General features: G+C 40.4%; 1 protein-coding gene across 1 annotated transcript; it reads left to right on the forward strand.

The window, feature by feature from the left end:
* Positions 1-13,141: 13,141 nt before the first annotated feature.
* LOC126080969 (solute carrier family 22 member 9-like) lies at positions 13,142-43,976 on the forward strand. Its single transcript, XM_049892285.1, has 10 exons — positions 13,142-13,543; positions 14,272-14,375; positions 29,251-29,405; positions 29,486-29,654; positions 31,607-31,730; positions 39,498-39,613; positions 40,189-40,403; positions 42,227-42,335; positions 42,793-42,996; positions 43,916-43,976. Exons 1-10 carry the CDS (start codon positions 13,142-13,144, stop codon positions 43,974-43,976), a joined length of 1,659 nt encoding a protein of 552 aa, XP_049748242.1.
* Positions 43,977-72,089: the final 28,113 nt, after the last annotated feature.

A 72,089-nucleotide genomic window follows, 5' to 3' on the forward strand; every position in this document is an offset into this window, starting at 1 on the left:
TGGATGTCCTTTTGTGTGTGTGTGTGTGTGTTGCTGACAGTTTCTTTTTCCCACTTAATTGTTTGTGCTGAGTAGCTCACCTTTAGATATTGTCTTTTCCTCTTCTTTGTTGTTATTTTTATTGTTTCTGTTGAGTCTCTATTTTTTTCTTGTGTGTTATTTTGATGAGTAGAATAGTTAGTCTCCTTTGTGATTATCTCAATATTTACCCCTATTTTTCTATGTTTTGACCTAACTTTTATTTCTTTATATCACCTTGTCTTCCTCTCCATATGAAAGATCTATGACTACGTTTCTAGTCCCTCCTCATTGATTTAATGTTGTCTTCTTTTACATAATGGCATCGCTGTTTCCTTGTTCTGAGTGTTTTTTAATCTTGATTTATTTTTGTGATTTCCCTGTCTGGGTTGACCTCTGATTGCTCTGTCCAGTGTTCTAGTCTTGGGTTGATAGCTGATATTATTCATCTTCTAACCAAAGAACTCCCTTTAGTATTTCTTGTAGTTTTGGTTTGGTTTTTACGAATTCCCTAAATTTCTGTTTATCTGGAAATGTCCTAATTTCAAAAAAAAAAAAAAAAGAAAGAAAAATTTTCTTTTTTTTTATTTGAGAGACAGTTCTGCTGAATACGTGATTTTTGGCTGGCAGTTTTTTTTTCCTTCAATGCCTTATATATATGTCATCCCATTGCTTTCTTGCCTGCATGGTTTCTGAGCTCAACAGGGCCTATCTCAGGCCCAGGAAAATCAATAGCCACTGAAGCCGGCTTGGGGATGGGGGACATTAAAATATACGCAAGTACTTAGCTTTTACCGAGAGCCCTGTTTTCTCTGGTTCCAGAGGTGTGAGTTGGCTGGGAGGCTGGCTGCTTCTCCCAGAAGAAACTGCAACCGAACAGTACTACCAGTCCTCTGCCGCTGCTCCTGGGAATGCTGCCTGAGGGCTCCCGGTGATCAGGTCTGCCACCTCATCTCTGCTTCTGAACTGTCTCATCCTCCCCCTGCCGTTCAATCTATTGCCTTTGATATTCAGGGCTCCTACCTTGTCATAAATATAATTGCTTCAATTTTTTTTTGGTTTTTGTTGTAAGATGCTTCACCGGAAGCGTCTGTCTATTCTGCCATCTTGGCTCCACCTCCCTGCTATGATGTTTTCAATCACCTTATATACATGGGAAAGCTGGACAATGAAAAAGGAAGACTGCAGAAGAATTGATGCCTTTGAATGGTGGTGTGGGCAAAGAATATTGAATACACCATGGACGGCCAAAAGAATGTAGAAATCTGTCTTGGAAGAAGTACAACTAGAATATTCCTTGGATGCAAGGATGGCGAGACTATGATGTGGAGGTCAAATATACCTCCACTCTCCAACCTTCTCACCAATTCTGAAACCAAATGTCTCTCCCATGGCGCTCCTTACTTCTCTACTGGGTTCAAGAGTTAGTTGCAATGTCCACACAGAACTCACAGACTATACTCATCATTATGGGTTTATTAGGGAAGTGACAGGTTACAATCCAGGATCAGGATCAACTTGAGGGTAACAGAAACAACTCAGGATACAGTTCTTGGATCAGGACAGCTTTTTCTCAACATGCCCACAGTCAGGTCTCTCTCTTAACCCTGGAAACTTGGCTCTCGGCCCTGACTCTCAGCTGGACTCTTGCCCTGCTTGGGTAAGTGTTAAAGAAAACTCTTTAGCTCCCCTAATAAGTGCCCAGAGGCACCCTAGTCCTCCAGGAAGCCTCCTGCCCAAAAGTCCTCAGCTGTCTTGTTCTGTGGGTCAACGAGCCCAGACTGCCAGTCCTGTGCTGCTGCCATCTCATGCCCCATAGTGTTTCCCAGGAGCAACTGGTGGGTTAGAACTGCAGACCTTTCGGTTAGTAGCCAAACTCTTAACCACTGTGCCACCAAGGTTCTTATTATCTGGTACATTATGCCTGGCTTTTGACAAAACTATCCAAAGCATGCTAATAGGCAAGAAAAAAACACAATCTGGAGAAATAAAGCAAGCATCAGAAACAGATACAGACATACCAGGGATATTGGAATTTTCAGACTAGGAATTTCAAATAACCATTAATGATAGGATAATGGCTCTAAAAGAAAAACTGGACAACATGCAAGAACAGGTGAGGAATGTAAGGAAGGAGATTAAAACTCTAAGAAAGAATTTCAAAAATGCTAGAAATCAGAAACGCTGTAACAGAAATGATAATTGACTTTGATGGGCTCACCAGTACCCTAGGCAGGGTCAAGAAAAGAGTCAGTGAGGTTGACGATATGTCAATAGAAACTACCCCCAAAATTAAATGCAAAGAGAAAAAATAAAAGAAAAACAGGGAATAGAACATCCAAGAACTGTGGAACAACTGCAAAAGTTATAACATGCCTCTATGAGACTACTGGGAGGAAGGAAAGGAAGAGAAGAAAGGAGAAGAGAAAAAAGAAGCAGAAGAAACGTTTGAAGTAAAAATGACTGAGAATGTTCCAAAATTAATGACAGACACCAAATGAAAATTAGAGGGAGTTCCCATGACGTTTAATTTCTCTTAATACAAAAATTCAAAGAGGTAGAAAACTTAGTGGTTCCCAACATTTGGGTGGATGCAATCAAGATAGCAAGCTATTGAGAGCAGTGTTTCTTTTGGGGGTTATTAAAATGTAAAAAAATTACATAATTACAGTTGCAAGAAATTTTCCCGGATTGGACTTAGGAGACAAAGACTTCAAATTAGTTATTTTAAATATGTTCAAAGAACATGCGTGGTGTGACGCATCATTTTTACATGATGTTTCTCATCATGGTCTTGTAACTCCCACCAAACAATTGGTTGTGCCTATGCAAATAAGGTGCTTATGGCCCACTAAGGGGATTGGAAAGCTTGCTAATAATGCAAATAACATGCGTGGCACTCTTGTGGGAATAGGAGCATGCAAATAAGGTGTATGGAACTGTAACAAAGGAAGTGGTCAATTTTACCATCCCAGTAGGCTTAAAATGAGCCACCCCAGAAGTAGACGGGGGGACTTCTGTACAACGAAGAACAAGAGACAGCAGCAGAGTACTTCCTTTGAAGTGGGTCCCTATGTTGAGGACCTCCTAGACCCAGAAGAAAAGAGAGAGAGAACTGTAACACTGGAGATGGCAGAAGACTTCTTCTTACAGCACCATTGGTTCCTGATCATATTCTACCCCTGATAGGGGTGAACGTCAGCCAACTATTTCTGGTATAGTGACTGTGTATTCCTTCCATCTTCTTTTGATCCCTCCTGCATCATTTAATATTTTCGCCATAGAATCCAGTATTGCAACTCGAGGCTTGAACGTTTTCTTCAGTTCTTTCAGCTTAACAAATGCCAAGTGTGTTCTTCCCTTTTGGTTTTCTATCTCCAGGTCTCTACATATATCATCATAACACTTTACTTTGTCTTCTGAGCTGCACTTTGAAATATTCTGTTCAGCTCTTTTACTTCATCATTTTCTTCGTTTGCTTTAGCTATTCAACATGCAAATGCAAGTTTCAGAATCTCTTCTGACATCCATTTAGGCCTTTTCTTTCTCTCCTGAATTTTTAATGACCACTTGCTTTCTTCACGTATGATGTCCTTGATGTCATTCCACAACTCATCTGGCCTTCTGCATTTGTGCTCAATGCATCAAAGCTATTCTTGAAAAAGTAGTCTCTAAATTCAGGTAGGGTATACTCAAGGGCGTACTTTGGCTCTCATGGACTTGTTTTAATTTTCTTCAGTTTCAGTTTGAACTTGCATGTGACTGATGGTCTGATCCACAGTCGGCCCCTGGCCTTGTTCTGACTGATGATATTGAGCTTTTCCATCATCTCTTTCCACAGATGTAGTCGATTTGATTCCTGTGTATTCCACCTGGCAAGGTCCATGTGTATGTTGGTGAAGAAAGGTATTTGCAATGAAGAAGTCGCTGGTCTTGCAAAATTCAATCATGTGATCTCTGGCATCATTTCTATCACCAAGACAATATATTCCAACTACCAATCCTTCTTTGTTTCCAACTTCCACATTCCAATCACCAGTAATTAGCAGTGCATCCTGATTGCATGTTTAATCAATTTCAGACTGCAGAAGTTGGTAGAAACTTCAGTTTCTTCATCTCTGGCCTTAGTGGTTGGGGCATAAACTTGAATGATAGTTGTATCAACTGGTCTTCTTTGTAGGCATATGGATATTATCCTATCACTGACAGCATTGTGCTTCAGGATAGATCTTGAAATGTTCTTTTTGGCAATGAATGCAGCCCCATTCCTCTTCAAGTTGTCATTCCTGGCATAGTAGACCACATGATTGTCTGATTCAAAATGACCAATACCTGTCCCTTTCTGCTCACTAATGCCTAGGATACCTTCATTCATACCATTTCATTTTTGATGATTTCCAAATTTCCTAGATTCATACTTTCTACATTCCAGGTTCCCATCACTGATGGATGCTTGCAGCTGTTTCTTCTTATTTTGAGTCGTGCCACATTAGCAAATAAAGGTCTTGAAAGCTTGAATCCATGCACGTCATTAAGGGTGGCTTTATTTTGAGGAGGCAGCCCTTTCCCATTTGTATTTTGAGTGCCTTCCAACCTGAGGGACTCATTTCTGGCACTGTATTAGACAATCATCTGCTGCTAGTCATAAGATTTTCACTGGCTAATTCTTTTCAGAAGTAGACTGCTGGGAGGTGGGGCCAAGATGGCAGAATAGCCAGAAGCTTCCTGTGATCCCTCTTACAAGAAAGACCTGAAAAAGCAAGTGAAACGATTATATTTATGAAAAGTTAGGAGCTCTGAACATCAAAGGCAAGGGTAGAAAATGGACTGAGCGGCAGCGGGAGGGAGGGACAGTTCCGAAGTGTAGAGGAGTTGCCAGACCTGAATCACCATGGTCCCTTAGACACCATTCCCAGGAGTGGTTATGGCTGACTGGTAGTAGCATTTGGCTGTAGTTTCCTCAGGGAGAAGGAGCCAGCTGCACAGCTTGCTCACACCTCCGGAACCAAAGAAGAAAGACGTTCTCGTCAAAAGCTAAGTACTTGCATATATTTTAATGCCCCCACCCCCAAGCAGGCTTCAGTGACTGTTGATTTCCCTGGGCCTGAGACAGGCCCTCTTGGGTGCCCTGAGCAATCCTCCTGGCCTTGGAGTAGGAAGAAATTCACAACTTGGGAAAAAGATAATTAACCAGCTCCACTAACTGGGGGAGATCAGGACAGAAGTGGCTCCTGTCCAGGCACAGTCTGCGGACTTTGAAATAACTTTTCCCCTTGCATGGTCCTGTGTGGGCCTATTTCAGGAGAATAGGCCTTTGTTGGCAGGCTGCAATTGTTTCAGCTGTGTGGTGAAGAGGTGGGTGTTTGATATTTGACACAGCTTTGCCTATTAAACGGGCCCTCACCTACCCACATCAGGGGCATAAGGACTGGTGGTTCCACTCAGGTCACCCAGCCACCTGCAAAAGGAGTCTGAGGTTAACTGCTACCTCCAGTCCTTACAACAAAAACCATTGGGTGCCCAAGGTCCATGTCAGAATCTACCCACTTGTACTCTCTAGGGAACAGTGACACAGTTTCATCACAGACACCTGGGGGATGGTTCTCAGCCCCCTGCCTCATTCACAGTGTGACCCCCTGCTGGAACCAGATACCTGTACCTACGCCAATCAGCCCTGCTCCTCTAAGACTGTAGGACAAAGCCTATACACAGCCCATTTGGGCATATCAAAAGAAAACAAAGCAATAAGCCAGGATACAAAAAGCAAATATAAAGTAAATTAATACAGTAACTTAGACATGGATCAGAGGCAACAGTCAATATAAAGTGACATAATGGAACAGAATGTGGTTGCCTCAACAAACTCTCAAAACAAAGAATCAATTGATCTTCTGAATGAAGGTGCTTTCCTGGAATTACCAGATTAAGAATTCAAAAGATTAATGTACAGAATTCTTCAAAACATCAGGAATGAGATTAGGAAGGAGATCAGGCAAATCGAGGAACAAGCCAAGGAACTCACAGATAAAGCAGTTGAAGAAATTAAAGAAAGGTTATTCAAGAACAAAATGAAAAGTTTAATACGCTGCAAGAATCCATAGAGAGATAGCAATCAGAAATTCAAAAAATTAACAATAAAATCACAAAATTAGACAACTCAACAAAAAGTCAGAGGAGCAGAATTGAGCAAGTAGAAGGAAGAATTGGTGAGCCTGAAGATAAAGCACTTGGCACCAACATATTTGAAGAAAAATCACAGAAATAATTTTTTAAAAAAATCAAGAAAACTGAAGAATCATGTGGGACTCTATCAAGAAAAATAACCTACAAGTGGTTGGAGTGCCAGAACAGGGAGGGATAACAGAAAACACAGAGAAAATTGTTGAAAATTTGTTGGCAGAAAAGTTCCCTGATATCATGAAAGATGAGAAGACATCTATCCAATTTGCTCATTGAACATTTTAAAAGAAAGTCATCAAGACATATTATAATCAAACTTGCAAAAACCAATGATAAAGAGAGAATTTTAAGAGTAGCTAGGGATAAATGAAAAGTCATCTACAAAGGAGAGTCAATAAGAATAAGCTCAGACTACTCAGCAGAAACCTTGCAGGGAAGAAGGCAATGGGAGGGCGAGGGGTTTTCACTAATTAGATAGTAGATGAGAATTATTTTAGGTGAAGAGAAAGACAACACACAATGCAGGTGAGGTCAGCACAACTGGACTAAAATAAAACCAAAGAAGTTTCCTGAATAAACTGAATGCTTCAAAGACCAGCATAGCTGGGGCGGGGATTTGCGGACCATGGTTTCAGAGGACACCTAAGTCAATTGGCGTAATAAAATCTATTAAGAAAACATCCTGCATCCCACTTTGGAGAATGGCTTCTGGGGTCTTAAATACTAGCAAGCAGCCATCTAAGATGCATCAATGGGTCTCAACCCACCTGGACCAAAGGCGAAAGAAGAACACCAAAGATATAAGGTAATTATGACCCCAGGAGACAGAAAGGTCCACATGAACCAGTGACTGCATCGGCCTGAGACCAGAAGAGCTAGATGGTGCCCAGCTACAACTGATGACTGCCCTGACAGGGAGCACAATGGAGAGCCCCTGAGGGAGCAAGAGAGCAGTGGGATGCAGACCCCAAATTCTCATAAGAGACTGGACTTAATGTTCTGATTGAGGCTAGAAGAACCCTGGAGGTCATGGTCCCCAGACCTTCTGTTAGCCCAAGACAGGATCCATTCCCAAAGCCAACTCTTCTGACAGGGATTGGACTGGATTATGGGATAGACAATGACACTGGTAAAGAATAAGCTTCTTGGATCAAGTAGACACATGAGACTATGTTGGCATCTCCTACCTAGAGGGGAGAAGAGAGAGCAGAGGGGGTCAGAAGCTGGCCGAATGGACACAAAAATAGAGAATGAAGGGAATGAGTGCGCTGTCTCATTAGGGGAAGAGCAACTAGGAGTATATAGCAAGGTGTATATAAATTTTTGTATGAGAGACTGACATGATTTCTTAACTTTCACTTAAAGCACAATAAAAATTATTAAAAAAGAAAAGAAAAAGAAGTAGGCTGCCAGGTCTTTCTTCCTAATCTGTCTTAGTCTGGAAGCTCAGCTGAAACCTGTCCATCACTGACGACTCTGCTGGTAAAAAAAAATACTGGTGGCATAGCTCTCAGCATCACAGCAACACACAAACCCCCATGTTATCACAAACTGACAGTCCTGTGGGGGACTGGTTTGATAGTGACAGGCAATTTAAATATTGACTGTCTAAAATAGAGGGAAATAAAGACATGAAGTTGCTGGCTTACACACTTTTTGGGTATGAATACACTCAAAAACGTAGAGGACAAGGGAGAGTCCCCTCTGTATAGATGCTTCTTTACCTGATGGATCTGGGGAAGAGCGGTGGGGAAGATGCTGTTAGGATTATATGGTTCAGTTGTGAGTGTTGATTGTAAAAACTGTAATTGTAAAAGCTGTAAGTGTGAAAGAGTGGACTAAGGGGGGGGGGCACTGCTGGAGGCAGGAGTACAATGGCCAAATCTAAAGTCCCTTAAAGGTTTTGCTATGCTGATACCTTGTGAAGGTCAGAGCAAGGGCATAACCTTCTCTCAGTTAAATTTTATTAGACATCAAAAAAGGTGAAACCAGGATGACTTTTGGATAACCTGACTAGATCAGATGGATACCTGCAGCAGACGTGAATGGCTGGTACCTGAGTAAATTCACCCTGAGGACTCTTGCCCTACTGAAGGAATAATTGTTAATGACTGAGGAAAAGCTATAACACCAGAGATGGTGCAAGATGTCAAGAAGCAGCAGCAGAAAAACGGTGGCAGCAGAACCAGGAAACCAGAGCAAGATGGTGCAGTGAGCTTCCTGGCCCAGGGAGCAAGGAAGTTACAAGGAGTGTGTTGATCCAAGAAGCTGGACAGCTGAGCGCCTTTGGGCAAGAGGTTTCCTGGTGGAGTGGGGTGTCCCCAGTCACTTATTGGTGAAGCTAAAGAACTTTGTAGCACTTGCCTGATCAGGGCAGCAGCTGGCCCCAGTGGCCCAGGGACAGAGGGAGAGGACTGCCTGTGTGCATGGCTAAAAAGCTGTCAGGACCAAAGAACTGTATCCTCACTCATTCCTGATCCTAAATTGTAACCTGTTACTTCCCTAATAAACCCCGTAATCATGAATATGGTCTGGACGTTGCAACAAATTATAAAACCCAACAGAGGGTAGAGAGTACAGTGGGAGGAATGACTGGTGTCAGAACGGATAAAAAGTTTGGAGGCAGGAGGTATGTCTGACCTCCACCTCATAGGAATCAGCGTTGGACTGATGATGATGGTGATTCTCTCTCCACCGGGTGAAGGTAGAGGAGGTCAGTTGCCCTCGCCAGACCATTTGTCCAACAGGCATAAGAATTAAAGAAAGGCATAATAACCTGACTCATCATATAGAGAATATTAATAAACAGAGATTTTAAGAAGAACTTTATGGAAATTTGAGACTTAAAACCACAGTGCGTGGAGGGCTAAATTCACTAATGTACTCAACAGTAAGATTTGAGTTGGCACAATGATCAGTAAATGTGAAGCTAGAGAGATAGAGATTATGAAACATGAAGACCAGAAAGGGAAAAGAATGAAGAAAAATGAAGAGAGCATGTAAAAAGAGTGATAATCATACTAAATGGTGAAAGACCTAACGCTCTGCCCAAAGTTCAGGAACAACGCAGAGATGTCCATTTTTGCCACTTCTATTCAGAATTGTTCTGGCTCTAGTCAGGGCAACTAGGCAAGAACAAGAAATTGACAGCATCTAGATTAGACAGGAAGAACTAACACTGTACCAACTAAAATCAATTGGAATTAAGAAATAAGTTCAGCGATATTGCAGGATGCAAGGTAAATTACAAAAATCAACTTTACTTCTAAGCACTAAAAAAAAGCAGTAAGCAATCCAAAATGAAATTAAGAAAACAATATTTCTAATGGCATCAAAATATTAAAATATTGAGAATAATTTTAATAAAAGAAGTATAAAATTTGTATACTGAAAACTACACAAACTGTTTTAAAAATCACAGTTCCAAATAATTTGCTAGCCATCTCATTTTCTTGGATTAAAAATCATATTGATAAGATGGCAACACTCCCCAAATCGATCTACAGATTCAAACTCCCTCCCAGATCCCAACAGATTTCTGCGGAAATTGACAAGTTTTCGTCAGTGTTCACATGGAACTGCAAGAGACCTAAAACGCCCAAAATAACCTTAAAACAGAACTTCCTTGGTGGACTCACAATGATTTGCTTCCAAACTACAAGCTACAGTAATCAAGAAAGTGTGACTTCTGGTAAAAGGATAGATTTAGAGGTAAAAGAATAGAAGAAAGAGTCCAGAAGTAAACCCTGATATTTATGGCCAATTGATTTTTGATGATATCAAGACAGTTCATTGGTAGAAAGAAAAGTCTTTGCAACAAATGGTGCTGAGAAAACTAAACATCCACTTGCAAAGAATGAACGAGGACTTCTAATCCACAGGACAGACATTGCCCAGACTTGCACCAACTTCATGACCGTTGGCGTGTTAGAGTTCATTTTTTGTGGCTCTTGTGTCAATCCATCACATTGAGGGTTTCCCTTATTTTCACTGGCCCTCGACTTTACCAAAATGATGTCCTTTCTAGCAATTGGTCTTTCTTGGTGGCTGATGCACCTTAGTTATCAAAGTAACATATTAGCTTTTTAAAACGTTAGAGATGTCTTTTGCAGCAGACATGGAACGCCCAGTGCAATATGTGGTTTGATTTCTTGACGGCTGCTTCCATGGACGTTGATTATTGATCCAAGTGGAATGAACTTCACTTTTTCCCTCCATTTCTCACGAAGTGTTTTGATCTAGTTGTAAGAAAAGTTTTCTTCACGTTCAGGTGTAATCCATACTGATGACTGTAGTGTTTGACCTTTATCAGTAAGTGCTTTATGTCATGTTCATTTTTGGCAGGCAAGGTTACACCATCTGAATATCACACGTTGTTAATAAGTCTTCCTTCAGTCCTGATGCCGTGTTGTTTGTTGTGCATACAGACTGAATAAGTAAGGTGAAAGGATACAATCATGCTGCACGCCTTTTCTAATTTTGAACCACACATATCCCCCTATTCTGTATGAATAACTGTCTCTTGATCTATGTACAGGTTCCATGTGAGCACAGTTAAGTCTTCTGAAATTCTCTTTCTTTGCAGTGTTACCCATGATTTGATTAAAACGCATTTGTGTGATGAAACACAGAAGATCATCTTTCTTGTTTTCTCTGTTTTCAGCCAGGATCCGTCCAACAACTGCAGTGATATCCCTCGTTCCAAAGCCTCTTCTGAATCCAGCTCGAACTTCTGCAGTTTCCTATCGATGAATGGCTGCACACACTCTAACAGTTGCATCGAGTAGAGTCCAACTCGTGGCGAGCTCTTGTGTGTCAGAATAGCACTGTGCTCTGCGGGGCTTTCAAGGGCTGATTTTTCAGATGTAGATTTCCAGGCCTGTCTTTCTAGGCCCCTCTAGTTGGACTCAAACCTCCAAACTTTAGGTTAGCAGCTCAGTGTGTAAACTGTTTGCATGAACCAGGGTATGAGTATAATAAAAAACAAAGATAATAACAAGTGTTGGCAGGGCTGTGGAAAAAGTAAAAGCATCCTGGATTGCTAGTGGGATTAAAAACTGGTGCAGCCACCATGGAAAAGAGTTTGGCAGATCCTCAAAGCGTTAAACCTAGACGTAACCTACGTCCCAGCTATTTCTTTCCTAGATACCCAAGAGAATTTGAAACTTATGTTCACACAAAAACAGGGACACAAATGGTCATAGCAACATAATTCTCCAACCAAACATCCATCCACTAATGAAAGATGAATAACAATGCAGTACATTCGTACAATGGAGAATTATTCAGCCATGAAAAAGAATGAAATACTGATACATGCTACACATGGACGAACCTTGAAAACGTGATGCTAAGTGAAAGAAGCCAGACACATTTATATCAACTACATGAAACAGCAGGCAAACTCATGGAGCCAGAAATTAGATTAGAGGTTGCCAAGGGCTAGAGAATGGGGAATGAGGAGAAGTGATTGCTAACGTGTACAGATTTGTCTTTGTGGTGATGAAAATTTTTCTGTAATTGGATAGTGGTAGTGGTTGTACAAGGAGCCCTGGCGATGCAAAGTTTAAGTGCTCAGCTGGTAATTCAAAGGCTGGCGTTTCAAACCCACCCAGAGGCTGCACAGGTGATAAAGACATGGAGATCTACCCCCATAAAGATTACAGCCTAGAAAACCCTACTGGGCAGCTCTACTCTGTCACATGACCTTGCAATGAGTCAAAATAGACTCGCTGGTACACAAGAGCAACAACCCTGGTTGCACAACCTGTGATAGACTAAACCCATGTAATCATACACTTTCACAGGACAAACTTTCACAGGACAAATGTTATACCTCAATAACATTGTAAAAAAAATTTTTTAATGGAAGATGTAGCGTTAATCAAGGTGATATTTTCTCCTTTTATTCCACAGCACATTGTGCATATGCTGTTTATGTATCTTAAACATCAAAGTGTTATTATGTATGTTTCCCTTACTTATAAACGCATTGCCGTCAAGTCAGGTCCGACTCATAGCGGCCCTATAGGACAGAGTAGAACTGCCCCATAGAGGTTCCAAGGACCACCTGGTAGATTTGAACTGCCGGCCTTTTGGCTAGCAGCCATAGCACTTAACCGCTGTGCCACCAGGGTTTCCATTCCCTTACTTACTGGACCATAAAACACTTGCAGACTTTGTTTTACACGTTGCTCTATTCCAGGAACTGGCACAGAAAAGATGATCACAAATGGGATACAAATAATGAAGAAACTGGGAAAATAAACCCTTACATGAGCTTAGCCCTGGCTGCCCTCTCTTCCCTACATCTCTACCGACCCGTCCCCATTATGCTGACCCTATATCAATGTATATTCTTCGTATGATTTGAACTGAAATCGAGTGTATGATGCTATAAATCAATGATTATACCACATTCCACTTCTTTAAATTTAACCTAGGATTGTTTTCATTAAATTTTATAGTCAAAATTCACTATTACACAAGAAAAACACATTTCGCTCTTTCCAAGGAAAACACAAAATAGTTGGCTTTTTTCGGTGCAACAATTTATGTTTTGGGAAACTACTGCAAATCAACTGCAACTTTATCTTAATTTGATGAGGAACATGTTGCAGATCAAAGTCCAATATTGACAACTGAGTGTTTCTGAGGACAAAGATTTTCGCAGAGTAGATCTTTAAACAGATTTAACTGAAACACTTTAATTCTCTCTGATGAATTATTAACTCTGAAAAGAGCTGGATGCTTCATCCCAAAACAACTTGAGGAAGCTGCTTCCACTGCTCTGCTGCACTGGTGACATTGGGCCCATCGAGGAGAAAGGACTGTCAACATCAACACTAACTTAGTGGACTTACTAAAAACAGACATTTCCTCCCTTTGAACTTATCTACATAGAGTCATTTTGCCTCTTCTCGGGATCACGAACTCAGCCTCAATGGGATTTGAGGACCTTCTGCATCAAGTTGGTGGCCAGGGGAGATTCCAGATCCTTCAGATGGTTTTTCTTCTTATCTCCAATGTCATAGTGCAAATGCATGTTCCATTGGAGAACTTCACTGCTGCCACCCCTGATCATCGCTGCTGGGTCCCCATCCTTGACAATGACACTGTCTCTGATAATGGCAGTGGAATCTTCAGCCATGATGCCCTCCTGAGAATCTCCATCCCGCTGGACTCAAATCTGAAGCCACAGAAGTGCCGTCGCTTCCTCCGCCCCCAGTGGCAGCTCCTTCATTTCAATGAGTCTTCCCTCAACACAAGTGAGCCAGACACAGAGCCCTGTGTGGACGGCTGGGTGTATGACAAAAGCACCTTCCCCTCAACCACTGTGGCTAAGGTAAGAGGCACCATTTTCCTCCTTTGAGGGCATGATCTGGGTGTTTAGAGGTTACACAAGTAATGAACATGCTTCAAACCCTCAGTCGCTATGAAAGTTGAATTCTTCATTCTTTCTTTAAGTATCTGTTGCTTATCTATTACATGTCAGACATGTGCAGATAACCAGACCAATGAATTTAAAAAGAGTCATAAACTCTCCTGTCACAGTGCTTTTATTCTTGAGGAGACCAATGTTTAAACAAATCACTTATATAATGTATGAAAAATGATACGCTAGGTGGGTCATGCCAACCTTTTCTGCAAATTAGAAACATCAGGGGAGACTGACCAAACCTCCATGCTCAGACTGCAACTCAGAGGAGTTTTAAGAAATGCTTGGGGGTGAAAATCAGTCATCACTAATTTTTTAAAGCTGTCTACTGATTTCACTGTGTAGCCAAGATTGAGGACTGCTTAGTACCGAGTACAAAATGAATACAGAGACAGGAAAATAATATGACCCCTCTGGTTTAAGTGAGCCTTACTAGAGAAAATTATGCTTAAGCTGAGAGCTGATCGATAAAGTTCAGCTAAATTTTTTTAATGCAGGAAAGCAAAGCTGGATGGGAAGATAGGGGCCTGATATACTGAAACTTGCAAGTCGGGGTAAGGTGTTTGGGGCAGGTTTCCACTGAGGTGTTGTAAGCTGCTGTGAAGCTCTAGAGTGTTGGTTTCCTTGTTTTCCAGTGGGACCTGGTATGTGAATCTCAGCCACTGAAATCAGTGTCTCAATTCCTATTCATGTTTGGAATGCTGCTGGGAGGTGTTGTATGTGGCCCTCTCTCAGACAGGTGAGTATTTCTGGATCACGGCTTTCTTTTCTCTGGGATATTTTCATTGCTTATGCCTCCAACTTTCAACAAGTGACCTTTATCACAAATTACACCTTCCTGGGGATGACTTTTGCACCCAGGGATCTAGACACACAAAGGGAAAGTGAAAGTAGCATGGCAAGTGCGCTTGTCAGCATTGAGCGCTATATAGAGGAGGACAGACAAAGGATGTCTTCAGCAGACCTGGAGGTGTTTCAGGACAGGCTTCAGAGACGAGGTACATGGCATGTGGTTTATAAATGAGACAGAGTTACCCTTGGCAGCAGAGAGGGAGAATTTTCCTGACAGGGGATTCAGTCTGTTTGAAGAACACAGATATGGAGAAAAGCCTTGCAGGCCTTGGCCAGGCTGTCATGTTTAGTTGCTCCCGGACCTTGTTAGATAAATGCTTATGGTCACCTACAGGCTGGTTATCCTGCGATAGTTGCCGCAGTCTGCTGGGTAGGCATTCCTATGTAAAAGTTGTGGGGGTGGGGCAAGGTGTCATTAGTGTTATATAAAAAACTTGTACTAGTAGCCTTCATCTTTGTTCCTGCCAAAACAGCTTTTAAAGGTAAATTTTATTACCACATAAGATAATTCATTGAAGGATATTTCCTCTCATGGTTTGTGGTGTGAGAAATTTGGGGTATCCCATGCCTGGCAGTACCTCTTCTGAAATAGACAGGCAACCATCGCCACCACTCAGGCCTATCACCCATGAGGGAAGTGGGGGACTTGAGGTGCTCTTTACATCCACCATCATAATGTCAACTGTGTTCTCAGGCAAAAACTGTGAACTGTGAGTGAATAAAAGTAAATGTAACTTACACAAGATTTCAAAGTAGGAGTGTTTCTTTCATCCAGTCCTGTAGCCCAGTACTCTCTGATGGTGTCATGAGACAATGTACATAGGTAAGTTTCTTTTTTTTAAGTTTTAGTATACTTTAAGTGAATGTTTACAAATCAAGCCAAAAATTTATATATATAAAAAAAAAAATACACCATGCTATATACACCTCCCGCACATGTCTGTCTGCTTGACCTACTGTGAGGGCTTGCGTGTTGCTGTGATGCCTATTCCCAAGAAAGGTGATCCAACCGAATGTGGAAATTATAGAACAACATCATTACTATCACACACAAGCAAAATTTTGCTGAAGATCATTCAAAAACGGCTGTAGCAGTATATTGTGACAGGGAACTGCCAGAAATTCAGGCCAGTTTCAGAAGAGGAAGTGGAACCGGGGACATCATTGCTGATGTCAGATGGATCCTGCTGAAAGCAGAGAATACCAGAAGGATGCTTACCTGTGTTATTGACTATGCAAAGGCATTCCACAGTGTGGATCATAACAAATTATGGATAACATTGCGAAGAATGGGAATTCCAGAACACTTAATTGTGCTCATGAGGAACCTTCACATAGATCAAGAGGCAATTGTTTGGACAGAACAAGGGGATACTGATTGATTTAAAGTCAGGAAAGATGTGGGTCAGGGTTGCATTCTCTCACCATACCTATTCAATCTGTATGCTGAGCAAATAATCGGAGAAGCTGGACTATATGAAGAAGAACGGGGCATCAGGATTGGAGGAAGACTCATTAACAACCTGCGTTATGCAGATGATACAACCTTGCTTGCAGAAAGTGAAGAGGACTTGAAGCACTTATTAATGAAGATCAAAGACCACAGCCTTCAGTATGGATTGCACCGCAACATAAAAAAACAAAAATCCTCACAACTAGACCAATGAGCAACATCATGATAAACAGAGAAAAGATTGAAGTTGTCAAGGATTTCGTTTTACTTGGATCCACAAACAACAAGCATGGAAGCAGCAGCCAAGAAATCAAAAGACGCATTGCATTGGGCAAATCTGCTGCAAAGGACCTCTTCAAAGTGTTGAAAAGCAAAGATATCACCCTGAAGACTAAGGTGTGCTTGACCCAATCCATGGTATTTTCGATTGCATCATATGTATGTGAAAGCTGGACAATGAATAAGGCAGACCGAGGAAGAGTTGACGCCTTTGAACTGTGGTGTTGGCAAAGAATATTGAATATACCATGGACTGCCCGAAGAACGAACTAATCTGTCTTAGAAGAGGTACAACCAGAATGCTCCTCAGAAGCAGGTATGGCGAGACTGCGTCTTAAATACTTTGGACATGTTGTCAGGAGGAATCAATCCCTGGAGAAGGACATGAGGCTTGGCAGAGTACAGGGTCAGTGGAAAAGAGGAAGACCCTCAACGAGGTGGATTGACACAGTGGTTTCAACAATGAGCTCAAGCATAGCAACAATAGTAAGGATGGCTCAGGACCAGACAGTGCTTCATTCTATTGTGCACAGGGTTGCTGTGAGTCGGAACCGAGTCCACGGCACCTAACAACAACAAGGTATACACCTAGTTGCTCTTCCTCTAATGAGACAGCACATTCTTTCTCTCTACCCTCTCTTTCTGTGTCCATTCAGCCAGATTCTGTCCCCCTCTGCCTTCTCATCTCCCCACCAGACAGGAGATGCCAACATAGTCTCAAGTGTCCACCTGATCCAAGAAGCTCACTCCTCACCAGCATCGCTTTCCTTCCCGTTGTCCAGTCCAATCCCTGTCTGAAGACTTGCCTTTGGGAATGGTTCCTGTCCTGGGCCAACAGAAGATCTGGGGGCCATGACCACTGGGGTCCTTCCAGTCTCAGTCAGACCATTAAGTCTGGTCTTTTTACAACAGGTTGGACTCTGCAGCCCACTGCTCTCCTGCTCCCTCAGGGATTCTCTGTTGTGTTCCTTGTCAGCGCAGTCATCGGTTGTAGCCAGGCACCATCTAGTCTCAGGCTGATGTAGTCTCTGGTTTATGGGCCCCTTTCTGTCTCTTGCGCTCCTGATTACCTTGTGTCTTTGGTGTTCTTCATTCTCCTTTGCTCCAGGTGCGTTGAAACAAACTGATGCATCTTAGATGGCTGCTTGCTAGCGTTTAAGGCCCCAGGCGCCATTCTCCAAAGTGGGATGCAGAATGTTTTCTTAACAGATTTTATTATGCCAGTTGAGTTAGATGTCCCCTGAAACCATGGTCCCCAAACACCCGCCCCTGCCTTTGAAGCATTCAGTTTATTCAGGAAACTTCTTTGCTTTTGGTTTAGTCCAGCTGTGCTGACACCACCTGTATTGTGTGTTGTCTTTCCCTTCACCTAAAGTAGTTCTTATCGACTACCTAATTAGTGAATACCACTTTTCCACCCTCCCTCCCCGCCTTGTAACATCAAAGAACTTTTCCTTCTCTGTTTAAACTATTTCTCCAGTTATTATAATAGTGGTCTTATACAATATTTGTCCTCTTGCAACTGACGAATTTCACTCAGCATAATGCCTTCCAGATTCCTCCATGTTATGAAATGTTTCACAGATTCATCACTGTTCTTCATTGGGTTATTTTTCTTTTTCTAGTTGAGTTTTTGCAGTTTAATGTAGATTTTAAAGATCAGATGCTGATCAGAAATGTCATAGCTAAAAACTTTTTCCCAGTCTGTAAGGAACCTTTTTACGCTTTTGGTGACGTCTTTTTTTTTTTTTGGATGAGCATAGGTTTTTGATTTTTAGGAGCTCCCAGTTATCTAGTTTTTTCTTCTGCATTGTTAGTAATGTTTTGTATACTATTTATGCCATGTATTAGGGCTCCTAACATTGTCTCTATTTTTTCTTCCAGGGTCTTTATCATTTTAGATTTTATATTTAGGTCTTTGATCCATTTTAAGTTCATTCTAGTGCATGGTGTGAAGTATGGGTCTTGTTTCATTTTTTTGCAGATGGATATCCAGTTATGCCAGCACCGCTTGCTAAAAAGACTGTCTTTTCCCCCATTTAATTGCTTTGGGGCATTTGTCAAATATCAACTGCTCATATGTAGATGGATTTATGTCTGGATTCTCAATTCTGTTCTATTGGTCTATGTATCTGTTTTTGTACCAGTACCAGGCTGTTTTGACTACTGTGGTGGTATAATAGATTATAAAATCTGGTAGAGTGAGGCCTCCCACTTTGTTCTTCTTTTTCAGTAATGCTTTACTTATCCAGGGCCTCTTTCCCTTCCATATGAAGTTGGTGATTTGTTTCTCCATCTCATTAAAGAATGTCATTGGGATTTGGATCGGAATTTCTTTAAAATCTATAGATCGGTTTTGGTAGAATAGACATTTTTTAATGTTAAGTCTTTCTATCCATGAGCAAGGTATGTTTTTCCAGTTACATGGGTCTCTTTTGGTTTCTTGCAGAAGTATACTGCACTCTTGTTTGTATAAGTCTTTTACACCTCTGGTAAGGTTTATTCCCAAGTATTTTATCTTCTTGGGGGCTACTGTAAATGCTATTGATTTGGTGATTTCCTCTTCGATATTCTTTTTGTTGGTGTAGAGGAATCTTACTGATTTTTGTATGTTTATCCTGTATCCTGATATTGTGCTGAACTCTTCTATTAGTTTCAGTAGTTTTCTGGAGCATTCCTTAGCGATTTCTGTGTATAAGATCATGTCATCTGCAAATGGAGATACTTCTTCCTTGCCAATCCGGGTACTCTTTATTTCTTTATTTAGCCTAATTGCTCTGGATAGGACCTCCAGCACAATGTTGAGTAAGAGTGCTGATAAAGGGCATCCTTGTCTGGTTCCCGATCTCAAGGGGAATGCTTTCAGGCTCTCTCCATTTAGAATGATGTTGGCTATTGGCTTTGTAAAAATGTCCTTTATTATGTGAGGGATTTTCCTTCTGTTCTTATTTTGCTGAGAATTTTTATCATGAATGGGTGTCGAACATTTTCAAAGGCCTTTTCTGCACCAATTGATAAAATCATGTGATTCTTATCTTTTGTTTTATTTATATGATGGATTACATTAATTGCTTTTCAAATGTTGAACCGTCCCTGCATACCTGGTGTGAATCCCACTTGGTCATGGTGAATTATTATTTTGATATGTCATTGAATTCTATTGGCTAGAATTTTGTTGAGGATCTTTGCATCTAAGTTCATGAGGGATATAGGTCTATAGTTTTCTTTTCTTGTGGTGTCTTTACCTGGCTTTAGTATCAGGGGTACACTGACTTCGTAGAATGAGATTGGGAGTATTCTGTCCTTTTCTATGCTCTGAAATACCTTTGATAGTAGTGGTGTTAATTTTTCTCTGAAAGTTTGGTAGAACTCTGCAGCGAAGCCATCTGGGCCAGGGCTTTTTTTGTTTGTTTGTTGGGAGTTTTTCTGATTATCTTTACAATCTCTTCTTTTGTTATGGGTTTATTTAGTTGTTCTGCTTCTGTTTGTGTTAGTTTAGGTAGGTAGTGTGTTTCTAGGAATTCATCAATTTCTTCTAGGTTTTCAAATTTGTGAGAGTAGAATTTTTCAAAGTAATCTGATATGATTCTATTGATTTCAGTTGGGTCTGTTGTAATATCGCCCATCTCATTTCTTACTTGAGTTATTTTCTTCCTCTCCTGTTTTTCTTTTGCCAGTTTGGCCAGTGGTTTATCAATTTTGTTGATTTTTTCCGAGAACCAGCTTTTGGTTTTGTTGACTATTTCCATTGATTTCTGTTCTCTATTTCATTTAATTCTGCTCTAATTTTTATTATTTTCTTCTGGTACCTGAGGGTTTCTTTTGTTGCTCTCTTTCTATTTGTTCAGGTTGTAGGGATAATTCTTTGATTTTGGGCCTTTCTTCTTTTTGTATGTGTGCATTTATTGATATAAATTGACCTCTGAGCACTGCTTTAGCTGTGTCCCAAAAGTTCTGATAGGAAGTGTTTTCATTCTCATTGGATTCTATGAATTTCTTTGTTCCCTTCTTAATGTCTTCTATAATCCAGTCTTTCTTGAGCAGGGTATTGTTTAATTTCCAAGTGTTTGATTTCTTTCCCCTACTTTTTCTGTTATTGATTTCTACTTTTATGGCATTATGATCAGAGAAAATGCTTTGTAATATTTCAATGTTTTGGATTCTGCTAAGGCTTGCTTTATGACCTAATATGTGATCTATTCTAGAGAATGTTCCATGTGCACCAGAAAAGATGTACTCGGCTGATCTTGAATGGAGTGTTCTGTATATGTCCATGAGGTCAAGTTGGTTGATTGTGTCATTTAGATCTTGCATGTCTTTATTGAGCTTCTTTTTGGATGTCCTGTCCTTCACCAGAAGTGGTGTGCTGAAGTCTCCTGGTATTATCGTGGAGCTGTCTATCTCACTTTTCAATGCTGATAGAGTTTGTTTTATGTATCTTGCAGCCCTGTCATTGGGTGCATAAATATTTAATGTGGTTATATCCTCCTGGTATATTGTCCCTTTAATCATTATATAGTGTCCTTCCTTATCCTTTCTGATGGATTTAACTTTCAAGTCTATTTTGTCAAAACTTCATATTGTCACTCCTGCTCTTTTTTGATTGTTGTTTGCTTGGTATATTTTTTTCCATCCTTTGAGTTGTAGTTTGTTTGTGTCTCTAAGCCTAAGGTGTGTCTCTTGTAGGCAGCATACAGAAGGATTGTATTTTCTAATCCATTCTGCCACTCTCTGACTCTTTATTGGTGTATTTAGTCCATTTACATTCAGCGAAATTATGGATAGGGATGGATTTAGTGCTATCATTTTGATGTCTGTTATTGTGCGTTGTTGACAGTTTCTTTTTCCCACTGAATTTTATGTGCTGAGTAGATTATCTTTATATATTGTCCTTTCCTCATATCCTTTGTTGTTCATTTTGTTTCTGCTGAGCCTCTATTTTTTCTTGTATTTTATTTTGATTTGTAGGATAATTTGTCTCCTCTGTGGTTATTTACCTTCAGTTTTCTAAATCGAAACCTAAATTTTATATCTTTGTATTCCCTTGTCTTCCTCTCCATATGGAAGATCTATGACTACTTTTCTTAGTACCTTTTTATTGCTTTAATGTTCTTTTTCATAATAACATCGCTCTTTACCTGTTTTGAGCACTTTTTTACCTTGATTTATTTTTGTGATTTTCCTGTCTGGGTTGACTCCTGATTGCTCTGTCCAGTGTTCCAGTCGCAGGTTGATACCTGATACTATTGATTTTCTAATCAAAGGACTCCCTTTAGTATTTCTTGTACTTTTGGTTTGGTTTTTACAAATTCCCTAAATTTCTGTTTCCCTGGAAATGTCCTAATTTCACCTTCATGTTTGGGAGACAGTTTTGCTGGATATATGATTCTTGGTTGGCAATTTTTTCCTTCAATTTTTTATATAACTCATCCCATTGCCTTCTTGCCTGCATGGTTTCTGCCAAGTAGTCCAAGCTTGTTCTTGTTGGCTCTCCTTTGTAGGTGGCTTTTTGTTTATTCCTAGCTGCTCTTAAAATTCTGTCTTTGGTTTTGGCAAGTTTGATTATAATATGTCTTGCTGACATTCTTCTAAGATCTACCTTATGTGCAGTTCAATGAGCACCTTGGAGAGATATCTTCTCATCTTTTACAATATCAGGGAAGTTTTCTCCCAAAGAATCTTCAACAATTGTGTCTGCTTTTTTTGTTATCCCTCCCTGTTCTGGTACTCCAATCGCTCGTAGGTTATTTCTCTTGATAGAATCCCACATGATTCTTAAGGTTTCTTCATTTTTTTAAATTCTTTTATCTGATTTTTCTTTAAATACATTGGTGCCAAGTGCTTTATCTTCAAGTTCAGAAATTCTGCCTTCCCTTGCTCAGTTCTGCTCCTGACTTTCTATTGAGTTGTCTACTTCTGTAATTTTATTGTTAATCTTCTGAAATGCTGATTGCCGTCTGTCTGTGGATTTTTCCAGCTTATGAAATTTTTCATTATGTTCCTGAATAATCTTTTTAATTTCTTCAACTGCTTTATCTGTGTGTTCCTTGTGTTGTTCTGCAATTTGCCTGATTTCCTTCCTGATGTCTTGATGGGTTCTGTATACTATTCTTTTGTATTCTGCATCTGGTAATTCCAGGAAGGCGCTTTTATCTAGAAGACCCCTTGACTTTGTTTTGAGAGCTCGTTGAGGCGATCATGCCCTGTTTCTTTATGTGACTTGATATTGACCGTTGTCTCAGAACCATCTATAAGTTATTGTATTAGTTTATTTTATGTTTGCTTACTGTGTCATAGCTTTGTGTTTTGTTTTATTTTGATATGCCCAAATAGTCTGCTTGAGTGAGCTAGCTTGATTATTTTCACCTTTGGAGCTCTGATGTCCTGTCCCCAGAGCGCTAGAGCTGTTATTGCGTATATCAGTCTAGGAGTCCATTCACTTTTCTTATATGAGTTCAGCTCAAATGTCCAGGTAGCTGATCATCAAGTGTGTGGGACAGGCTCTGTCCTACAGTCTTAGAGGGGCAGGAATGATTGGTGTAGGTACTGGTATCTGGTTGCAGCAGGGCCTCATGCTCTGAACAAGGCAGGAGGCTGAGAATCAACCCTCAAGTCTCTCTGAGGAAAGTTTGCACCTATTCCCTAGGGCATACACGAGGGTGGGTTCTGCAGACGGACCATGGACACCCAAAATGTTTGGTTGTAAGGACTGGGAGGTACCAGTTATCCTTGGACCCCTGTCGTGGGTGGCTGGGTATCCCGAGTGGAGCCACCAGTCCTTACACCCCTGATGTGGGTAGGCAAGGACCCTGTTTAATAAGCAAAGCAATGTCAAATATCAAACACTCACCTCTCCGCCGCACAGCTGCAACAGTTGTATTCTGCCAACAAGGGTCTATTCTCCTGAAATAGGCCCACACAGGTCCATGCAGTGGGGAAAGGTACTCAAAGTCCACAGACTGTTTATGGCTGGACAGGAGTTGCTTCTGTCCTGAGGTCCCCCAGTTAGTAGAGCTGGCCAATTATTTTTTCCCCCAATTGCAAATTTTTTCCTTCTCCATGGCTCTAGGTGCTCAACAGGGCCTATCTCAGGCCCAGGGAAATCAGTTGCTGAAGCTGGCTGGGAGGGGCACATTAAAATATACGCAAGTACTTAGCTTTTGCCGAGACCGCCCTTCTCCTCTCGTCCTGGAGTTGTAAGTAGGCTGTGTGGCTGGTCGCTTCTCTCTGAGGAAACTGTGGCTGAACACTACTACCATTCCACTGTAGCTGCTCCTGGGAGTGGTGCCTGAGGGCTCCTGGCGATTCAGGTCCGGTAACTCCTCTCCATTTCTGAACTGTCTCTTCCTTCCCCTGCCCCCCAGTTCGTTTTGTAACCTTGCCTTTGATGTTCAGGGCTCCTAGCTTGTCATAAATATACTCATTTCACTTGTTTTTTCAGGTCTTTGTTGTAAGAAGGCTCGCTGGAAGTGTCTGTCTATTCCGCCATCTTGGCCCCACCATCAGTGCTGTCATTTTGATGTCTTTTTTGTGTTGTTGACAGTTTCTTTTCCACTTAATGTTTTTGTGCTGAGTAGTTTATCTTTATATATTGCTTTTCCTCTTAATCACTGTTGTTGATGTTGTTTTAGCTGAGCCTTTCTTTTTTTCTTTTTTTTTTCTTTTATTTTGATGAATAGGATTCTTAGTCTCCTTTGTGGTTACCTTAGTATTTACCCCTATTTTTCCAAGCTTAAACCTAACTTTTATTTGTTTATATCACCTTGTCTTCCTCTCCATATGAAAGATCTATGACTACATTTCTTAGTCCCTCTTTATTGTTTTAATGTTTTCTTCTTCTACATGATGACATCGCTGTTTCCGTTTTGAGTGTTTTTTAATCTTGATTTATGTTTGTGATTTCCCTTTCTGAGTTGACATCTGGTTGCTCTGTCCTGTGTTTTAGTCTTGGGTTGATATCTGATACTATTGATTTTCTAATCAAAGAAGTCCCTTTAGTATTTCTTGTACTTTTGGTTTGGTTTTTTACAAATTCCCTAAATTTCTGTTTCCCTGGAAATATCCTAATTTCACCTTCATGTTTGAGAGACAGTTTTGCTGGATATGTGATTCTTGGTTGGCAATTTTTTCCTTCAATTTTTTATGTAATTCATCCCATTGCCTTCTTGCCTGCATGGTTTCTGCCAAGTAGTCCGACCTTATTCTTATTGACTCTCCTTTGTAGGTGACTTTTCATTTATCCCTAGCTGCTCTTAAAATTCTGTCTTTATCTTTGGTTTTGGCAAGTTTGATTATAATATGTGTTGCTGACTTTCTTCTAAAATCTACCTTATGTGGAGTTCCATGAGCATCTTGGATAGATACCTTCTCATCCTTTACAATATCAGGGAAGTTTTCTGCCAACAAATCTTCAACACTTCTCTCTGTGTTTTCTGTTATCCCTCCCTGTTCTGGTACTCCAATCACTCCTAGGTTATTTCTCTTGACAGAGCCCCACATGATTCTTAAGGTTTCTTCATTTTTTTAAATTCTTTTATCTGATTTTTCTTCAAATATGTTGTTGCCAAGTGCGTTTTCTTCAAGTTTCAGAAATTCTGCCTTCCACTTGCTCAGTTCTGCTCCTGACTTTCTATTGAGTTGTCTCCTTCTGTAATTTTATTGTTAATCTTCTGAATTTCTGACTGCTGTCTATGGATTTTTCAGCTTATTAAATTTTTCATTATGTTCCTGAATAATCTTTTCAATTTCTTCAACTGCTTTATCTGTATGTTCCTTGTCTTGTCCTGCAATTTGCCTGATTTCCTTCCTGATATTGTTCCTGATGTCTTTAAGTATTCTGTATATTAATCTTTTGTATTCTGCATCTGTTAATTCCAGGAAGATACCTTCATCCAGAAGAATCCTGTATTCTCTGTTTTGAGACATTGTTGAGGCGATCATGCCCTGTTTCTTTATGTGACTTGATATCGACTGTTGTCTCTGAGCCATCAATAAGTTATTGTATTAGTTTATTTTATGTTTGCTTACTGTATCCTAGCTTCTTGTTTGTTTCATTTTCCTGTGCCCAAATACCCTGCTTGAGTGAGATAGCTTTGAAGCTTTTCATGCTCTAACGTCCTGTCACCAGATGGCCAGAGCTGTTACAGGCTATATGAGCCTAGGAGTCCATTTTTTTTTTGTATGTATTCAGCTCAGGTGTCCAGGTAGTTGGTCATCAAGTGTGTGCTACAGGTTCTGTCCTACAGTCTTAGAGGGGCAGGGGTGATTGGTGTAGGTACAGGTATCTGGTTGCAGCAGAGCGCTATGCTCTGAACAAGGCAGGGGACTCACAACCATCTCCCGAATTTCTGTGAGGAAAATGCCTCCCTGTTCCCTAGCATGCACAAGTGGGTGGGTTCTGCCACCAAGCAATGGGCACCCAATACTTTTGGTTGTAAGTACTATGAGGTACCACTAGTCTTAGGACCCCTGTTGTGGGTTGCTAGGTGACGTGGGTGAAGGCACCAGTCTTTAGGCCCCTGATGTGGGTAGATGATGACCCTGTTTAATAGGCAAAGTGATGTTAAACATGAAATACCTGCCTTTCCACTGCACAGGTGAAACAGTTGCAGTCGGTCAACCAGGGCCTATTTTCCTGAAATGGGCCCACACAGGTTCATGAGGGGGTGTAAGGTGTTCAAAGTCCACGGAACATTTGTGGTTGGACTGGAGACCCTTCTGTCTTGAGCTCCAAGGTTAGTGGAGCTGGCAGATTATCTCTTCTCCCAATTGTGAATTTATTCCTTCTTCAGGGTCAGGAGAATGGCTCAGGGAATACATCAGAGCCGATCTCAGGCCCAGGGAAATTGACAGCCACTGAAGCTGGCTTGGGGGCTTGGGCTGTGGTAAAATAAACACAAATACTTAGATTTTGCCAACCGCACCATTCTTCTTTGATTTTGGAAGTGTGGGTATGCTGTGTGGTTTGCTGCCTCTCCCCGAGAAAATGACATTCAGAATTCTACCATCAGCCCCACTGTGTGTGCTCCAGGGAATGGTGCCGGAGGGTTATTGGGGATTCAGGTCTGGCAACTCCTTTCTGCTTCTGAACTGTCTTTGCCTCCCATGCCACTCAGTCCATTTTCTAACTTTGCCATTGATGTTCAGGGCTCCTAGCTTATCATAAATATAATCATTTCACTTGTTTTTTTGGGTCTTTGTTGTAAGAGGGGTCAGCGGAAGCATCTGACTACTCCGCCATCCTGGCCCTCCCTCAGCAGCCCATTGGTAAGTTTTAATGTTTTTTTTTTTTTTTTAATGTGGTAGAAAAGGGGAGAAGGGTCAATGGAAGAGCAAGACAGTGGAGAATTACACGAGGTTGAGAGGGACCTGACACACTAATCTAAGGATTTTAAACTTCATCCGAAAACTAAGGGGAAACACAAAAGTATTATGTGTAGAGAAAGTCCATGTGGAAATGATATTTTTGAAATAGCACACTCACTATTCATAATATCCCACTACTGGAAACATAAAAAATAGAATGGACAAATAAGATGCAGAATATTCATATAACAGAATACTACAGAGTAAAAGGAACGAAAAAACAATAACATGCAGTGATATAGATAAATATGATACCCTTATGTTGAGTAGGACATGCCCAATATAAATGTTGCGGTTGGATAGTTGTTAGGTGCTGTCATTGAGTTGTTTCTGACTCACAGTGACCCCGTGTACAACAAAACAAAACACTTCCTGGTCTTGCTCCATCCTCGAGATGGTTGTTATGCTTGAGCCCATTGTTACAGCCACTATGTCAATCCATCTTGTTGAGGGTCTTCCTCTTTTTCACTGACCCTTTACTTTCCCAAGCATGATGTCCTTCTCCAGGGACTGGTCCTCCTGATAACATGTCCAAAGTACATGAGACAAAGTCTCACCATCCTCAGTTCCAAGGAGCACCCTGGATGTATTTTTTCCAAGACAGATCTGTTTGTTCTTCTGGCACTTTGTGGTACAGTCAATATTCTTCACCAACACCAGAATTCAAAGGTGACAGTTCTTCCTCAGTCTTCCTTACTCCTCGTCCAGATTTTGAGGGCTTATGAGGGGATTGGAAATACTGTAGTTTGGGTTAGGCATACCTTAGTCCTTAAAGTGACATCTTTGCTTTTTAACACTTTTAAAGCAGATTTGCCCGATGCAATCTGTTGTTTGATTTCTTGACTGTTGTTTCCATGGACATTGATTGTGGATACAAGTAAAATGAAATCCCTGACAACTTCAATGATGTTATTTATTGGTCCAATTGTGAGGATATTTGTTTTCTTTATGTTGAGATGAAATTCATATTGAATGCCACAGTCTTTGATCTTCATCAGTAAGTGCTTCAAGTCCTCTTCACTTTCAGCAATCAAAATTGTGCCATCTGCATAACACAGGCTGTTAATGAGTCTTTCTCCAATCTTGATGCCCCATTCTTCAAATAGTCCAGCTTCATGGATTATTTGCTCAGCATACAGATTGAATAAGTATGGTGAAAGGACACAACCCTGATGCACACCTTTCTTGACTTTACACCGCGCAGCATCCCCTCGTTCTGTCAAATAACTGCCTCTTCGTCTGTGTACTGATTCCTCATGAGCACAATGAAGTGTTCTGGAATTCCCATTTTCACGATGTCATCCATAATTTGTTATGATCCACAGAGTTGAATGCTTCTCATTGTCAATAAAACACAGGTAAACACCTTTCTGGTATTCTCTGCTTGCAGCCACGAGCCATCTGAAATCAATACAAAAAATTCATAAATGATCACATACTATACAATTCCCCTTACACAAAGGCCAAAAACAGGCAAACTACTCTATATAGTGTTGGAAGTTAGGAAACGGATTCTCTGAAGAATATTTATTGAGATTGCACTGGATGTATAGATCAGTTTGGGTAAAAATGCAATTTTCCAAAATTGGATGTTGTGATCTATGAACATGGTGTGTCACTCCGCTAATTTAGGTTTTCTTTCATTTCTCTTTTTATGCTTTATAACTTATAAGAGCAGTCATATATTTTTTACATTAAATTTATTACTAATTAGTTTCTGATGCTATAGAATCCTGAATTATAAATTTAATTTATAACCACTTACTGGTAGTATATAGAAGTGCCCTGACGTGTGTATATTCACCTTGCATCTTGCTACCTTGAGCAATTCATCTATTATCATGTCATCTGCAAGTAGAGACAATTTTACTTATTACTTTCCCATCTTTTGTCTTTTATTCTGTTTCTAACTGTAGCTAAGACCTTCAGTGCAGTTGTAAATGAAAGTGGTGATACCTGCCTTCTTCCTGATCGTATGTAGAATGCATTGAGTCTTTCACTCTTGAGTATATTAGATGTAGAATTATGGTTGTTGTTAACCATTTACCAGTGGCTCTTTTACCCTTCATCAGTAACAACAACCCCTTTCCTATTCCTACCCTACAATCAATAAATTCCTTCTTTTGAGAATTTTCTATAGATTCCTCTCTCTTGTTGTAGAGCTCTTATATTCTAGAAGAAGCAGGTTGCCCAAATTCTAGAAATGCAGACACAATAGAGGGGTATAGTACAACCCATCGTCCACTTTGAAGCATTGCTCCATGGGTGTTCCTTTCACATGAGTTAGCCTTGGACTGCACGGTGTTAGAGGCCTAAGTACAAATTTAGCTTCCTTCTGTTCTAGAAACTATACAGGCTCTCTGTTATGTTAAATGCAAGTGTTAGAACAGGGACATTTACAACATGTTAAAACTTCCAGTATTACAGCCTATCAAAGACCTACTGATAACAGATTGAAGGACAGATTTATATACTCAATATCCAATTGCAAACAGGAAATGTTCCTTCTGAGAATATTGATGGTCAATTTCCTTATTGATTCTTCAAGTCTCAAGTGCAAAGTTTCAGTTGCTAAAACATCCTCCAAATTTCCAACTGTGCTTTCTTTTTACTAAATCTTGCAACATTATTAATGTTCCCATAATCTAACCTCTCTGTTTCTCAGGTTTGGGAGGAGGGTGATTCTCAGATGCTGTTTCCTCCAGATGGCCATTGCTGACACATGTGTGGTCTTTGCTCCTTCCTTCCTCGTTTACTGCTCACTGCGCTTCTTGGCTGGGATTTCTAACACAGGCATCATGTCAAATATTATTTTGCTCAGTAAGTCAATTTTTTTTTTTTTGCTTTGACCTAGAAATTTCACTTTTTTAAGTTAAAATTTTGTTTCTGTTTCCTTTCAGTAATAGAATGGTCAGCGCTCAAATTCCAAGCCATGGGGGTGACGCTGGCAACCTTTTCCTATAGTGTTGGTTATATAACCCTGGGAGGCATGGCTTTTGCCTTTCGAGAGTGGCATACGCTTCAGCTGGTGGTGTCTGTACCATTATTTGTCCTCTTTCTGTCCTCAAGGTATGAGCTTTTTTTTTTTTTTCTCCCTTTGTCTTAGAGGATCCTAGGATGAAATATACATAGAATGAGGACACGTGGATTCTGTTTTGGTTTTGGTCAAGATGTGAACACATGATCTCCTAATCTGTCTCTCCTGTGCAATTCGAAGGCAGAACAGAGGGGTTTTTCGGTAATATTGAGGACACACAGTTAAATCTGAATTTTATCTAAACAACAATATTTTTTGTATAATTATATCTCAAAACTTGCACAGGACATGACAATGCTAACAATTATATTTTGTTTACATGAAATTTCTGCTTAACTAAGAGTTCTTATTTTTATTTGCTAACTGGATAAAATACAAGATGTCCCATAAAATCTGAATTTCAATAAGCAACAAATGACTTTTAGTGAAAATATGTCTGAAGTATTGAACAGGACATAGTGATGGTAAAAATCGTCCATTGTTTCTATAAAAATTCTATTTAACTAGCTCTCTATATTTGCAAACTGGATAAAATACTGCATGTCTCATTAAATTTGAATTTTACTAAACAACAATTCATTTTTTAGTGAAAGTATTTCTGAAGTTCTGCATGGGACATAGTTATGCTACAAAATTATTCACGTTTATTTGAAATTCAAATAACTGAGCGCACAGTATTGTTATTTCTGACAACCAGCTACCTAAGAAGAGGAAGTCTCATGGGATCCTCTGCCTGGAAATTCTGCATCTTTCTACCCATCCTTACAATTAAGCCTTAACAGATGTTGTGGACACATATTTATACAGAATGATTGTCCTTAATTAAAAAAGTATACACCCAGGAATTTCAAGAGGAGATATCCTTTGTTATTGTCTGTGTTTCTATGTGTGACTTTAGAAAGAATCATATACTGAAGAAGTTTCAGTGCTTTTCAGTTTTATAGGTACAATTGGACGATATAAGGAGCTCCACAGTGGTTATAGTGATCAACTGCTTACCAAAAGGTTGGCGAGTCAATACTACCAGCAGCTCTGCAGAAGTAAGATTTGGCAGTCTACTTCCATAAAGATTTACAACCTCAGAAAAAACCCTTTGGGGTCGCTATGAGTAGGAATTCACTCCATGGCAGTAGGCTTTTGGTTTATTGCATGAAATGAAGGGGCAGCAAATTTGCCTCTATAGCCACCCAAAGAAAGAGTAGCGTGGTTTCTCCAGTTCTAATAACTGAAGGCAGATCAGATGGTTTGCATCTCTTTTCTATGCTCCTCTTCTCTTTGATATTTTTAATAAGCATTAAGGATGGCTAAATATGCCCCTCTCTTTAAAAAAACTGGTTCGGTGGAGGAAGCCTATTCAGTTAGAAATGACTGTATCTCAGAGCAATGATGATAGATTTAACACAAGGAGATGATTTTAAATACAGGGAAGTGTTTATTCCATGTCAGGCTCATCCATTATCTCAACTCATATTCATAAGAACCCTACAAGGTATGTGGCACTACTGTCCTAATTCCATAAATGAGAAAACTGGGGCAGATTTAATAAGTACCTTACTTGTATAACAAGTTTGCACCATAGCTGGTAGGAGCAGGAGAGAGGCTGTGAGTGTACATAAATAAATTGATGGTCCTTCTTTCATAAAATGACCATATACTATGAATATGTATTTACTTGGCCTCTGTAAAGACCTTGGAAGGGGTCTATGCACAGGAGGGGAAGTCAGACTTTAGCGTCATGAGCTTCGTGGTAAATTTGCATCTGAGTAAGGGGGCAGACATTTTGACTCCAAGTTTGCATTCCCAGTAGTGAAGGTGTAGTGCATGAGGGTCAGCCTCATATTTCCTTAGTTATGTTACAAGAGAAGGTAGGTCATGTTTGAAAAAGTGGTGGGTAGTAGATGTTAGTGGGAAGGGCTGTCAGAACAGATTTTATATGAATAATAAGCAACTGAGAGATTGCACCTGTGTCCTCTACTTTGCTCAGGTGGCTAGCAGAGTCTGCTCGATGGCTGATTGTCAGCAATAAACCAGAGGAGGGCTTAAAGGAACTTAGAAAAGCTGCACACATGAATGGAATAAAGAATGCTGGAGAAACTCTGACCATGGAGGTGAGCTAGAAAGGGAAGCTGATGAGGGGAAGTAGGGAAGACATGCCTGACGTCTACACTAGTCAGTGTCCAGAAGGCGAACAGAGGGTAGAGTGCAGGCATGGTTATGGGTCTTCCTCCCTCACTGCCCTAGTTATCAAAGGGTGTCGACATTGTTTGGGCTGGCATTGAAGGAGAATATGCTGACAAGACTGAACGCAGATATTTTGACTCAACAGAAAAAAAAGCACTAAGTATTTACAAATGGAGAGACTATGTACTGGTCTCTCTAACTGTGTAAGTTCTAGTGACCAAAACTAATCCATTCCCTTCCAACTAATAATCTGTAGGTCTTACGCAGGATGCTAAGTCCAGTAAAAAGAAGGGTTAGTGACCGTACAGAAGAAAGTGTAATAGAGATTCACTTATTTCTTCATTCACTCATGTACTCTTTTATTCAAGATATATTTAGTGAGTGCCTACCATGTGCCAGGTCTGTTCTAGTCCCAGAAATATGACAGTGACCACAGCAGCCATAATTTCCTATTCATAGAGTTTATATTCTGTGTGTTACCCATTCTAAGAGCATGAGTTTGTGAAAGAAATATTTCAAAGAAGACCTTCTCCCTTTTTTCTTCACCCCAGGTATAAAAGGAATCTGTTGCTATGGTCCATTACTATTCATTCTGTCTTGCACATTTAGAGATATTTATTGAATAACAATATAACAATAGTGTGCCAGGCAGGGGGCTAGACCATGAATAACAGAATAGCTCAGGGCCCCAGCCTTCAAGGAGCTTTCACAGTAATTTGAGAGAGAAAAATAATAGACAATTTTAAATCCAAACAGATTCAATAAGACAACGGCAAGAATTATAAAGTAGCACGAGAAGAAATATGTACTCTCAATTCCTTGAGAAAGAAGAAGACAGGGAATTAGCCAGTCAAAGAGGAGGAAATAAAACATTCCTTGTATCATGTTCAACGGCACATATGATAAAAGATTATCTACTCCCAGAAGAAAGCAGAACATTTCAATGAAGAAGAACCAAAATGCTCCTGAGAGTTTAGATCCCACTGAAGATGGTGGGAAGAATTCAAGGTTTCCTCAGAGATGAAGTCATTGCAGAGTCAGTGGCACTGCGGATACTGATTTGATCGGGACACCATGGCATGGCCTTTCTCTAAACATGTTTTTAATTTAGGTGGAGCCTTAGACTGTGTTGTTACATGCCAGATGGATATAAAATCCTATTGGACCAACTATGTTTCAGGAAATATCTTGGATTCCAAATCCACACCTAGCCTCTTGCCTGCCAGGCTGACCTAATCCACAGAATGACAGTTTTAATTCTTCCAGAGTAGAAAAAAGCAGATAGTAAAACAAGTAAAACAATCCAGATACTAGGAAAGAATAATGCATTATCACAATGGAAAATCACATCAGGGTCAGGTGGAAGAAAGAGAGCATTGCAAATGAGGAGCAGTTGAAGCTTGGCTTAGCCTATAGATCCTATGCAAGAATGAGTACCTGTTATGGATTGAATTGGGTCCACCAAAAAATAAAAAAAATATACGTGTTGTAATTCCTAATGTCTGTGCAATAGGTTACTGTGAGTTGGAATTGACTCAATAGCAATGAGTTTATGCCCGTGGTTATAATTTGATATAATTTATGAAATTTCATTTATGAATGGGTTGTCTTTGTTATGTTAATGAAGCAGGATTACTGTAGGGTGTATCTTGAGTCAATCTCTTTTGAGAAATAAAAGGCATTAAACAAACAAGCTAGCTAGCGGAGATAGGGGAAGAGAGATAACAAGCCACATGAGGATTGCCCAGGAGCAGAAACTCAGAAGAGACAAGGACCTTCCTCCAGTGCCTGGAGACTACACCCTGAATTTGAACTTCTGGCCTCCTAAACTGTGAGAAACTAAATTTCTGTTTGATAAAGCCACCCACTTGTGGTATTTCAGTGACAGTAGCACTAAAGCCAAAAACCAAACCCACTGCCGTCGAGTCGATTCCGACTCATAGCGACCCTATAGCACAGGGTAGGACTGCCCCATAGAGTTTCCAAGGAGCGTCTGGTGGATTTGAACTGCCAGCCTTTTGGTTAGCAGCCACAGCCCTTAACCACTATGCCACCAGGGTTTCCAATATAGTACTCATTGGTGCCATATTTGATCTTTTTAGGATAATTAAATGACAAAAATAAGGATAGACATGCATCCTTAATGTCTCTGATATGGTCTCTGAAATAGGACATTATGTGATTTAGATGTTGTGGGGACACCATATTATATACAGGCAGTCCCCTGGCTAGGAATATCCAACTTACATACAACCCACAGTTATGAACCAATTCTTGTGGAGCCTATGATATCAAAAATTTCAGGTACAAACAATGGTTCGTAATAACAAACGGGCACTACTTTGTGACACTCATCAGGACATTATTATAATTACTGTATTATTATATACAAGATGTTTTAGCCTATCCAGAAGTGCTTCTTTAATGTTTTATACGCATGGAAAGGTACACTATATACTAAGATAAACATTGGACTAACTCAAGTTAGCTACGAACTGTACCTAACTGTTCCGACTTAAGTACAAACCTGACCTTAAGACAGGTTTAGGAACAGAACTGTTCCATAGTCTGGAGACTGCCTGTGTAACTTCATGTGACCACCGATGTGTGTGTGACTTGACGTTCTCCAAACAGACGACTGTATTTTAAAAATTTGGCAACTAAGTCAAACTGTTTAAGACCACTGTTCTGATCAAATCTCACACACTCATGGGCCAGATTTAGCCTGCCAGGCAAGATTAGGTCTTCCAGTCTGGTTTCTATTTTTTCCCTTTCAAAGCTCTTACCTGCTTCTCAGCTTCATGTTCAACAGAACTGCCATGGCTGTTGCGACCAATTAGTGAATCGACTAAGTTTGTGGTCTTAGTCTTGTTTTTACCTAAATCTTATAGACTGCCTGACACACCTTGCTCAGACAGTCTAATTTAAAGCTACTCCAAATCACATCCATGCAAATATCAATCTTTTGGTTGTTCCAGTATAGGAGTTTGGTTGGCCAAGTAAATAATGCACAACTCCTCTGCCCGAGTAACAGATAGTTGAGATATAGGTGCAGTGATTGGGCAGAAAGATTGTGTCTCAGTTATCTGGCACCTGCTATAACAGAAATGCCACAAATGGGTGGCTTTAACAAACACAAATGTAGTTTCTCATAGTTCAGGAGGCTAGAAATGCAGACTCAGGGGAAGGCTTTCTCTCTGTCAGCTCTAGAGGAAAGCCCTTGTATCTTTTAGTTCCTGCTCCTGAGTGATCTTCATGTGGCTTGGCATCTATCTTCCCCCATGTCTACTCTGCTGGCTTATTTAATCTCTTTAATATCTCAGAAGAGATTGACTCAAGATACACCCTACACTAGTCCTGCTTCCTTAACATAATAAAGACAACGCATTCCTGAATGAGATTATAACCACGGGTTTAGAGGTTAGGACTGAAAACACATATTTTGGGGGCATATAATTCAATCCATAGCAGATGGAGATCAAAATTGATATTTTTTACTACTGTGAAGACTGACTTTAAATCGCTGGCAGCCATAGCTTTGCTCTCACTTTGTCCCAGAATTGATCTTGCCCGAACATTCACAGGTTTTCCTCACAGGAGAAGAGCCTATTTTGCTAAATACATGGCATGACCCAGAGAATGCAGTCTCTTTCCAAAGATGTACTAGAGCTGTCATGAAAATGTAGACTGAGAGGTATGAGCAGGCCTGTTGTGTTCTCCCAAACTTAATAATCCATCAACACAGTCCTCCATGGGCCCCTTAGGGTAAGTAGAGAGGGCAGAGAGTGTTAATATTCAAAGTCCTTAGACATGGAACCATAAAGATTAGAGAGAAAATGCCCCCCCACCCCCCCAGTATTTCTTAGGTGACTTCTTTTTGGTTGATTTTATGAAGCCAGCCTTGTTTCAGTCAGCCCCTAGGAAGATCCTACTTTCCAGCCTTGAGGCAAACCCTTCTGCATCTTCTGACAATATTCTTCCCTGCTCTGCTCATTACAGTTTGTTGTTTCTGACTCATTGATGTAACTAGGGTCTCATCTATCCCTGTCTGCTTAAATTTCCATATACACCAAACACCCTCATGTTCTCTCCACACCTCTCCACTGCTCTGCTCTATTCTCTCATCCTATCCCACTGTGACTTGTCCAGCCTTTTTTCTTTCTTCATCTCTATTCTGTTAAGTGTTTCTGAAACCCTAGAACTCATTCACAGAGACTCAGTCTGAGTTATATTCTCCATATACTTTCTTAGAAGCACCCTAATCCCAAGGCTCATTTCCCCACCAAATCACATGAGGAAAGCACTAAATGCAGACTATATATTTAGAAAGTGAGTTATAGCACACTTATGTGGTCGTGAGTGACTGCATAAGTATGAGACAGCAGTGCAAAATTCTCTACTGAATCTTTTCAGGTTTCTGTTACATTCCCAACTCCTTTGCAATAATAAATTTTGATATGCAAATAACATAAATAAGTTTTATTTTTCCTAAAAATCTTCCTCTATCTTTCAACACATTCTCAAACATCTTCTGAAAGCTCTCTGAATCTATATGCTTTCTTCCTTTATTGGTTCTGGAATTTCATATGTTTCAGCTTCTAATGCATTCTACCTCCATCTGTTCCTTCCACCATTCCTCCTTTTCCTCTCTCTTTTTTTTTTCCTTCCTCCATTACAAATTTGTTACATGACCTTTGGTGACAGATTCTGTGACAGAGAGTAGGAAAAAAACATCCACAGCTTCTCTCTTCAGGAAGGTCGTATTCACACAGGTAAATGGACTTGATAAAGTCTCTGAGAAGTAAAGCAAGGGTGGATGGGAACACGGAGGAGAGCGCTCTAACCTAGATTGCAGGAATGGAGACGTCGAATGCTTTTTGGAGGTGGTGTCATTACTGTTAGCTGTTGTCAAGTCGGCACTGACTTATGGGAACTCCATGTAGAACAAAACAAAATGTTCTGCAGCACCTTCATTATCATTGCATGTTTGAGTCCATTGTTGCAGCTGATTGTTGTGCCTTCCAATCTAGGGGGTTCATTCGTCTTCCAGCACTATATCAGACAATATTCTGTTGTCATCCATAGGGCTTTCATTGGCTAATTTTCAGATACATCACCAGTCCTTTTCCCCTAGAATGTCTTAGACTACAAGCTCCACTGAAACCTGTCCACCATGGGTTACCTTGCTGATACTGGAAATATTAGGGCATAGCTTCTAGCATTGTAGCAACAGATAAGTCACCAAAATAGAACAAACTGAGAGAAAGGTTGTAGCCTTGGAGGTAACAATATCTAAAATAGCTCTTAGAGAATAAGGTGGAAATGGCCAGGTTTAAGCAGGACAGTCTGTTGGTACATAGATCAAAAGACCTATTTAAAATGTTGAAAAGCAAAGACATCACCTTAAAGACTAACGTGCATCTGACCCAAGCCATGATGTTTTCAATCCCATCGTATGCATGCCAAAGCTGGATAATGAATGCTCCTTACAAGCAAGGATGGCAACACTATGTCTCACATACTTTAGACATGTTATCAGAGGGGATCAGTCCCTGGAGAAAGACATCATGCTTGGTAAAGTAGAAGGTCAGTGAAAAAGAGGAAGACCATCAACAAGATGGATTTACACAGTGACTGCAAGAGTGGGCTGAACCAAACAATGATTGTGAGGATGGAGCAAAACCAGGCAGTGTTTTGATATGTTATACATAGAATCACTATGAATCAGAACCGAAAGATGGCACCTTATTCATTGTTCAGCTTTAGCACACATATGAGGCTGTTGAAAACATCATGGCTTAGGTCAGGTGCATCTTAATCTTAAGGTGACATCTTGGCTTTTTAAAGAGGTCCTTTGAAGCAGATTTGCCCAAAGCAATGCCTCCTTTGATTTCTTGACTGCTGATTCCATGGGTGTTGATTGTGGATCCAGGTAAAATGAAATCCTGACAACTTCAATCTTTCCTCCATTTTCATGATATTGCCTATTGGTCCAGTTGTGAGGATTTTTGTTTTTGTTGAGGTGTAATCCATGCTGAAGGCTCTGGTCTTTGATCTTCATCAGCAAGTGCTTTGTCAGTGAGTGTCAGATGGATCCTGGCTGAAAGCAGAGAATACCAGAAAGATGTTTACCTGTGTTTTATTGACTATAGAGATGCATTCGACTGTGCAGATCATAGCAAATTATGGATAACATTGGGAAGAATGGGAATTCCTCAACACACTTCATTGTGCTCGTGAGAAACCTGAAAGTAGATCAAGAGGCAGAGTTCTTTGAACAGAAAAAGGGGATACTGCATAGTTTAAAGTCAGGAAATGTGTGTGTCACGGTTGTATCCTTTCACCATTCTTATTCAATCTGTATGCTGAGCAAATAAACCAAGAAGCTGGACTATATGAAGAAGAATGCTACATCAAGATTGGAGGAAGAGTTCTTAACAACCTGCATTATGCAGATGATACAACCTTGCTTGCTGGAAGTGAAGAGGACTTGAAGCACTTTTTAATGAATAAGATGTGAAAATTAAGGACAAACATTCACAAAACAGGTGAAGCTCCAGCATGATCCCAATATAGGCCTCCTGTACCCTAGTTTCTAGAGGTAGACACAGCTCTGTGTTCAAAAAAATACAGTTCAGTGAATATTTCCAAAAGTAAATATGGAACCAAAAGCCAGATGGAGATATAGGTTTTGTAGGATTTGGCAGTTAGAGTGGCTTTTCATTCCTCTGAATTCTCTTCATCATTCAAATTTCAAAATGGATTTTTACATATTGTTTCACTTATGTAGGTGAGAAGAGAATGAAGTGAAAATTATTTGAATAGTTATTTGAATAGTTAATAAGTGCCAGAGCTGTGCTACATAGAGTTCCATATGCACATTTTCTTTTGATCTCCTGTATAGCCTACAAAGCCTTCTGAGAGTAGCATTTTTTTTCTCCTCCTCATGTACCTCTCCCTCTCTTTCTTTTAATACTTCTTTTCTTCTTTTTCCTACAGTTTATGCTTGTCATCCTCTTCCTTCCTCTCCTCTCCTTCTTCTACATGACAAGAAGTTAATTTCAGAGATGTTCAGTTCTGTTCTTCATGAAAACAGCTAGCAAGTGGCAGAGCCATAGTATACCACCAGGTTGTAATCAGGACTGGATATAAAGCATACTACACCAAGATCTCACTGTTTTTGCCCTCAGATTGAATTCTAGGCATCTCATTCATGAAGACATATATTCTAGTGTTCATCTAGAAGAAACTGAGCCCAGAACCAAAACAAGGCTTTCAAGAAATTTTCCTCCTTCTTGAGACAAACTGTTTTGCTACCAAGGGCAACCAGTTGAGAACCAAGCTCAGTTCCAAATCTTCCGTGCCTGGCTGATATAATCCAACTAACTCATCATTTGGTTTCACCTCCTGATCCGAATCTCTAACCTGTGCAGCCTTTTTGATGCCTCACAGCCTTCTGTAGTTCCTATTTAAAATGTCCTTCTTGCTGCATCATTTCCCTGAGGTTCCTTTAACTCCCTAATTAAATGATCATGCCCCACTCCCACCTGTAAACATATGTTCCCTGTCTATGTATTTCACTATGGAAAGGGAACTTGTCTCTTTTGTCCTCTGTTGGGTGCCCAGTCCGCCTCCCAAAGCCTAGCACTTTAGTGGCACCTGATAAAAGTTTGTCGTTGCTGTTGTTGTTGCAGGTTTTGAGAGCCACCATGCAGGAGGAGCTGGAGGCAGCACAGAACAAACCTTCTGTGTGTGATGTGTTCCGCACACCCATCCTATGTAAATGGATCTGCCTTATGGTTTTTATGAGGTAGGCTCACACAGTCCATGGGTTATATTAAAACAGTGAGCCTATTTCTTATTTCAAAGGATGCAACAGTGTTGTGGGGCAAAGACTTGAAGATAAATGATGAGGAAAACATACAAGATAATTGCTATGTTTGGAGTTGGTCAAAGGGTTATGAAAAGATTCACAGGCTAAGTGTACAATGAGGAGTTAAGAAAGTCACATCACTTAAAGGTACAGCTTAAAACAGTAAAATGTATTAAAAAAATACAGTTCAGTGAATATTTCCATAAGTAAATATGGAACCAAAAGCTAGATCAAGATATAGAAACACTCTAACTCCTAGGGCATTCCATCATGTATCCTATACAGCATGCCCCCCACAATCCAAAAAATAAATTTAGCCATTCTGATCTTCATTATCATACATTTTTTAATGATAATTTTAAAATCATCACCAAGAAAGTAAATATATTACAAACCAACTTTGACTTAATACTGTACCACCAGTCACTGGTTGACTGGGCCAAAGTCATGGTCAGCTGCAGAACATAAGCTCTAAATCTTATAACGTGTCTTCCCTCTTTTGTTCACCAAAGATTTGCAACCACTATATCCCTTTTTGGCCTGTTGCTCAACATCCAGCTCCTGGGGAGCAATGTTTTCCTGATCCAAGTTCTTTTTGGCATCGTCTCCCTCCCAGGCCAAGGTCTGGCACTTTTGGCCATGAAACATACTGGACGTCGAGGAAGCCAGGCTTTTTTCATGTTCCTGTTGGGTGCCTGTATTCTGCTCCTCACATTTATGCCTCAAGGTGAGAAACAATGAAGGTCAGAGGAAGGAAGTGGCTTCTCCCCGTTGCTCCGGGATTGTACTGTCACACCCACCTAAGTCAGGAGTAAAAGAGCCTAAGGATCCCCCGAAACCAATCTGCAGGTTTAGGACAGATTCTGCCATTAAGTTGTTAGGAATGGAGTCACAGGTCAGCAAAAGTCGGTCCAGACATATGGTTGTCTTCTTCATCACTGAGAAATATCTGGAAAATAGTGACACTTGCCTTTTCTGCAATCACACATTCAATAACAATGATTGAAGGACTAGATCTTGCACTGTATCCCAGCATGGAGACAGGATACTGTCGTTTCCTTTTCTGGCCTCTCATTACAACAGCTTCAGTGACGACTTACTCCCTGATCTCTGTATGTCCACTTCTGTGTCTGATATTAGGTCACCACTGGTATTAGGTCACCATGACTACAAACCTGGGTTAGGGGAGGCTTTTTGGCTTTAAGGAAATAAAAATCCTTTGTCTCAGGTGAGGAAGAATTATACAATGGGATTAAGAGCTTAAGCATATTAAGATCCTCTCTTAGAATTTTAATTTTACTGTAGAAAATGATGGTATGTAATGATTAGGGGACCCACGTGCTCACCATACTGCATGTATTTCCCAGCTGAGTAGTATATTTTACAGGACCAGATGGTGGCTCTAATTTTATTGAATGTCAGCAGTGATGCAAGTTGGCTGCCTTACACTAGAGTGCACTCCAATGTTGCAAAGCTCTCATGCTTTTTTTTTTTTTTTTAAGCTGGGTAGAAAACTGATTGTCTTAAGCTTCCCTTCTGTGGTTCACAACATCTTTGTTTTCCTTCCAAGAGTTCATTGTTAATGATTGCTGAGTAATTATTTTAAGTCAAGATATTCTTCATCCTGTCCATTAGCATTGAAGTCTTCTCCTTTTATTACTCTCTTGTACCATACTTGTCCCTGGTCAATATTGTATCTTCACCTAAGTTTTCAACTCCTCAAGGACATGGATGAGTCTTAGACTGCTCAGAATTTGTCCACATGACAGTCCTATAGAGTATAGGAAGCACTAGGCAGAACGATGGGAGGAAACTCCTGCCAGCTCACTCTCCCTTCTCATCCTCTGGAAAATCTTGAATATGCAGGCAGAGTTGGTATAATTATTCAGGTCTTTTTGTTCACTATTTGTCTTCATCAAGGTTCTCCAGAAATATAGAACCAGTGAGACTGATACATACATAAAGAGAGAATTACTTCAAGGTATTCACTCATGGTATTGTGGGGATAGGAAGTCCAAAATTCATAGGTCTGGTAACAGTCTGGAGCCTCTTCCTGGCTCATGAGATTAGAGGAGACTGGCCAATTCAAAATCTGTAGGTCAAGTGGCAGGCTGCAGGCTTCTGCAAACTTGCATCCCAAGACTCATCGATCAGGCAATGGGAAGAGAGCAGAGTCAAGACAGAGAGTCAGCTTTTTACAAATTAACTCTTTGGAAAAATAGGCAGACCATGTGAAAAGTGATAACACTACTTGGCATTAGATTACATTATGGAACAGCAACTTGTCTAGTGTTTGGCCAAACCACTGGGAACCGTAGCCTAGCCAAGGTGACAAGTAAAATTATCCATCACACTATTTAAGATGTAATAGGTAGACAAGTGACATTTCTCAGCTTACCAGCCACTCCACATTCTCTGCTTCTCTGCAGTTTCTAGAAGATGTATTTTATGTGTGCAAACACCTCTGATGGGGGCTTTCTCACTTTTATTTTGGGGATGCTGATTGCTTCAGCTCAGGTTTCCTGATCTGACTGGTCTTCCTCTCCCCAGAAATGCAGACCCTGAATGTGGTCTTGGCAACTTTGGGAATGGGCGCTGCTTCTGCCATTACCACCTGCTCCATTGCTCACGCCAATGAACTTTTCCCCACGGTGATCAGGTACAAACTGCCCTGTCAGGGTCAAAAGAGAACTTTCCCAGCTAACTGGCCCTCATGGAGGAAAGAAAACTGAGGCTGGTTAGTTATCAAAAGCAGTCCACTTTTATAGTAATAATAATAACAAATTATAGCCAAAATTTATTGAAAGTTGACTTTTTGTCAGGCACCATGTTGAGCCCTTGAATGCATCATCTCACCTAATCTTCTCAACCATTCAAAGGGTAGGTGCTATGCGCATCATTATTTTTTAAATGATTAAATTCTGTCTTGATGCACTTAGGAGCTTGGAGCTAATAACCAACAAACAAAACACATTTTAAAAGCAAGGGAATGCAGCCAATCTCCATGTGTGCAAACACTCTGCTGTAGTGGCTCCAATAATGAAAGCAAAATAATATATGAAAATTTCATGTGTGAATTTTATCAGATTTATTTGTATTGTTATTTATATCCCAAGGGCAAGAATTTCAGGAATCCTCACAGTGGCCGCTTGTAGTGGGGCAGCCGTCGCTCCCCTTTTGATGACCCTAGCAGTGTTTTCTGTCCCCCTGCCCTGGATCATCTATGGAGTCTTCCCCATCCTGGCTGGCCTTGTTGTCCTTCCCCTTCCAGAAACCAGGAATCAGCCTCTGCCTGACACCTTGCAGGATATAGAAAATAAGTGAGTAAAACCTCTACCTGTCCCTTGGGGGCACTATGTGCTATTGGTTTGACGGAGAAGGTAAAAAGCCATCAGGGGCACTGTCTCCCTAGGCAGGCTCAGCCCTGGGCTGTTTCCATTTGTGACAGTGCCTTGAGTTCAGTGGCAACCCCATCCCCATCCACAGTGATGGCAGACTCCATCCGAGAATCTCTAGATCTCACAGACCAGCTCTCCCCAGTTGTACCAGCAGTTTCAGTGGTAAAGAGACCACAACTGGGTCTCCTCTGCCCTCCGTTCCCTAGTGTGAGACAGACACCCCTGATGGTTTTTCACAAATATGCACAGACCCAAACACCAGATTCTCATCCCCCACCCTTGGCACCACCCAGCGCAGAGAGTGCCCCCAAGCTGGCTGTGACTGCCCTTAGCTATAGGCCTGATGACTGCCCTGGATTCTGAAGAAATGGGAGAAGATCATGTGGAGGACAAGAGTGTTCTGGTGCAAATGACGGTATATCCAAAGGCAGGAGCCCTCTTGTGTTGCCTGTGAGATTCAGTTAGTCTGGTTACACTGGAAATGAAAAGGTTAAGAGAATAAATAAAGGGCACAGTAAGGAAAGGGGTATTCAAAATGATACACAATGGGAAAGGGTTCTAAAATTTTTCTGGGCTTCCTTTACCTTCTCCACAGACTCCTTTGGCCAATGCCATGGTGACCAAAGGTGAGAATAGCAACTGTGCAAGCTACTTACCCAAATCCTGCCTTAGTAATTTGGTGTTTTACTTCACAAGATTTACCTGAATTCTCATGTAGAAGTCATAGTTTTTTACCAAAGCTGGTAGACAGAGGATAAACTAGCTTAAAGAATGCAGACATGTATGTTTATTCCATATCTTTTCTTCTATGTGTTTGTCGGTTTCGTTTTATTTGTCCCAGGAGAAAAGTGTTAAGAAAATCAAAGCAGGACCATACCTGCGTGAAAGTGACGCAGTTTTAAGGAATTCCAGGAAATGCTGCTGATCAAAGAGCAAATTAAAGGGAGAAAAAAAGCAAGATCATCCCTACGTATATGCAAATTTGGAAAATAAATAAATGTAAAGATATAGTGGGAAAATGGATCTGTGTGACAATTGTGTTAATTAATAAATATAAACTACTTATGAATTATCATAAGAAATATGAAGAAAACCATAACACTGAGAATATTTTTTGTATGATTGTATATATACTTAGCATGTATTTGGATAGGTAAATGGAATTGTGTTAAAAATATCAATGCTTCACAATTAATTGGTGGAGTATTTACAATGAAGTATACCATACCACTGGGAGAACTTGACAAAGTGCAAAATTAACTGAAAATTTATAACAGACAAGATAATTCAGGAAAAAAAAAAAAAGGATCATGGAGTGAGGAAACGGCTGGATGATGTAAGTGACAGCATAAGGTAAACAAAACCTAAACCAAACCCATTGCCATAGAGTCAATTCCAACTCATGCTGACTGTATGTGACAGAGTACATCTGCCCCATTCGGTTTCCTAGCCTGTAGTCTTTACTGGAGCAGGTCATCAGGTCTTTTCGCCTGTAGATAAGCTGCTGGGTTTGAATAGATGACCTTTCAGTTAGCAGCCAAGCACCTAACCACTGCACCAACAAGGCTCCTCACTAACTGAATATTTGGAAATAAATGCTTCATGGGAGAAAGATCTCACAATTTGCTCCCATAAAATTTACAGCCTACAAAATCCTATGGAGCAGTTCTATGTTGTCACATGAGGTCACTATGAGTTAAAAATTGATTTGAACAACCATCAATTGGATTCCTCTACACCAACTAAAAGAACGTTGAAGAGGAAATCACCGAATCAATACCATTTATGGTAGCTCCCAAGAGATAAAATACTTAGGAATAAATCTTACCAGAGATGTAAAAGACTTATACAAAGAAAACTACCAAACACTTCTGCAAGAAACTAAAACAGACCTACATAAGTGGGAAACCATACCTTGCTCATGGATAGGAAGGCTCAACCTTGTAAAAATGTCTATTCTACCAAAAGTGATCTATAGGTTTAATGCAATTCCGATCCAAATCCTAACGACATTCTTTAATGAGATGGAGAAACAAATCACCAACTTCATATGGAAGGGAACGAGGCCCAGGATAAGTAATGCATACTGAAAAAAGAAGAACAAAGTGGGAGGCTTCACTTTACCTGATTTTAGAACATTTTATACCAGCACAGTAGTCGAAACAGCCTGGTCCTTGTACAACAACAGAAACATAGACCAATGGAACAGAATTGAGAATCCAGACATAAATCCATCCACATATGAGCTGTTGACATTTGATAAAGGCCCCAAAGTGGTTAAATGGGGAAAAGACAGTCTTTTAAACAAATGGTGCTGGCATAACTGGATATACATCTGCAAGACCCATATCTCACACCATGCACAAAAAAGAGCTGAAAATGGATCAAAGACCTAAATAAAAAATCTAAAATGATAAAGATCATGGAGGAAAAAATAGAGGCAACATTAGGAGCCCTAATACATGGCATAAACAGTATACAAAACATTACTAACAATGCAGAAGAAAAACTAGATAACTGGGAGCTCCTAAAAATCAAACACCTATGCTCATCCAAAGACTTCACCAAAAGAGTAAAAAGATAACCTAGAGACTGGGAAAAAATTTTTGGCTATGACACTTCCCATCAGTGCCTGATCTCTAAAATCTACGTGATACTGCAAAAACTCCACTGCAAAAAGACAAATAACCCAGTTAATAAATAGGCAAAAGATATGAGCAGACCCTTCACTAAAGAAGACATTCAGGTAGCTAACAGAGACATGAGGAAATGCTCATGATCATTAGGCAACAGAGAAATGTAAATCAAAACTATAATGAGATTCCATCTCACTCCAACAAGGCTGGCATTAATCCAAAAAACACAAAATAATAATTGTTGGAGAGGTTGTGGAGAGACTGGAACACTCATACACTGCTGGCGGGAATGCAAAATGGTATAACCACTTTGGAACTTGATTTGGCTCTTCCTTAAAAAGCTAGAAATAGAACTACCATATGATTCAGCAATCCCAGTCCTTGGAATATATCCTAGAGAAATAAGAGCCTTTAAATGAACAGATATGTGCACACCCATGTTCACTGCAACACTCATTACAATAGCAAAAAGATGGAAGCAACCGAGATGTCCATCAATGGATGAATGGATAAATGAATTATGGTATATTCACACAATGGAATACTATGCATCGATAAAGAACAGTGAGGAATCTGAAACATTTCATAACATGGAGGAATCTGGAAGGCGTTATACTGAGCAAAATTAGTCAGTTGCAAAAGGACAAATATGTATAAGACCACTATTATAAGAACTCAAGTTGAAACACAGAAGAAAACATTCTTTGATGGTTTTGAGAGGGGGGAGGAAGGGAGGGTGTACTCACTAATTAGATAGTAGATAAGAACTACTTTAGGTAAAGGGAAAGACGACACACAATATAGGCAAGGTCAGCACAACTGGACTAAACCAAAAGCAAAGAAGTTTCCCAAGTTAACTGAATGCTTCAAAGGCCAGTGTAATAGGGGCAGAGGTTTGGGGGCCATGGTTTCAGGGAACATCTAAGTCAATTGGCATAATAAAATCTATTCAGAAAACATTCTGCATGCCACTTTGGAGAGTGGCATCTGGGGTCTTAAACACTAGCAAGCGGCCATCTCAGATGCATCAGTTTGTCTCAGCCCACCTGGATCAAAGGAGAATGAAGAACACGAAAGACACAAGGTAAGTACAAGCCCAAGAGACAGAAAGGGCCACATAAATCAGGGACTACCTCAGCCTGAGACCAGAAGAACCAGATGGTGCCCGGCTACAACCAATGACTGCAGTGACAGGGAATGTAACAGAGAACACCTGAGGGAGCAGGAGAGCAGACTTAATGGTTTAACTGAGACTAGAAGGACCCCGGAGGTCATGGCCCCCAGACGTTCTGTTAGCCCAAGGCAGGAACCACTCCCAAAGCCAACTCTTCAGACAGGGATTGGACTGGACAATGGGATAGAAAAAGATGCTAGTGAAGAATGAGCTTCTTGGATCAAGTAGACACTTGAGACTATGTTGGCATCTCCTATCTGGAGGGGAGATGAGAGGGCAGAGGGGGTCAGAAGCTGACAGAATGGACGTGAAAAGAGAGAGTGGAGGGAAGGAGCGGGCTGTCTCATTAGGGGGAGAGCAATTAGGAGTATACAGCAAGGTGTATGTAAGTTTTTGTATGAGGCAGTGAGTTGATTTGTAAACTTTCATTGAAAGCACAACAAAAATTAGAAAAAAATTCATCTGATGGCACCTTCCGACAAAAACAGTGTGGCTGTATAAACAGAAGTACCATGCCATTCCTCTGCAGCAAAGACCCGAAAAACTAAGTAAAGCAGATGCAAACATCATTCCTGGAACCCTAAGTACCAAATGAAGAAATAAAGAACTCCATCAAGCATCGAATGGATAAGAAACTGACAGAGAACAGAGAAGGAGGAGGAGTATGGAGTGGAGGTCCCATACTAGCTACTGTGGCTGGATTCACCCTTTTGGGCTACAGACATCAAAGAACTCAGATGGGCAGTAGGGAAGAAAACTTCACGAAGCTCCCAACAGGAGGCAGAGCACCCAGTAACCAGGGATACATGCTTTCCTAACCCCCATCCTTCTTCCCTCTACTCAGACTCCCCTGCTTGTCAACCAGCTGTGGTTGCTCAGCTGGAGAGACACTAGCTCCCTGCCACTGGAGTCCACACCCCTCCCCCACCAGGTGGCCCTTTCAGCAACATTTTGTTTTGTTTTTTGGTTTCTGTTGTTTTTTATTTTTAGATTTTTTGTTCTTGCTGTTGCTTATCTTTCTCTCCTTTCCTTCCTTCCATCTAGTTAGTTCCGTGTGCCATCCCCTCCCCTTCTCTAAGAGCTGCGATTTTTTTTTTGTTGTTTGTTTGTTTTTGCTTTTTTCTCTATTTGTTTTTTTTTTTTTTTTTTGGACTTTTTTTGTTGCTTCTCTCTCTCTGGAAACTCTGGTGGCATAGTGGTTAAGTGCCACAGCTGCTAACCAATAGGTCCACAGTTTGAATCCACCAGGTGCTCCTTGGAAACTCTATGGGGCAGTTCTACTCTGTCCTATAGAGTAGCTATGAGTCGGAATCAACTCAATGGCAACGACTTTGATTTTGGTCTCCCTCTCTCCCTTCCTTCCTTTCCTTTTTCCTGCCCAGTGAGCCCCATGTGCCAACCTTTCTCTTCTTGATGGGCTGTGATTTTTTCGATTTGTTTGCTTTGTTCTTTTTTTTTTTATTGTTGTCTGTTTCTTCGTTCTCTCTCCTTTCCTTCCATTCCTTTCTCTCACCCACCCAGCCCTGTGCACTGCCCCTGCCCATTCTGGAGTGATCATGCTGAACAGTTCCGTTGGAGAGCTCTCTAGCTGAACATTGTGGCTCGGTCTGTTGAGAAGTGGCATGTGCGGGGCACAGGTTTAGGTGGGTGAGAGAAAGGAAAGGAAAGAAGGAAAAGAGAGAGATGAAACCAGCAATCAATCAAAGAAATGAAAAATAATAGTAAAAGCAACAACAAAATAAAATATTACAGTGGGGGCATCAGCTGTTGTGGGTGGGGCCTCCCCAGGTCTGTGCTGTCCTCACGACCAGCTCCCTCACCAGCATTTTATTTATTGTTTGTTTTGTTTTACTTTTTTTTTGTTGTTATTGTTTCTTCTCTCCCTCTCTCTTCCGTCTTTTCCTTTCTCCCATCCATGCAGTCCCGTGCACTGTCCCCAGCTTCTTGGTGGGCTGTGCTGTACCACTTGGCTGGAGAGCCTCTGGCACACAGCCTCCCCCATCTATGCTGGCTCTTTCACTGCTGTGTATGTATATGTATATATATATATATACACATATATATATATATACACATATATATACACACACACATATATATATATATATATATATATATATATATATATATATATATATATTTTAGTGTTTCCCCTTCTTCCCACCAAGGCCCTGCACTGCCTCCATCCCTTCCCGACAGACCATGTTGTGTCACTCAGCGAGATAGACATCAGCTCCCTGCCATCCAATTCTGCCCCACCCCCAGTGGCTGGTGCCCCCACCATCATATTTTTGTTGTTGTTGTTATTCTCTTATTTTATTTATTCATTTATTTATATTTGTTTGATTAATTTCCAGTTGCTTCTCCCTCTTTCCTTCTCTCACCCACCTAAACCCATGCACCACCCACACGGCTTCTTGTCAGGCCAAACCACATTCATCAGCTGGAGAGCCACCACCACCACACAGCCTTGCTGGGTCTGCTCCTCCCCCAACCACTGAAGCTTACCGCACCACCAGTTTATTTACTTTTTTTATTTCCATTTTTTACTTCATTTTTAAAAGTTTTTTTTTGCCTTTGTTTTTCTCTCTTCTTTCCCTTCTTTCACAGGCACACTTAGCTCTGCACATCACATCCTGTTCTTTCCCTCCTGTCTATCTGCAATGTGCACCAAGTGCCATACCCTGGAGCAGTACTGACATGGTCCCCTGGACTCCACCCTGCACTGCTCCCCAGCCCCACCCTGTCTCCCCCAGTTCATGTCACAAAACTACCCACCCCTGTCCCTCCACCCCACTTGACCTGCTCTCCTGCACCATACCTACTGACTGGCCCTGCTCACCTGGACAAGGTGGTGAGAAGTATTGTGCCCACAGCCAAGCAAGCAACAAAACACACCTAGTTCACCTGCTCAGACACAAACAAATAAAACAGAAAAGCACAACAATACAATCAAATCTACAATCAATAAACTAAGAAAATAATTTCTCAATGTCCCAGGGACAGCAGATAATATCAAAATATATGAAAAAACAAGAAAGGATGACTCCAGAAAGCAACCAAAATAAAACACCATTTAACCTTCTGCTAGAGGAAAAGACACTGGAACTACATGATAGGGAATTCAGAACTCTAATGTTCAGGGTCCTCCAACAGATGAGGGAAAATGCAGATAAAAATGAGGAAAAAATAGACAAAATCATGGAAAATACAGACAAAGTCTCAGAAAAGACGGACAAAACAATAGAAGAAATCAGGAAAACAACACAGGAACAAAATATCAAAATAAATCAACTATACATCACACAAAAGAGTAATTAGAAATCCAAATTATAAATAAAAAGGTTTCAGAAATGAACAGTGCCATAGAAGGCTTTAGGGGCAAAACTGAAACAATGGAATAGAGGATCAGTGAAATTGAAGGCAAATCCTCTGATACCAATTTGTTTGAAGAAAAATCAAAGGAAAGAAGGAAGAAAAATGAAAAAAACCCTAAAAACAATGTGGGACACAATCAAAACCAAAAATATGTGTGTAATTCCAGTTCCAGAGCAGGGGGAGAAAATGGAAAACACAGAGAGCATCATTAAAGAGTTACTGACAGAAAACTTCTCTAAAATCATGAAAGATACAAAACCAACTATTCAAGAAGCTCAGCGAGCCTCATATAGGAGAGACTGCAAACGAAAAACACCAAGACATATCATAATCACACTCACTAAAACCAAAGACAAAGAATTCTGAGAGCAGCTTGAGAAACACAAACAGTCACACAGAAAGGGGAAACAATAAGATTAAGATGTGATTACTCAGCAGAATTCATGCAGGCAACAAGGCAATGGGATGATGTACATAAAGTGCTGAAAGAAAAAAAACTGCCAACCAAGAATGATATATACTGCAAAACTCTCACTCAAATGTGTTGGTGAATTTAGGGCATTTCCTGGTAAACAGAAATCAAGGGAATACATAAAAATGTCAAATCTACCCAAAGGAATCTACAAATACAATGCAATCCTGTTCTAAATACCAACAGCATTCTCGAAAGAGATGGAAAAGCTAATCATTAACTCCATATGGAAGGGAAGAGGCCCCAGAGAATAAAGGACTTTTGAAGAAGAAGAATAAAGTAGGAGGACTCTCAGTACCTGACCTCAGAACCTACTATACAGCTACGATAGTCACAACAGCCTGGTACTGGTACAATGACAGACACATTGACCAATGGAATAGAATTGAGAACCCAGATGTATATCTAACCACCTGAGGTCACCTGATCTTCCACAAGGGCCCAACGTCCATGAAATGGGGAAAAGGCATTCTTTTTAACAAATGGTGCTGGCAAAACTGGATGTCCCTCTGCAAAAAAAAAAAAAAAATGAAACAGGACCCATAACACACCCCATACACAAAAACTAATTCAAAATGCATCAAAGACCTAAACATAAAACCAAAAACAATAAAGATCATAGAAGAAAGAAAATAGGGTCGACACTAGAGACCCTAATACAAACAATAAATAGGACACAAACCATAACTAGCAATATACAAACACCAGAAAATAAGCTAGATAACTGGGATCTTCTAAAAATTAAAAATTTATGCTCATCAAAACGCTTCACAAAGAGAGTAAAAAGAGAACCTTACAGGCTGGGAAAAAAAAAATTGGCTATGATAAATCCAAGAAAGGTCTAACTTTTAAAATCAGCAGAAATATCCAACACCTCTACAACAAAATGACAAATAATCCAATTAAAAAGTGGGCAAAGGATATGAAGAGACACTTCACCAAAGAAGACATTCAGGTGGGTAACAGACAATTGAGGAAATGGTCATGACCACTAGCCATTAGAGAAATACATATCAAAACAACAATGAGATATCATCTTAGCAAGACATTCCTGGCACTAAAAAAACAAAAACAAAACCAGAAAACAAATTCTGGAGAGGCTGTGGGGAGATAGGAGCTCTTAGGCACTGCTGGTGGGAATGCAAAATGGTACAACCATTTTGGAAAATGATATGGTGCTTCCTTAAAGAGCTAGAAATAGAAATATCATATGATTCGGCAATCCCACTCCTAGGAATATATCCTAGAGAAATAAGAACCATCGCACAAATAGACATGCATACCCATATTCATTGCAGCATTACTCACAATAGCAAAAAGATGGAAACAACCTTAGTGCCCAACAACAAAGGAATGAATTAACAAACTATGGCACATATGCACAATGGAATACTGCACAACGATAAAGAACAATGATGAACCTGGAAAACATCTCACAACCTGGATGAATCTGGAGGACATTATGCTGACTGAAATAAGTCAATCAAAAAAGAACAAATATTGTACGAGACCACCGTTACAAAATCTCATGAAAAAGTTTAGACACAAGAGGTGGATCCAAGATGGTAGAATAGACAGACGCTTCCATTGAGCCCTCTTTACAACAAAGACCAGGAAAAACAAGTGAAAGGAGTATATTTGTGACAAGCTGGGAGCTCTGAGCATCAAAGCAAGCTTAGACAAGGAACTGAGGGGCAAGGGGGAGGAAGATGCCATTCAGAAGTGGAGAGGAGGTACCGGACCTGAATTGCGGGGAACCGTCAGGCACCATTCCTGGAGCGGTGGTGGCAGCCCCAGGCTGGTACTAGCGTTTGGCTTCAGGTCCCTCAGGGAGAAGCAGCCAGCCACACAGCCCACTCGAACCTCTGAAACCTGAGGATAATGGAGCTCTCGGCAAAAGCTAAGTACTTGCATATATTTTACCACGCCCTCCCCACCCCCAAGCCGGCTTCAGCAGCTGAATCCCTGGGCCTGAGATAGACCCTGGTGAGCACCTAGAGCCATTCTCCTGGCCTTGGGGAAGGAAAAAATTTGCAACTGGGGGAAAAGATAATTTGCTAGCTCCATTAACAGGGATGCTCAGGACATAAGCAGCTTCTGTCCAGCCATAAACTGTCTGTGGACCTTGAGTACCTTTCCCGTCTGCACGGACATGTGTGGGCCTATTTCGGGAGAATATGCCCTTGTTGGCAAACTCCTGCCATTTCAACTGTGCAGTGGAGAGGTGGGTGTTTGACATTTGACACTACTTTGCCTATTAAACAAGGTCCTCACCTACCCACATCAGGGGCCTAAGTACTGGTAGCTCCATTCAGGTCACCCAACCACCCTCGACAGAGGTCCAAAGAAAACTGGTACCTCTCAGTCCTTACAGTCAAAAACTTTGGGTGCCCATGGTCCCTCTGCAGAGCCCACCCACCAGCACACTCTAGGGAACAGAGACACGTTTCCCTCAGAGACACGTGGGGGTTGGTTCTCAGCCCCCTGCCTTGTTCAGAGCGTGACCCCCTGCTGCAATCAGATACCGGTATATATGCCAATCACCCCTGCCCCTCTAAGGCTGTAGGACAGAGCCTGTACCACACACTTGCTATCAGCTACCTGGAAACCTGAGCTGAATTCATACAGAAAACTGAATGGGCCCCTAGGCTGATATACGTGGTAACAGCTCTAGCGAGCTGGGGACAGGACACCGGGGCTTCAAAGGTGAAAATAATCAAGCTAGCTCACTCAAGCAACCAAAGGGTATACGAAAACAAAGCAAAGCAAGCAGCTATGACACAGTAAGCAAGCATAAACTAATACCATAACTTATAGATGGCTTGGAGACAACAGTCAATATCAAGTCACACAAAGAAACAGACCATGATCACCTCAACAGGCTCTCAAAACAAAGAATCCAGGGATCTTCTAGATGAAAGTGCATTCCTGGAATTACCAGATGCAGAATACAAAAGTTTAATATACAGAACCCTTCAAGACATCAGGAAGGAAATGAGACAATCTGCAGAGCAAGCCAAAGAACACACAGATAAAGCAACTGAAGAACTCAGAAAGATTATTCAGGAGCATAATGAAAAGTTTAATGAGCTGGAAAAAGCCATAGACAGACAGCAATCAGAAATTCAGAAGATTAACAATAAAAGTACAGAATTCAATAACTCGATAGAAAGTCAGAGGAGCATAACTGAGCAAGTAGAAGCTAGAATTTTTGAACTTGAAGATAAAGCACTTGGCACTAATATATTTGAAGAAAAATCAGATAAAAGAATGTAAGAAAAGGAAGAAACCTTAAGAATCATGTGGGACTCTATCAAAAGAAACAACCTTTGAGTGATTGGAGTACCAGAACAGGAGGGATAACAGAAAATACAGAGAAAATTGTTGAAGATTTGTTGGCAGAAAACTTCCCTGATATTGTGAAAGATGAGAAGATATCTATCCAAGATGCTCATCGAACTCCACACAGGGTAGATCTTAAAAGAAAGTCACCAAGACATATTATAATCAAGCTTGCCAAAACCAAAGATAAAGAGACAATTATAAGAGCAGAGAGGGATAAAAGAGAGTCACCTACAAAGGAGAGCCAACAAGAATAAACTTGGGAGGAGGCGGGGCCAAGATGGCTGACTAGGTAGAAGCTACCTTGGATCCCTCTTACAACAAAGACTCAGAAAAACAAGTGAGTCTATCACAGACATGACAATCTACGAATCCTGGCCATCAAACACAGATCTAAACAGTTGACCTGAGTGACAGAGACTCAGCCAGCGCAAGCAGGCTGCACACTGACGTGGCTAAGGAGAGAACAAGCAACCACGGGGAAGCAGCGACTGTTTTCAGAGCCTGGAGCCAGCGTTCCAGTCAGAAAACCTTGGCCCCGGGCTTTGGCTGGGTGCAGGGGAGTTGAGCGCGGCATCCTGAGATGGCACAAACATGGGATGCAGACCTAGCCCCCAGATGTGACCTCGGGGGAAGCCCAGCCAGTGCACGCAGGCAGTACAGCGACATGGCTGACAGGAGAAGAAGTCAGCAGGAGGCAGCGACTGGTTTTGGAGCCTGGACTGTGGCGTCCCAGCTGGGGAACCTTGGCGCTGGGCTTTGGACTGGGAGCAGAGGAACTGACCACAGCTTCTGAGACAGCACAAGCAAAGGACGCAGGCCTGACCCTCGGGGGAAATCTCGACCTAGCCAAAGCAGACAGGCTACAGGCCCCTCAGGAATCTCAGATAAAACAGTCATCACCAAGGAAGATAAGTAACTTTGTCTATATTCCTGGGTGCTACTCTCTCCTGTCGATCTGATCCCTCTCCTCCCCTTCCCAGGTGGCTTCATTAACATTGGAATTTCCTGGGCCAGAGATTGAAGTGCTCTGCGGGTTTTTTTTTGTTGTTGTTGTTGTTCTTTTCCTAACCCATTCTCCTGGCCTGAGAGAAGCAGCTACAAAAAACCCAGGGACCAAAGATCCTTCCCTGACTTCCTGAAATTGGACTAAAAATACAGAACCAGCTCCAGCCAAGTGTATGAGATCCACAGTCTTGGGCTTTCATCCCTACAGGGAACAAGGTGGCTATTATAATGCAAAGGCAATTCTGAGAGTGATCTGACTTTAATTGTTTTAGCAGATCACTGGAAAGACAAGTTTCCCAGGTCTGATATCTCTACCTATTCAACAGAGCCCTCACTGACCCACAACACGACCTGAGGGCTGAAGCTCCACCCAAGCCACCTAGCCTCCTGCCATAGGGGTCTGAGGATAGTGACACCTACCAATCTGTAGAGGTACATGCATTGGGTGTCTAAGGTACAGCTGCAGAACCCACCCACCAAAGTGCTTTAGGAATAGAGACACACCTAACTCACTGGCACTTGGGGGATGCCTGTCAGCATCCTGCCCCCCCTGGATGTGACCACCTGCTGCTACTAGAATCTGGTGCACACAACTATCACCACTACTCCTCTAAGTGAATAGGTGACAGTCTACACCAAAATCAGATTCTACTCAAGAATAGTGAATGGACTCTTAGGCTAATATATCTGGTAACAGCCCAAGCCACCTGGTAAGAGGACATAAGTGATTCAAAGGCCACAACAATCAGGACAGTGCAATCTAGTAGCCCATCTATGTATATTGAAAAAACACAAAACAAGAAAAGACTCAGTGCGCAAATATAAAATAAATCATTACAACTTCTTATAGATGGCTCGGAGACAGCAGTCAATATCAAACCACATAAAGAAGCAGACCATGATTGCTTCTACAACTCCCCAAATTAAAGAATCAAAATCTTTCCTAAATGAAGATACAATCCTGGAATTGCCAGATGCAGAATATAAAAAACCAATTTCCAGAATGCTTCAAGATGTCAGGGATGACCTCAAAAATGAAATAAGGCAATCTACGGAAAAAGCAAAGGAACACACTAATAAAGCAGTTGAAGAACTCAAAAAGATGATTCAAGAACATAGTGGAAAAATTAATAAGCTGCAAGAATCCATAGAGAGACAGCATTCAGAAATCCAAAAGACTAACAGTAAAATTACAGAATTAGACAACTCAGTAGGAAGTCAGAGGAGCAGAATCGAGCAATTGGAATGCAGAGAGGGGGAGTTGGAGGAGAAGGCAATTGACACCAATATAGTTGAAGAAAAATCAGATAAAAGAATTTAAAAAAATGAAGAAACCCTAAGAATCGTGTGGGACTCTATCAAGAAGAATAATTTGCGCGTGATTGGAGTCCCAGAACAGGGAGGGATAACAGAAAATACAGAGAGAATAGTTGAAAATCTGTTGGCAGAAAACTTCCCTGACATCATGAAAGATGAAAGGATATCTATCCAAGATGCTCATCGAACCCCATTTAAGACTGATCCAAAAAGAAAATCACCAAGACGTATTATCACCAAACTTGCCAAAACCAAAGATAAAGAGAAAATTTTAAAAGCAGCCAGGGATAAAAGAAAGTTCTCCTACAAAGGAGAATCAATAAGAATAAGTTCAGACTACTCAGCAGAAACCATGCAGTCAAGAAGGCAATGGGATGACATATATAGAGCACTGAAGGAGAAAAACTGCCAGCCAAGGATCATATATCCAGCAAAGCTCTCTCTCAAATATGAAGGTGAAATTAAAACATTTACAGATAAACGCAAGCTTAGAGAATTTGCAAAAACCAAACCAAAGCTACAAGAAATACTAAAGGAAATTGTTTGGTCAGAAAATCGATAATATCAGTACCAACAAAACACAAGGTCACAGAACAGAACATCCTGATATGAACACAAATAGGGAAATCCCAAAAACAAATTAAGATTAATTTTAAAAAGAAAAAAATGCTCAAAACAGGGAATCATTGAAGTCATTATGTAAAAGGTCACAAGAATCAAAAAGAGGGACTAAATACAAGAGGCATAGAACTGCCATATGGAGAGGAAAACAACGCGATATAGGATGACACAAATCAGGTTTTTACTTAGAAAAATAGGGGTAAATATTAAGGTAACCACAAAGAGGTCTAACAATTCCATAACTCAAAATAAAAACCAAGAAAAATATAACGGCTCAGGAAACATAAATTCGACCACTATGAAAATGAGGAACACACAATTTAGGAAGAAAAAGTCTCGGCACAAAAAAGTAAGTGGAAAAATGAAATTGTCAACAACACACACACAAAGGCATCAAAACGACAGCACTAAACACATACTTATCTATAATTATGCTGAATGTAAGTGGACTATATGCACCAATAAAGAGACAGAGAGTCTCAGACTGGATAAAGAAACACGATCTGTCTATATGCTGCCTACAAGAGACACACCTTAGACTTAGAGACACACCTTAGACTTAGAGACACAAACAAACTAAAACTCAAAGGATGGAAAAAAATAGATCAAGCAAACAACAATCAAAGAAGAGCAGGAGTAGCAATATTATTTTCTGATAAAATAGACTTTAAAGTTAAATCCACCACAAGGGATAAAGAAGGACACTACATAATGATTAAAGGGACAATTGACCAGGAAGATATAACCATATTAAATATTTATGCACCCAATGACAGGGCTGCAAGATACATAAAACAAACTTTAACAGAACTGAAAAGTGAGATAGACACCTCCACAATTATAGTAGGAGACCTCAACACACCACTTTCGAAGAAGGATAGGACTTCCAGTAAGAAGCTCAATAGAGACGTGGAAGACCTAATTGCTACAATCAACCAACTTGACCTCATAGACTTATACAGAACACTCCACCCAACAGCTGCAAAGTATGTTTTTTTTTTCCTAGTGCACATGGAACATTCTCTAGAATAGATCACATATAAGGTCATAAAACAAACCTTTGCAGAATCCAAAACATCGAAAGATTACAAAGCATCTTCTCAGACCACAAGGCTATAAAAGTGGAAATCAATAACAGAAAAATCAGGGAAAAGAAATCAAATACTTGGAAACTGAACAATACCCTGCTCAAAAAAGACTGGGTTGTAGAAGACATTAAGGAGGGAATAAAGAAATTCATAGAATGCAACGAGAATGAAAACACTTCCTATGAAAACCTCTGGGACACAGCAAAAGCAGTGCTCAGAGGTCAATTTATATAGATAAATGCACACATACATAAAGAAGAAAAATTAGAGAACTGTCCCTACAACTTGAACAAATAGAAAGCGAGCAACAAAAGAACCCATCAGGCACCAGAAGAAAACAAATAATAAAAATTAGAGCTGAACTAAATGAATTAGAGAACAGAAAAACAATTGAAAGAGTTAACAAAGCCAAAAGCTGGTTCTTTGAAAAAATTAACAAAATTGATAAACGATTGGCCAGACTGACTAAAGAAATACAGGAAAGGAAACAAATAACCTGAATAAGAAACAAGATGGGCCATATCACAAGAGACCCAACTGAAATTAAAAGAATCATATCAGATTATTATGAAAAATTGTACCCTAACAAATTTGCAAACCTAGAAGAAATGGATGAATTCCTAGAAACACACTACCTAAACTAACACAATCAGAAGTAGAACAACTAAATAAACCCATAACAAAAAAAGAGATCGATAAGGTAATCAAAAAACTCCCAACAAAAAAAAGCCCTGGCCCGCACTGCTTCACTGCAGAGTTCTACCAAACTTTCAGGGAAGAGTTAACACCACTACTACTAAAGGTATTTCAAAGCATAGAACATGATGGAATACTACCTAACTCATTCTATGAAGCCACCATAACTCTGATACCAAAACCAGGTAAAGACACCACAAAAAAAGAAAATTACAGACCTATATCCCTCATGAACATAGATGCAAAAATCCTCAACAAAATTCTAGCCGATAGAATTCAACAACATATCAAAAAAATAATCCACCACGACCAAGTGGGATTTATACCAGGTATGCAAGGTTGGTTCAATATTAGAAAAACCATTAATGTAATCCACCATATAAATAAAACAAAAGACAAAAACCACATGATCTTATCAATTGATGCAGAAAAGGCATTTGACAAAGTCCAACACCCATTCATGATAAAAACTCTCAGCAAAATAGAAATTGCAGGAAAATTCCTCAACATAATAAAGGGCATCTATACACAGCCAACAGCCAACATCACCATAAATGGAGGGAGCCTGAAAGCATTTCCCTTGAGAATGGGAACCAGACAAGGATGCCCTTTATCACCGCTCTTATTCAACATTGTGCTAGAGGTCCTAGCCAGAGCAATTAGGCTAGATAAAGAAATAAAGGGCATTCGGATTGGCAAGGAAGGAGTCAAATTATCTCTATTTGCAGATGACATGATCTTATACACAGAAAACCCTAAGGAATCCTCCAGAAAACTACTGAAACTAATAGAAGGGTTCGGCAGAGACTCAGGTTATAAGATAAACATACAAAAATCACTTGGATTCCTCTACACCAACAAAAAGAACACCGAAGAGGAAATCACCAAATCAATACCATTCACAGTAGCCCCCAAGAAGATAAAATACTTAGGAATAAATCTTACCAAAGATGTAAAAGACCTATACAAAGAAAACTACAAAGTCCTAGTGCAAGAAACTAAAAAGGACCTACATAAGTGGAAAAACATACCTTGCTCATGGATAGGAAGACGTAACATAGTAAAAATGTCTATTCTACCAAAAGGAATCTATACATACAATGTACTTCAGATCCAAATTCCAGTGACATTTTTTAATGTGATGGAGAAACAAATCACCAACTTCATGTGGAAGGGAAAGAAGCCTCGGATAAGTAAAGCATTACTGAAAAAGAAGAAGAAAGTGGGAGGCCTCACTCTACCTGATTTTAGAACATATTATACAGCCACAGTAGTCAAAACAGCCTGGTACTGGTACAACAACAGGCACATAGACCAATGGAACAGGATTGAGAACCCAGATATAAATCCATTCACATATGAGCAGCTGATATTTGACAAAGGCCCAGTGTCAGTTAATTGGGGAAAAGATAGTCTTTTTAACAAATGGTGCTGATATAACTGGATATCCATTTGCAAAAAAATGAAACAGGACCCATACCTCACACCATGCACAAAAACTAACTCCAAGTGGATCAAAGACCTAAACATAAAGACTAAAATGATAAAAATCATGGAAGAAAAAATAGGGACAACGTTAGGAGCCCTAATACAAGGCATAAACAGAATACAAAACATTACTAAAAATGATGAAGAGAAACCAGATAACTGGGAGCTCCTAAGAATCAAACACCTATACTCATCTAAAGACTTCACCAAAGGAGTAAAAAGACCACCTACAGATTGGGAAAAAATTTTCAGCTATGACATCTCTGACCAGTGCCTGATCTCTAAAATCTATACGACTCTGTTAAAACTCAACCACAAAAAGACAAACAACCCAATCAAAAAGTGGGCAAAGCATATGAACACACACTTCGCTAAAGAAGATATTCAGACAGCTAACGGATACATGAGAAAATGCTCTCGATCATTAGCCATTAGAGAAATGGAAATTAAAACTACCATGAGATTCCATCTCACTCCAACAAGGCTGGCATTAATTCCAAAAACACAAAATAATAAATGTTGGAGAGGCTGCGGAGAGACTGGAACTCTTATACAGTGCTGGTGGGAATGCAAAACGGTACAACCACTTTGGAAATCTATCTGGCGTTTTCTTAAAAACTTAGAAATAGAAGTACCATACAACCCGGAAATCCCACTCCTTGGAATATGCCGTAGAGAAATAAGAGCCTTTACACAAACAGATATATGCACACCCGTGTTTATTGCAGCACTGTTTACAAGAGCAAAAAGCTGGAAGCAACCAAGGTGTCCATCAACGGATGAATGGGTAAATAAATTGTGGTATATTCACACAATGGAATACTACGCATCGATAAAAAACAGTGACGAATCTGTGAAACATTTCATAACATGGAGGAAACTGGAAGGCATTATGCTGAGTGAAATTAGTCAGATGCAAAAGGTCAAGTATTGTATGAGACCACTATTATAAGATCTTGAGAAATAGTATAAACTGAGAAGAACACATTCTTTCGTGGTTACGAGAGGGGGGAGGGAGGGAGGGTGGGAGAGGGTTATTTACTGATTAGTTAGTAGGTAAGAACTACTTTAGGTGAAGGGAAGGACAATACTCAATACAGGGAAAGTCAGCTCAACTGGACTGGACCAAAAGCAAAGAAGTTTCCGGAATAAACTGAATGCCTCGAAGGTCAGCGGAGCAAGGGCAGCTGTTTGGGGACTATGGCTTAAGGGGACTTCTAAGTCAATTGGCAAAATAATTCTATTATGAAAACATTCTGCATCCCACTTTGAAGTGTGGCGTCTGGGGTCTTAAATGCTAACAAGTGGCCATCTAAGATGCATCAATTGATCTCAACCCACCTGGATCAAAGGAGAATGAAGAACACCAAGGTCACACGATAACTATGAGCCCAAGAGACAGAAAGGACCACATGAACCAGAGACTTACATCATCCTGAGACCAGAAGAACTAGATGGTGCCTGGCCACAACCGATGACTGCCCTGACAGGGAGCACAACAGAGAACCCCTGAGGGAGCAGGAGATCAGTGGGATGCAGACCCCAAATTCTCATTGAAGGAAAAACATTTCCTGCCAACAATCATAAAAAAAGAAAAAAATCTCTTAAATATGAAGGTGAAATTAAGACATTTCCAGATAAACACAAGCTGAGAGAATTCATAAAAACCAAACCAAAACTACAAGAAATACTAAAGAGAGTTCTTTGATTAGAAAATCAAAAATAGCAGGTATCAACCCAAGACTAGAACACTGCGCAGAGCAACCAGAAGTCAACCCAGACAGGGAAATCCAAAAAAACAAAGAAGATTAAAAAAAAAAAAAAAAAAGCCCAACACAGGGTAACAGCGATGTTATTATACAAAAGAAGACAACATTAAAATAATAAAGAGGAAATGTAATCATACTCCTCCCATATGGAGAGGAAGATACGGCGATACAAAGAAATAAAGGTTAGTTTTAAATTTAGAAAAATAGGGGTAAATAATAAGGTAAGCACAAAGGAGACAAACTGTCCTACTCATCAAAATAAAATACAAGGGAAAAATACAGACTCAGCAGAAACAAAATCAACAAAAACAAATATGAGGAAAGGACAATATATAAAGAAAGTCTACTGAGCACATAAAATTGGGTGGGAAAAAGAAACTATGAACACACACAAAAAGACATCAAAATGATAGCACTAAATTCATACCTATCCAAAATTACCCTGAATGGAAAAGGACTAAATGCAACAATAAAGAAACAGAGAGTAGCAGAATGGATTAAAAAACAAGATCCATCTATATGCTGCCTATAAGAGACACACCTTAGACTTAGAGACACAAAGTAAAACTCAAGGGATCAAAAAAATATATCAAGCAAACAATGATCAAAAAAGAGCAGGAGTGGCATTATTAATTTCTGGCAAAATAGACTTTAAAGTTAATCCATCATAAAGGATAAGGAAGGACACTACATAATGATTAAAGGGACAATACACCAAGAAGATATAAAAATATTAAATATTTATGCACCCAATGACAGGGCTGCAAGATACATAAAACAAACTCTATCAGCATTGAAAAGTGAGATAGACAGCTCCACAATAATAGTAGGAGACTTCAACACACCACTTGAAGCGAAGTACAGGACATCTAGAAAGAAGCTCAATAAAGACACACAAGATCTAAATGACACAATCAACCAACTTGACCTCGTAGACATATACAGAACACTCCACCCAACAGCAACCAACTATACTTTCTTTTCTCGTGCACATGGAGCATTCTCTAGAATAGACCACATATTAGGTCATAAAGCAAGCCTTAGCAGAATCCAAAACATGGAAATATTACAAAGCATCTTCTCAGACCACAAGGCTATAAAAGTGGAAATCAATAACAGGAAAAGCAGGGAAAAGAAATCAAACACTTGGAAACTGAACAATACCCTGCTCAAAAAAGACTGGATTAGAGAAGACATTAAGGATGGAATAAAGAAATTCATAGAATCCAATGAGAATGAAAACACTTCCTATCAGAACTTTTGGGACACAGCTAAAGCAGTGCTCAGAGTCCAATTTATATCAATAAATGCACACATCCAAAAAGAAGAAAGGGCCAAAATCAAAGAATTATCCCTACAACTTGAACAAATAGAAAGAGAGCAACAAAAGAAACCCACAGGCACCAGAAGAAAACAAACAATAAAAATTAGAGCTGAACTAAATGAAATAGAAAACAGAAAAACAATTGAAAGAATTCACAAGACCAAAAGCTGTTTTTTTGAAAAAATCAACAAAATTGATAAACCACTGGCTAAACTGACAAAAGAAAAACAGGAGAGGAAGCAAATAACCTGAATAAGAAATCAGATGGGCTATATTACAACAGATCCAAATGAAATTAAAAGAATCATATCAGATTACTATGAAAAACTATACTCAAATTTGAAAATGGAGAAGAAATGGATGAATTCCTAGAAACACACTACCTACCTAAACTAACACAAGCAGAGGTAGAACAACTAAATAGACACATAACAAAAGAAGAGACTGAAAAGGTAATCAAAAAACTCCCAACAAAAAAAAAGCCCTGGCCCGCACTGCTTCACTGCAGAGTTCTACCAAACTTTCAGAGAAGAGTTAACACCACTACTACTAAAGGTATTTCAGAGCACAGAAAAGGACAGAATACTACCAAACTCATTCTATGATGCCACCATATCCCTGTTACCAAAACCAGGTAAAACCACCACAAGAAAAGAAAATTATAGACCTATATCCCTCATGAATGTAGATGCAAAAATCCTCAACAAAACTCTAGCCAATAGAATTCAACAGCATATCAAAAATAATAATAATAATAATTCACCATGACCAAGTGGGATTCATAGCAGGTATGCAGTGATGGTTCAACATTAGAAAAATAATTAATGTAATCCACCACATAAATAAAACAAAAGACAAGAATCACATGATTTTCTCAACTGATGCAGAAAAGGCATTTGACAAAGTTCAACACTCATTCATGATAAAAACTCTCAGCAAAATAGGAATAGAAGGAAAATTTCTCAACATAATAAAGGGCATTTATACAAAGCCAACAGCCCACATCTCCCTAAATGGAGAGAGCCTGAAAACATTCCCATTGAGATCAGAACCAGACAAGGATTTCCTTTATCACCACTCTTATTCAACATTGTGCTGGAAGTCCTAGCCAGAGCAATTAGGCTAGATAAAGAAATAAAGGGCATCCAGATTGGCAAGGAAGAAGTCAAAGCATCTCTATTTGCAGATGACATCATCTTATACACAGAAAACCCTAAGAATCCTCCAGAAAACTACTGAAACTAATAGAAGAGTTCAGCAGAGTATTGGGATACAAGATAAACATACAAAAATCAGTTGGATTCCTCTACAGCGACAAAAAAGAACATCGAAGAGGAAATCACCATATCAATGCCATTTACAGTCACCCCCAAGAAGATAAAATACTTAGGAACAAATCTTACTAGAGAAGTAAAAGACTTATACAAAGAAAAGTACAGTACACTTCTGCAAGAAACCAAAAGAGACTTACATAAGTGGAAGAATATACTTTGCTCGTGGCTAGGAAGACTTAACATTATAAAAATGTCTATTCTACCAAAAGGAATCTATACATTTAATGCAATTCCGATCCAAATCCCAAGGACATTCTTTAATGAGATGGAAAAACAAATCAGCAACTTCATATGGAAGGGAAAGAGGCCCTGGATAAATAAGGCATTACTGAAAAAGAACAAAGTGGGAGGCCTCACTTGACCTGATTTTAGAACCTATTATACCGCCACAGTAGTCAAAACAGCCTGGTGCTGGTACAACAACAGATACATGGACCAATGGAACATAATTGACAATCCAGACATAAATCCATCCACATATGAGCTGTTGATATTTGACAAGGGCCCCAAAACACTTAAATGGGGAAAAGACAGTCTTTTTAACAAATGGTGCTGGCATAACTGGATATCCATCTGCAAAAAAAATGAAACAAGACCCATACCTCACTTCATGCACAAAAACTAACTCAAAATGGATAAAAGACCTAAATATAAAATCTAAAATGATAAAGATCATGGAAGAAAAAATAGGGAAATTTAGGAGCCCTAATACATGGCATAAACAGTACACAAAACATTAAAAAGAATGTAGAAAAAAAAAACTAGGTAACTGGGAGCTCCTAAAAATCAAACACCTATGCTCATCCAAAGACTTCACCAAAAGAATAAAAAGGCTACCTACAGACTGGGAAAAAGTTTTTAGCTATGACATTTCTGATCAGTGCCTGATCTCTAGAATCTACATGGTACTGCAAAAACTCCACTGCAAAAAGACAAATAACCCAATTAAAAAATGGGCAAAAGATATGAATAGACCCTTCACTAAAGAAGACATTCAGGTAGCTAACAGATATATGAGGAAATGTTCACGATCATTAGCCATTAGAGAAATGCAGATCAAAACTACAATGAGATTTCATCTCACTCCAACAAGGCTGGCATTAATCCAAAAAACACAAAATAATAAATGTTGGAGAGGGTGTGGAGAGACTGGAACACTTACACATTGCTGGTGGGAATGTAAAATGGTACAACCACTTTGAAAATCAATTTGGCTCTTCCTTAAAAAGCTAGAAATAGAACTACCATACAACCCAGCAATCCCACTCCTTGGAATATATCCTAGAGAAATAAGAGCCTTTACACGAACAGATAATATGCACACCCATGTTTATTGCAGCACTGTTTACAAGAGCAAAAAGATGGAAGCGACCAAGGTGCCCATCAATGGATGAATGGATAAATAAATTTTGGTATATTCCCACAGTGGAATACTACGCATCGAATAAGAACAGTAAGGAATCTGTGAAACATTTCATAACATTGAAGAGCCCGGAATGCATTATGCTGAATGAAATTAGCCAGTTGCAAAAGGACAAATATTGTATAAGACCACTGTTATAAGAACTTGAGAAATAGTTTAAACTGAGAAGAAAACATTCTTTTGTGGTTATGAGAGGGGGAGGGAAGGAGGATGGGAGAGGGGCATTCACTAATTAGATAGTAGTTAAGAACTGCTTTAGGTGAAGCGAAAGCACACAATACAGGGGAGGTCTGCACAATTGGACTAAACCAAAAGCAAAGAAGTTTCCTGAATAAACTGAATGCTTCAAAGGGCAGCGTAGCAGGGGCAGGGGTCTGGGGCCCATGGTTTCAGGGGACATCAAAGTCAATTGGCATAATAAAATCTATTCAGAAAACATTCTGCATCCCACTTTGAAGAGTGACATCTGGGGTCTTAAATGCTAGCAAGCAGCCATCTAAGATTCATCAATTGGTCTCAGCCCACCTTGATCAAAGGAGAATGAAGAACACCAAGGACACAAGGCGATTACAAGCCCAAGAGACAGGAAGGGTCACATGAACCAGCGACTACATCATCCTGAGATCAGAAGAACTAGATGGTGCCCAGCTACAACCGATGACTGCCCTGACAGGGAACACAACAGAAAACCCCTGAGGGAGCAGTGGGATGCAGACCCCAAATTCTCATAAGGACACCAGACTTAACGGTGTGACACTGACTAGAAGGACCCTGGTGGTCATGGCCCCCAGACCTTCTGTTGGCCCAGGACAGGAACCATTTCCGAAGCCAACTCTTCAGACATGGATTGGACTGGACGATGGGTTGGAGAGGGATGCTGGTGAGGAGTGAACTTCTTGGATCAGGTGGACCCTTGAGACTATGTTGGCCTCTCCTGCCTAGAGGGGAGATGAGAGGGTGGAGGGGGTTAGAAGCTGGCGAAATGGACACGAAAAGAGAGAGTGGACAGAGAGAGTGGGCTGTCTCATTAGCGGGAGAGTAATGGGGAGTGTGTAGCAAGGTGTATATGGGTTTTTGTGTGGGAGACTGACTTGATTTGTAAGCTTTCACTTAAAGGGCAATAAAAATAACTTTAAAAAAAGTTTATACACAAAAAGATACAATTTTCGACGACTATGAGGGAGGAAGGGGTGGGGAGGGACAAACACTAAGTAACAATAGGTACCCCCACGTGTCTGTCAGTTTGTCCTACTGGGGGCTTGTGTGTTGCTGTGATGCTAGAAGCTATGCCACTGGTATTCAGATACCAGCAGGGTCGCCCATGGAGGACAGGTTTCAGCTGAGCTTCCAGACTAAGACAGACTAGGAAGAAGGACCCGGCAGTCTACTTCTGACCAGCATTACCCAGTGAAAACCTTATGAATAGCAGTGGAACATTGTCTGATACAGTGCTAGAAGATGAGCCCCCCCAGGTTGGAAAGCACTCAAAAAATGACTGGGGAAGAGCTCCCTCTTCAAAGGAGAGTCGACCTTAGTGACAAGATGGAATAAATCAGGACCTTCGTTGGCTGATGTGGCATGACTCAAAATGAGAAGAAACAGCTGCAAACATCCATTAATAATCGGAACCTGGAATGTACGAAGTATGAATCTAGGAAAATTGGAAATCATCAAAAATGAAATGGAAAGCATAAACATCGATATCCTAGGCATTAGTAGGCTGAAAGAGACAGGCATTGGCCATTTTGAATCGGATAATCATATAGCCTACTATGCTGGGAATGACAACTTGAAGAGGAATGGTGCTGCATTCATTGTCAAAATGAATGTTTCAAGATCTATCCTGAAGTACGATGCTGTCACTGATAGGATAATATCCATATGCCTACAAGGAAGACCAGTTAATACAACTCTTATTGAAATTTATGCACCAACCGCTAGGGCCAAAGATGAAGAAATAGAAGATTTTTATCGGCTGCTTCAGTCTGAAATTGATCGAACATGCAATCAAGATGTGAAAGTTGGAAACAAAGAAGAAGGATCAGTAGCTGGACAATATGGCCTTGGTGATAGACCAGCGTCTTCTTCATTGGACCAAAGAGCAACATCACGACAAATGGAGAAAAGACTGAAATTGTCAAGGATTTCATTTTACTTGGATCCACAATCAACAGCCATGGAAGCAGCAGTCAAGAAATCAATAGACGCATTGCATTGGGCAAATCTGCTGCAAAGGGACCTCTTCAAAGTGTTGAAGAGCAAAGATGTCACCCTGAAGGCTAAGGCGCTCCTGACCCAAGCCATGGTATTTTCAAGCGCATGATATACATGTGAAAGCTGGACAATTAATAAGGAAGACCGAAGAAGAGTTGATGCCTTTGAATTGTGGTGCTGGCGAAGAATATTGAATATACCATGGACTGCCAAAAGAACAAACAAATCTGTATTAGAAGAAGTACAGCCAGAATGCTCCTTAGAAGCAAGGATGGTGAGACTGCATCTTACATATTTTTAACATGTTGTTTGGAGGGATCAGTCCTTGGAGAAGGACATCACGCTTGGCAGAGTACAGGGTCAGCAGAAAAGAGGAAGACCCTCAATAAGGTGGATTGACACAGTGGCTGCTACAAGGGGCTCAAGCATAACAATGATTGTAAGCATGGCTCAAGATGGCAGTGTTTCATTCTGTTGTGCATAGGGTCGTTATGAGTGGGAATCAACTCGATGGCACCTAACAGCAACAACAACAACAATAGGTAAATGGCAAGTATGGTGAATACTTACCAGTACACAGTACTGCGTAACCCAGCACAACTTGATCAAAGCGAAGTCATGGAAGCTCCCTAGACACACCCAAACTCCCTAAAGGATCATATTACTGTGCCAGAGGCTGAGGACTATGCTTTCAGGGAACAACTAGCTCAACCGGCACAAAATAGTTAATAAAGAAAATGTTCTACATCCTACTTTGGTGTGTAGTGTCTAGGGTCTTAAAAACGTGAGAGTGGCCATGTAAGATACTCCAGTGGTCTCACCCCATCTGGCTCAAGAGAGAATGAAAAAAACCAAAGACAGGGAAAAAGATTAGTCCTGACAGGGATCACAGTAGAGGGTCCCAAACAGAGATGGAGAAAAATGAAGAACAAAATTCTAATACACACACACACACAAATACCAGACTAACTGGTCTGACAGAGACTGGAGAAACCCTGAGACCATGGCCACCAGACTCCCTTTTAACTCAGTACTGAAGGCACTCCTGAGGTTCACCCTTCAGCCAAAGATTAGACAGGCCCATAACACAAAACGAGACTAAACGGGCACACCAGCCCAGGGGCAAGGACCGGAAGTCAGAAGGAGAGAAGAAAGCTGGTAAAGGGGAAACCTAGTTGTAGAAGGGGAGAGTGTTGACATGTCCTTGTGGTGGCAATCAATGTCACAAAACAATGTTTGTATTAATTTTTTAATGAGAAGCTAATTTGCTCTGTAAATCCTCATCTAAAATACAATTGAAAAATTAAAAAAAAAGTAATGGGGTACGTATTTGGTGAAAACTATCTGCATAAATATAGAAATTCTGCTGTGGTGAAGAAGGTAGACAAATTTAATTTCAGTTTGACAAGAAGTAGCAGAGGTAACTTCAAGAATTTCAAGTTGTTGTTAGGTACCGCCGAATTGCTTCTGACTCAGCTACCCCATGTACAACAGAAGGAAACAATGACCGGTCCTGCGCCATTCTCACAATCTTTCTTATGCTTGAGCCCGTTGTTGCAGCCAGTGTGCCAATCCATCTCGTTAACGGTCTTCCTCTCTTTCACCGACCCTCTAATCTAAAGGATGACCTTTCTTTTCCAGGGACTGGTCCCCCCGATAACATGCACACAGTACATGAGACGATGTCTCGCCATCCTTGCTCCTAAGTACCTAGTCAATATTTTCTGCCCGGTCATTTTGCCTTAGGATTTTCAGTGAACATTTTCCATCTACTTTGTGTTTTATACTATTTCTCAAGTGGATTTTTATAAAAGAAAAATAGAATTCTCAGAACTGATGGGGGCATTTCAAATTAGTGAGCATGTATAACAAATAATGGCAAATTCTCTCTCCTAACTGTACTAAAGTTACTTCTTGGACAGGCACACACATTGGCTCTTAAAAGATGCTCTGTCAAATATTCCCTCTTCAATGATGTGGCTATAGATAATTGCTGATAGTCATGTTATCTAAAACCAGATTCTATTACTTCCCAGGAACTAATTCCTGAAATATAGTCACTAGTTTCTAGATATAAGTGGCGCATAAAGTACACACAGCTAACTCATAGATCAACAGGCGATTTACAGGATGCCACAGCATCATATCTCTGCTAAAGAAGATATCCTCTATAGTCTTGGTCACTGAGAGTTAAAGAGAGACAGACAGATGAAAGTAGTTTGATCAGAATCACAGCCAAAATGTTTAGAAGAATGTGGCCATACATTAGCAGGGCATGAAGAAACCTTAGATATGTCTTAGCCAAAATTACCACCACCCATCTGTCATTTGTTGTACTGTGGTGGCTCACGTATTGCTCTGCTTCTGCAATCTATACCACCAATATTTCAAATACCAGCAGGGTCACCCATCATGGACAGGTTTTAGCAGGGGTTCCAGACTTGGACAGACTAGGAAGAAACGAGTGTTGATCTTCTGAAAATTAGCCACTAAAACCCTCATGGATCATAACTGAATATTGTCCCATAGAATGCTCAATGATGAGCCACCTAGTTTGTGAGGCACTACATAATAGTCGCAACAATGGACTCAAACCGTACCAATAATCATGAAAATTGTGCAGGACCTGGCAATGTTGTTTTCTATTATATGTAAAGTCACCATGAGTCAAAGCTGACTCGATGGCAACTAGCAACAACAACAGCCAAAGTTAAGAGAAACTCACAAGATGAACCCTCACCCCCTCAGCTCCAGTAACAGGAGTGTTTACTGATGGAATAAGCAGTACAGGGGATTATTTCTGTGAGCCCCTTACCACCTTAGTAGAACAAATTGGTGTTGCTGGAGCTGAGGAAGAGGAAGTGTGTGACAAATAGATATCCAGCTCAATGGGGACAATCATAGAAATGTTTAAAGACTGTTGGGTTTGACCATCCCAAGGATACATCATCCCGTTGTTCAAAATATTCAAGTAGAATATTACATGAGCCGCTTCCCCCAGCCTCCATTGTCTCCAGAGCCCATGAGGTACTCATGAGGCATGGGCTGAAGCAGTGCCTCAGTCACCACAAACTATTGTCTGGACACCACAGTCTATCAGCATTTAAACCTGCTCTTATATATAAATTAAACCGGTTGCCGTTGAGTCGATTCTGAGACATAGAGACCCTTTAGAATGCAGTAGAACTGCACCACACGGATTCCAAGGAGCCGCTGGTGGATTTGAACTACTGACCTTTTGGGGAGCAGCCGAGCTCTTAGCTACTGTGCATCAGGGCTCCCTGTTACACGTTCTGTACCATCCTCACAATCTGTGTTACACTTGAGCCCATCGTTGCAGCCACTGTGTCAATCCATCTGGTTGACATTTGTCCTCTCTTTCTCTGACCCTCTACTTTACTAAGCATGATGTCCTTCTCCAGGGACTGGTCCCTCCTGATAACATGTCCAAGGTATGTGAGATGAAGTCTTGCCATCCTTGACTCTAAGGAGCATTCCAGCTGTACTTCTTCCAGAACAGATTTGTTAGTTCTTTTGCCAGTCCATGGCACACCAACATTCTTCACCAACACCATCATTCAAAGGCGTCAACTCTTCTTCAATCTTCTTTATTCATTGTCCGGCTTTGGCATGCATGTGAGGTGATTGAAAACACCTTGGCTTGAGTCAGGCACACGGTAGTCCTTAAAGTGATACCTTTGCTTTTTAACACTTTAAAAAGTTCTCTTGTG

The sequence above is a fragment of the Elephas maximus genome, chromosome 7, assembly GCF_024166365.1.
Source record: "Elephas maximus indicus isolate mEleMax1 chromosome 7, mEleMax1 primary haplotype, whole genome shotgun sequence".
Classification (NCBI taxonomy): domain Eukaryota; kingdom Metazoa; phylum Chordata; class Mammalia; order Proboscidea; family Elephantidae; genus Elephas; species Elephas maximus.

What these genes read in the sequence shown, in the direction of transcription:
- LOC126080969 (XM_049892285.1), top strand. Translation starts at nt 13,142, where the DNA reads ATGGGATTTGAGGACCTTCTGCATCAAGTTGGTGGCCAGGGGAGATTC. An exon ending in GAGAAACTCTGACCATGGAG is followed by an intron (nt 31,731 to 39,497) that starts GTGAGCTAGAAA and finishes TTGTTGTTGCAG; the next exon opens with GTTTTGAGAGCCACCATGCA. An exon ending in CTTTTCCCCACGGTGATCAG is followed by an intron (nt 42,336 to 42,792) that starts GTACAAACTGCC and finishes TTATATCCCAAG; the next exon opens with GGCAAGAATTTCAGGAATCC.